Source organism: Macaca nemestrina, chromosome 1 (genome assembly GCF_043159975.1).
Source record: "Macaca nemestrina isolate mMacNem1 chromosome 1, mMacNem.hap1, whole genome shotgun sequence".
In the NCBI taxonomy this organism is placed as follows: domain Eukaryota; kingdom Metazoa; phylum Chordata; class Mammalia; order Primates; family Cercopithecidae; genus Macaca; species Macaca nemestrina.
In genome coordinates this window covers 160,469,162-160,541,250 of record NC_092125.1, presented here as the reverse complement: position 1 = coordinate 160,541,250, position 72,089 = coordinate 160,469,162, and the positions used below count along the sequence as shown (strand labels likewise).

The window sequence follows — 72,089 nt, the reverse complement described above, 5'->3', positions numbered from 1 at the left end:
ATATACTATTAAATATCTTCTCAGACCACAGTGGAATAAAATTATAAATCAACTCCAAAAGGAATCCTCAAAACTGTACTAATGCATGGAAATTAACTAATCTGCTTCTAAATAATTTTTGGGTTAACAATGAAATCAAGATGGAAATTTTAAAAATTATTTGAAATAAATGATAATAGTGAAACAAATTATTGAAATTTCTGGGATACAGCAAAAGCAGTGTGAAAAGAATGTTTACAGTATTTAATGACTACATAAAAAAGTTAAAGCACACAAATTGACAACCTAATGTCACATCTCAAGAACTAGAGATACTGGAACAAACTAAAACCAAAGCCAGCAGAGCAAAAGAAACAACAAAGATTAGAGCAGAATGAAATGAAACTAAAACCAAAAACATTACAAAAGATAAATGAAACAAAAAGCTGAGCTTTTGAAAAGATGAACACAATTGATAGATCATTAGTGATATTAACCAAAGAAAGAGAAAAGATCCAAATAAGATCAATAATCACTGAAACTGGAGACATTACAACTGACACCACAGAAATACAAAAGATTATTTGAGACTCCTATACACACCTTTATGTGTACAACTAGAATATATAGAGGAAATGGATAAATTCCTGGAAACATTCAATCCTCCTAGATTAAATCAGAAAGAAATAGAAACCATGAATAGACCAAAAAACAGCAGCAAGATTGAATCAGTCATCAAAAAATTGCCAACAGAAATAAAAAAGCCCAGAACCAGACAAATTCACATCTGAATTCTACCAGACAGTCAAAGAATCAGTACCAATCCTATTGAAACTATTCCTAAAGATTGAGAAAGAGGGAATCTTTCTTAAATGATTCTACGAAGCCTGTGTTAACCTAATATCAAAAAAGAAAAATACCTTTTAAAAACTACAGATTAATATACCTGATGAGCATTCATTCAAAAATCCCTGGAAAATACTAGTTAACCAAATCCAATAGTACATCAAAAAGATAATACACCCTGATCCAGTGCCTTTTATCTCAGGGATGTAGGAATGGTTTAACATATACAAGTCAATAAATGTGATATATTCAAAAAAAGAATTAAAAACAGAAGTCATATGATCATCTCAATAGTTACAGAAAAAGCATTCAATAAAATCCAGTATCCTTTTATGATAAAAACCTTCAATAAACTAGGCATAGAAGTGACTTACCTCAAAATAATAAAAGCCATATATGACACACGCACAGCCAACATCATACTGAATGGGGAAATGTTCAAAACTGGAAAAAGTTAAAAACCAGAACAAGTCAAGGATGCTCACTTTCAGCACTTGTTTCAATATAGTACTTGAAATCCTAGTCAGAGCAATCAGGGAAGAGAGAGAAGTAAAGGGCATTCAAGTTGTATGAAGGAAGTCAAACTAGAGCTGTTTGCCAAATAATATAATCATATACCTAGAAAACCCTAAAAACTCATCCAAACCACTCATTGATCTGATAAACAAAATCAGTGAGGTCTCAGGTTACAAAATAAATGTATGCAAATCAATAGCACTGCTATACATCAACAATGATCAAGTGAAGAATCAGATAAAGAACGCAATCCCCTTTACAATAGGTACAAAAAAAAAAAACTAAACTAAAAATATACTTAAGGAGGTGAAAGATCTCTCTAAGGAAACATACAAAACACTGCTGAATCAAATAAAAAATGACACAAAGAAAAGGGGACACATTCCATGCTCATGGATTGGAAGATCCAGTATTGTGAAAATGACCATATTGCTTAAAGATTCAATATAATTCCATCAATACACCATCATCATTTCTCACAGCACTATAAAAGCAATTCTACAATGCATATGAAACCAACATAGAGCCCAAATAGCAAAATACTGAGTGAAATAGCAATACTGAATGAAAAGAATAAATCTGAAGGTATCACATAACTGGGCTTCAAATTATACTGCAAGGCTGTAGTTACCAAAAATGCATGGCACTGATATAAAAATAGGCACTTAGACCAATGGAACAGAATAGAGAACCTGGAAATAAAGCCAAATACTGCCAACTGATCTTCGACAAAGCAAACAAAAGCAGAGTGGGGAAAGGACACCCTAGTCAACAAATGGTACTGGGAAAACTGGCAAGCCAAATGTAGAAAAATGAAACTAGATCCTTGTCTCTCACCTCATACAAAAATCAACTAAAGTTAGATCAAGGACTTAAATCTAAGTCCTGAAACCGTAAACATTCTAAAAGTAACATTGAAAAAACTCTTCTGGACTTTGGCTTAGGCAAAGAATTTATGACTAAGACTCAAAGTAAATTTAACAAAACAAAAAATAAATAAAAGATACCTAATTAAACTAAAAACCTTATGCACAGCAAAATAAATAATCAGCAGAGTAAACACACAATCCACAGAATGAGAGAAAATATTTGCAAACCATGCATCCAACAAAGGGCTAGTATCCACAATCTACAAGGAACTGAAATAAATCAGCATGGAAAAAAAAAAATCCCATCAAAAAGTGAGTGAAAGATATGAATAGATGTTTCTCAAAGAAAAAGATATACAAGTAGCCAACAAACGTATTTTAAAAAGTTCAACATCACTAATCATCAGCGAAATGCAAATTAAAACCAGTGAGATACTACCTAAATTTGCAAAAATGGCCGTATTTAAAAATTCAACCAACAATAGATGTTGGCTTGGACGTGATGAAAAGGGAAAACTCTTTCATTGCTGGTAGGAATGTAAATTACTACAACCTTTATGGAAAACAGTATGGAGATTTCTTAAAAGAACTAAAAGTTGCTCTACCATTTGATCCAGCATCCCTACTACTGGGTATCTACCCAAACAAAAATAGGTTATTACATGAAAAGGCACAGCATATTCATGTTTGTAGCAGCACAATTCACAATTGCAAAGACGTGGAACCAACCTAAGTGTCCATTAACCAATGAGTAGATAAAGAAAATGTAGTATATATATGCCATGGAATTCTACTCAGCCATAAAGATGAGCAAAATAATATCTTTTGCAGCAACTTGGACAGAGATAGAGGACATTAGTCTAAGTGAAGTAACTCAGGAACATAAAACCAAAAATCATATGTTCTCACTTGTAAGTGGGAACTAAGCTATGAGGATGCAAAGACATACAGAGTGATATAATGGACTCTGGGGACTCAGGACAGGAAGGTGGATAAAAGAGGGATAAAAAAAGGATAGAAGAGGGAAAATGGGCGATAAAAGAACATGAATTGGGTACAGTGTACACTGCTCAGGTAATGAGTGCACTAAAATTTCAAAATTCGCCACTATACAATTTGTTTATGTAACCAAAAACCACTTGTACCATAAAAACTATTGAAATTAAAAAAAGAAATAAAAATGAAAAATATATAAAAATGTTAATCTCTCTCTCTTTTTTTAATCCTAAACATGTCAGGGTGTATTTTTTTAAAAGAAAGACCTTCTCTTACATAACCCCAGTACAGTTATAAAAACCTAGGAGATTTGGGTATAATTCTACTGTCTAACCCACAGTATACATTTAAATTTCACCGGTTGTACCAACAATGTCCTAATTTATAGCTATATTTGTTATCCCAGTCCAGAATCCAATCTAGATTTACAAGTTTAATTTCATTATGGTATATCTTAGGGTCTCCTTCTTTTGGAGTAGTTCTTCAGCCACATTTTATCTTTCATGACCATGATATTTTGTTTTTTAATGAATCTTATTGTGTATATTTAAGGTACACAGGATGTTATATGATACATATAAATAGTAAAAAGTTGCTATAGTTAAGCAAATTCACACATTCATCAGCTTACCTAGTACCCTTTTTTGATTTGTTCTTGAAGTAAAAGCAGCTAAAATCTAATCATTTGGCATAAAATCCCAAATACATTACAGTACAGTTTTATTAACTACATCTCTCAGAGAGTACATTAGATCTCTAGACTTCTTCATCCTACATATATGCTACTTTGTATCCTCTGACATACATATCCCCATACCTGCCACCTGACCCCGCTCCTGATGATCACTGTTTTATTCTCTATCCCTGTACATTAATCTTTTAGAGTCTACATTTGCACAGACCAGTGATACAGATTAGATAACTCAGAAATAAATCCAAACACATATAGTCAATTCAATTTTGACAAAAGCACAAAGAGCACAATGGGGAAACAATCTCTTCAATAAATGGTACTTGGAAAACTGGATTTTTCACATGCAAATGAATGCAATTGTACCCTTATCTAATGATATAAAGAGAAATCGACTGAAAATGAATAAAAGACCTAAATATATGACAAGAAACTACACAACTCCTAGAAAAGAACATAGGGGAGAACTACTGGACGTTAGCCATAGCAACGATTTATTGAATATTACACCAAAGCTTTGGCCATGAAAGCAAAAATTGATAAATGAGAGTATGTCAAGCTAAAAAGCTTCTGCATAGCAAAGAAAACAGTCAACAAAATAAAATGGGCCTGGTGTGGTGGCTCATGCCTGTAATCCCAGCACTTTGGGAGGCTGAGGTGGGCAAATCTTAAGGTCGGGAGTTCGAGACGAGCTTGGCCAACATGGTGAAACACCATTTCTACTAAAAATATAAAAACTAGTTGGGTGTGGTGACACTCACCTGTAATCCCTGGTACTCAGGAGGCTGAGGCAGGAAAATTGCTTGAATCCAGGAGGTGGAGGTTGCAGTGAGCCAAGATTACGCCACTACACTCCAGCCTGAGTGACAGAGCAAGACTCCATCTTAAAAAAAAAAAAAAAGAGAGAGAGAGAAAAAGAAATGACACCCTACAGGTTGGGAAAAAGATGTTTGCAAACCTGTACATGAGGAGTGAAAATTCAAAATTTATAAAGAACTCATACGATTCAATAGTGGAAAAACAACCTGATTTTTAAAATGGGCAAAAAACCTGAATAGATATGTATACAGAGAAGACATAAACATGCACAATAGGCATATGATAAGGTGCTCAGCATCATTAGTCATCACAGAAATGCAAATTGAAACTCTTATGAGACACCACATCATGTCCATTAGGATGGCTATAATTAAAAAGTCAAAAACAATAAACGTTGGTGAGGACGGTGGAGAAAAGGAAACTCTTTTACACTGTTAGTGGAAATATAGATTGGTACAGCCATTATGGACAATAGTATGGGGTTTCTAAATAAATTAAAAATAGAAGTACCATATGACCCAACAACCTGTCTTCTAAGAATATACCCAAATTAAACAACCACTACCTAAAGATACCTACGCTGTCATGTCCATTTCAACATTATTCACAATAGCCAATATATGGAAGCAAACTAAGTGTCTGCTGACCGACAAGTGAATAAAGAAACTGTGGCATATATATACATGTATAGGTATGTATATCCAGTGAAATATTCAGCCTTGTAAAAGAAGATCTTGTCACATATCACAACAAGGATGAGCCTGGTGGAAATTTTGCTAAGTGAAATCAACATATAGACAACATATAAGCCACAGAAAATAAATACTGCATCATATTACTTATATGTAGATCTAAACATTTGAATGTTAATCTCGTCTAAGTAAACAACCTCACAGAAACATCCAGAAATATGTTTAACCAAACATCTGGGCATCATAGCTTAGCCTAGTTAACACACAAAAGTAACTATCACACATAGGTATTAACTTTGGCTAACAAATTATAGCTCCTTGATCCCCTGACAATTGGACCAGGAATATATGTGACTGACATAGAGCCAAGGAGAGTCTTTCTTAGGAATGAATAAGGGACAAAGATCTTTTCTTATCTCTCCTTTTGGGTCTGTAGACTGAGATCTTCTGAAATCTAGGATCTATTTTTCCCACCATCCACAGAATAAAGTCAGCCTAGCATGTTCTATAGATATATAAAGAGGGGAATTTCTGACAGTATTGAATAATTATCTAGATACAGGTGTACCATAAGCCACTAAAATGTTGAGGCTGTTTTTGACTGCAGCATAACACAGGCCATCCTGACAAATATTTTATCAGCTAATAACCACTCCTTCCCCACATACACCATTTTGCAATGTATGCTTTATTAATTCTCTTTACTGTATAAAATATTGGAATTTCTGTTAAAGAACAATTTTTAAAATTATTTTTAATCTTTTGTACTTCAAATACCTATTATTCCTTGTCAGCACCCACACATTCTGTGTCCTCTTAAATATCATAGAGGAAACTGTTGATTATGTTATGACTGCTCTGCAGAAACTTAAGTGTAACAGAACAGCTACCATTGCTACCTGCAGAGTTTGAGAATTAAAATATAATATACTGGCTGTGTCTGATGATTTAGAAAACAATAGGTCAGCATTTATAAGTCATTAAAAAAATAAGACTTGTAAAGCACAGCATCATGCCAAAACCACCATCTAATAGATTATTATAAACAAACTGAAAAAGGCGTATTATAGACTATTGATACCTGTAACAACATTAGCTTCAGGAATGAAGATAAAACACCTTTTGATTACTAATTATTATTCTAATTTGTATTATCATGTTTGATTCTCACATTAGCTGTATTACATAGGTAAAGCAAGCTTTTGCTTTAAATACATACTTTTCCCTGCATGTAAAACCACATTACTCTTGCCTACATCAGGCAAACAATTCCGTCCTTAGTGAGGAGTGGGGGTTTAAAGAATTCTTCACAACTAATGCAGCTGTTTCAAGTCAACCATTAGGTTACTCCTACCTCTATAATAGAACATTTACTTTGTACTTGTTACCAAGTCTCCTGCTTAATTCTGTTTTCTCATTTGTTTATGTCAAAAAAGTATAATGTAGAGACCCATCTGATGCAATAATATTGCTTTTTTTCCCTTGCCTTAAGGAAGCAAACCCCACCCTCCATGCAGGATCTTGTGCATCCAACTCTTGGTGCCTACAGCATGCTAATGTGTAGCATGCAATCTGGAGTCATAATGAAGCTGATTTGCTATTGAGCATGACAACACTTTGTGCATCCATTTCTTCATCAGCAAAATAAGAGTAACTAGCATTTGCCTCACTTTTCTTGAAGGAGATAATACTGTTTTTGTGATTAGTATAAAGCTTGATATATAATAAGAACTCATGAGATAACAATATCCCATTTCTGTCCTTTATCTATTAATGACACTATATTTTACTGTTCAGTATTTTTTATGCTAATCATTTCATTTCTCCACACTAACCTGACCCAGTGGGTATTGCATATTTTAGCTGCTATAGACAATTCAGCAACTTCCACTAGAAAGTTTATAGATAGTATAAATGAGAAGTTAGAAAAGTGTTTCATAAACACACTCATCCACATAGGCTTATGTATATTAACTCATGTATATTTAAGTTGAATATAAATGGGTCCTCAATTTATCAGAATCTTGTAGTCAGGTAATTATTTCTTCTATATTGTTCAGTGGACTGAAATCTGCGTGCTTCTTAAAATACAATACACAGGAAGTTAAAAATTAGTCTTAATGAAAGTGGATATACTGCAAGCCAAATAGGTAAAATGTGCAACATGTTAAATAACAAAATAATCTCCTAATAAGGAATTTACTCTTTAAGAAACAATACAATTCTTATTACATATTCACTTCTAATGACAAAATTCAAATAACTGGTTATTTTAATTCATTTACGTAGAATACTTAGTTGATTGAATAGAATATAAATGGCATGCAGAGTTTGCAGAAATTTTCTATAGTCAATTAAAATACATTAAAGGAAAATTGTTAAACTATTTAGGAAATCTTTAAAACTGCTTTTAGAACTACCCTATAATGCCATAGAGTTTATTCCATAGCAGGCTATTATAATTATTGTAATCCCACAATCATAAAGCATTGTCAAGGAATGAGTTAATCCCTATAAATAATAAATAGAAGCAGTATCTCCAAATAATTAAGCCATTGTTTCTAAATGCTTGTATTTTTGTATTTTGTTAATCTTTCTGTGGAAATCTTTCTTACATTTATGTTAAGGTTCCTGCTCTCAATAACACATATAATGTATCATATCCTTCTATGTACTTCTCTACAGTGCTATTTATCCTTTTTTCTTCTTCTTCTTCTTTTTGAGACAGAGTCTTGCTCTGTCTTCCAGGCTGTAGTGCATTGGTGCGGTCTCGGCTCACTGCAAGCTCTGCCTCCCGGGTTCACACCATTCTCCTGCCTCAACCTCCCGAGTAGCTAGTTGAACTACAGTCGCCTGCCACTCCGCCCGGCTAATTTTTTATATTTTTAGTAGAGACAGGGTTTCACCTGTGTTAGCCAGGATGATCTCGATCTCCTGACCTCATGATCCACTCGCCTCAGCCTCCCAAAGTGCTGGGATTACAGGCGTGAGCCACGTCGCCTGGCCTATCTTTATTATTATTATTATTATTATTATTATTATTATTATACTTTAAGTTCTAGAGTACATGTGCACAACGTGCAGATTTGTTACATATATATACATGTGCCCTGTTGGTTTGCTGTACCCATTAACTCATCATTTACATTAGCTATTTCTCCTAATGCTATTCCTTCCCCAGCCCCCCACCCCACAACAGGCCCCGGTGTGTGACGTTCCCTGCCCTGTGTCCAAGTGTTCTCATTGTTCAATTCCCACCTATGAGTGAGAACATGTGGTATTTGGTTTTCTGTCCTTGTGATAGTTTCCTCAGAATGATGGTTTCCAGCTTCATCCATGTCACTACAAAGGATATGAACTCATCCATTTTTAACGGCTTCATAATATTCCACGGTGTATATTTGCCACATTTTCTTAATCCAGTCTATCATTGATGGACATTTGGCTTGGTTCCAAGTCTTTGCTATTGTGAATAGTGCCACAATAAACATACGTGTTCATGTGTCTTTATAGTAGCATGATTTATACTCCTTTGGGTATATACCCAGTAATGGGAGCACTGGGTCAAATGGTATTAGTGCTATTTATCTTTAAGTGAAAAGAGGATTCTAAACTATTTTGGTCTGATTTACTTGTAGAAAATGTGTCTAATAAGTGTTGAACCTCCTAAAGTACACTAGATAATGACTGTTGCATTAGTCTAGGTTTGCTGTTGCCACTTTATTTGGTTCAAAGATAAATGTGATATGCAAATGTGTATGGAAAATTGAAATTGCAGTTCAATTAAACTCAGAGGTAAAGGATGCTGGTTTATGTTTTAATGTTTGTAATAGGCAAGACAATAGAACTTCCTTTTTACTCATCTTACTGTTAGCAGCTGGTATATTTCTTGTACTGGTCCTTGATCCTCCAGAACATACTCTGTGACTCGTGCCAGGAAGTCCACAAGTCCACCATTTACTACTCAATTGCTATGTTTTGTAACACTAGTAGCAGAGATCTGCATGATGAAGTGAAGCAATACAGTAAAATATTCACTAGAAATCATAAGAAAACTATGCTATGGCAAATTATTTGCGCCAGTGATTGGGCCAGTAATTAATTGGGCCAGTAACTTACCATTGTTATGCAAGTAATAGAAGGTTTCAAATGTTCAGTTGATACCTACCATTTACCCATAACAAAGGAAGGACATATAAATGTATCATTGAAAGTTCTTAAGCATCTTTCTTCAAAATGTGAAAACAAACTAAGGATCATATTTAGAAAGCAAGTACATTGGCGACAATAGATCATATATACAATGGAAATGGCATATCTCCTCTGTTTGAATGGAAGTCAAAATATGATAGAAAGTAAATGAACTTTGTAATAGTATAATTGTCACTATAATATTTTTGTGTTTCTATTTTCAGAGATTATATAAAGGTTGATGCAGTTCCAATTGTGTTGATGTAAGGAGAAAGCAGTTTTCCTCAGTTTCCGGTGGGGGAATTTTTCACTAATTTTGACATGGGTGTCACAGAAATTTTCTTTGAAGCTGGACCTCCAAAAATTCTTCCTGAAGGTTACATTCAATATGTTGAACAGGCTAGGTTAGCAAAATGACATACTCAAAGCTCTTGAAGATAACACAATTTCTAAATATATATGCAACCCTATGTAAGATGTTATCACCCAGAACATTTCTTGGTGGCCCTGGAGAGTTCATAGGCATTGCTGGGCAGGTATCTGCTGCAGTTATGTGATAGACTATATTAGTCTGTTCTCATGCTGCTATAAAGAACTGCCCAAAACTGAGTAATTTATGAAGAAAAAAAGTTTAACTGACTCACAGTTCCACAGGGCTGAAGAGGCCTCAGGAAACTTACAATCATGATGGAAGGGGAAGAAAACACATCCCTCTTCACATGGCAGCAGGCAGGAGAAGAATGAGTCCCCAGCAAAGAAGGAGGCCGTTAGAAAACCATCAGATCTTGTGAGAACTAATTCACTATCATGAGACTAAGATGGGTGAAACTGCCTCCATGACCCAATTACCTCTACTTGGTCCCTGCCATGACATCTGGGGATTATGGGAACTACAATTCAAGATGACATTTGGGTGTGGACACAGCAAAATCATACCTTTCCATCCCTAGCCCTCCAAAATTGCAATTTCTCACAATCCAAAACACAATTATGTCTTTCCAACAGTCTTCCAAAGTTTTAATTCATTCCAGCATTAACTAAAATGTCTAAATCAAAAGTCTCATCTGAGACAAGTCCCTTCTAGTTATGAGCCTATAAAATCAAAAGCAAGTTAGTTATTTCCAAGATACAATGCACTGTGGTTTCCCCCATCTTGTTCTTGTTCAGGTATTGGATAAAGGCATTGGGTAAATACATCCATTCCAAATGCGAAAAATTGGCCAAAACAAAGGGGCTATAGCCCTCATGCAAGTCTGAAATCTCATGAGGTAGTCATTCAACCTGAAAGTTCCAAAATAGTCTCCTTTGACTATATGCATGGTACATGCTGCTTAAGAATCTGCTATTCTGGGGTCTGGAGAATGGTGGTTCTCTTCCCATAGTTCCACTAGACAGTGTGCCTCAATGGAAACTCTGTGTGGGGACTCTGACCCCATATTTCCCTTCTGCACTTCCTTAGCAGAGGTTCCCCCTGAGTGCTCTGCTACTGCAGCAAACTTCTGCTTGGACATCCAGGCATTTCCATGCATCCTCTGAAATCTAGGAAGAGGTTCCCAAACCTCAAATATTGTCTTCTATTCACCTGCAGTACCAATACCAGGTGGAACCTGCCAAGGCTTGGGGCTTGTACACTTTGAAGCAATGAACTGAGTGTTCCTTGGCAATTTTAGCATGGTTGGATCATCTGGGATGTAGTCCTAAGTCTTCACATAGCAGGGAGGCCCTGAACCCAGCCAAGGAAACCATTTTTGCCTACTAAGCTTCTGAGCCTGTGATGGGAGGAACAGCCATGATGGTCTTTGACAAGCTCTGGATAAGATTTCTCTATTGTCTTCATGATTAACATTCAGCTCCTCCTTTCTTAGGCAAATTTCTACATCCAGCATGAATTTCTCTCCAGAAAATGGGATTTTCTTTTCTATCACGTAATCAGGCTGCAAATTTTCCAAATGTATGCTCTCTTCCTCTTGAATGCATTGCAACTTAGAAATTTGTTCTCCCAGATACCCTAAAGCATCTCTCTAAAGTTCAAAGTTCCACAGATCTCTATGTCAGGGACAAAAATTCACCATGCTCTTACTAAAGCACAACTAGAGTCACCTTTGCTTCAGTTCCCAACAAATTTCTCATCTCTATCTGAGACCACCTCAATTTGGACTTCATTGTCCATATCACTCTCAGAATTTGGGTCAAAACCATTCAACAAGTTTCTAGGAAGTTCCACACTTTCCCACATCCTGTCTTCTCCTGAGTCTTCTAAACTGCTTCAACTTCTGACTGTTACCCAGTACCAAAGTTGCTTCCACATTTTCAGATATCCTTATAGCAGCACCCCACTCTACCAGTATCAATTTACTGTATTAGTCAATTCTTGTGCTGGTATAAATAATTGCCTGAGACTGAGTAATTTATAAAGAAAGAAGCTGTAATTGACTCACAGTTCAGCATGGCTGGAGAGACCTCAGGAAAGTTACAATCAGTGCAGGGGAGAAAGCAAAAGCATCCTTCTTCACATGGCAGCAGGAAGGAGAATTAGTGCCCAGTAAGTGGGGAAGCCCCTTAATAAAATCATCAGAGCTCGTGAGCACTAACTATCATGAGAACAGAATGGAGTAAACCACCCCCATGATTCAATTATCTCCAACTGATCCCTCCAATGGCATATGGGGATTATGGGAACTATAATTCAAGATGAGATTTGGGTGGGGACACAGCCAAACCATACCATAGGCTGAGCTTAAAAGCCACAAAATTTTCCTGTTAGATAATCTTTGGGTGATTACCTCTACTACATCCCCTTTATTGTTAATTATATTAGTCAAAGTGGATAAGCCATGGTACCCGTGATATCCAGATGTTAGTCACACATCAGTCTAGATATTGATGTGAAGGTCTTTTTTATGTTGTTTTACATTTGATTAAAATTTAAATCAATAGGTTTTGACTAAAGTAGATTACCCTCTAGAATGTGAGTGGGTCTCTCTAAATCAATTTAAGACATTAATAAATGATTTATGTCCACTGAGGAAGAAGCAATTCTGCCTCCAGATTGACTTATGACTTCAGCCTCAGTACCTGTCTATCTGTCTATCTATCCATCTATCTATCTATCTATCTATCTATCTATCTATCTATCTATCTATCTATCATTTATCTATCCATCTGTCTCCTATTAATTTTATTTCTATGGAGAACTTTAATATAATCCCACACTCAGGATATCTATAGAAAAACTAGCATATATTATAAGAAAAATTCAAAGCATTAGGAGGTAATAGTCTGAATATCCAGTGCTAATTAATGTTTGGTTAAATCTCAGTGGTCTCAACTGGTGATTTTTTAAATACTTTCAACAAATATAGTATGGTCTTTAATTAGTGCATTCCTGTCTCTGAAGACATAATAATTGCAAGTCACTCCTCTTCTAATTTGGTCAGAATTATGAAACATTCACATGAGCATAAATTTGCCAGAACTAGGATCCTCTTGGTGTGGTCTGCTACTAAATATTGTATTTAAATTAGATTATATATCAGTGATTTAATTTTATTGTGTACCAACTGAAATCTCATCTTGTAGTTCCCATAATCCCCCCATGTCGTGGGAGGGACCTTGTGAGAGGTAATTGAATTGTAGGGGCAGTTACCTCCATGCTGTCCTTGGGATAGTGAGCGAGTTCTCACAAGATCTGATGGTTTTATTAAAGGGCTCTTCCCCCTTTTGCTGGTCACTTTTCCTGGCTGCTGCCATGTGTAGAAGAATGTCTTTGCTTCCCCTTTTGCCATGAATATAAGTTTCCTGAGGCCTCTCCAGCCATGCTGAACTGTGAGTCAATTACAGCTTCTTTCTTTATAAATTACCCAGTCTTGGGCAGTTATTTATACCAGCACAAGAATGGACTAATACAGTAAATTCATACTGGTAGAGTGGGGTGCTGCTAAGGATACCTGAAAATATGGAAGCAACTTTGGTACTGGGTAACAGTTAGAAGTTGAAGCAGTTTAGAGGACTCAGAAGAAGACAGTTTAGAATTTCCTAGAGACTTGTTGAATGGTTTTGACCAAAATTCTGATAGTGATACGGACTATGAAGTCCAAATTGAGGTGGTCTCAGATAGAGATGAGAAATTTGTGGGGAACTGAAGCAAAGGTGACTCATACTGTGCTTTAGCAAAGAATGTGGTGGATTTTTGTCCCTGCCATAGAGATCTATGGAAATTTCAACTTGAGAGTGATTATTAAGGGTATCTAATGGAAGAAATTTCTAAGCAGCAAAGTGTTCAAAATTTGACTTAGATGCTCTTAAAAGCACTCAGTTTTATTCATTCACAAAGATATTGTTTGGAATTGGAACTTATGTTTAAAAGGAAAACAGAGCATAAAAGTTGGGAAAATTTGCAGGCTGAAGATGCAATAGAAAAGAAAATCCCATTTTCTGAAGAGGAATTCAAACTGGCTCCAGAAATTTGTATGAGTAATGAAGAGGCAAATGTTAATCATTAAGACAATGGGGAATGTATCTCCAGGACATGTCAGAAGTCTTCACAGCAGCCCTCTTATCACAGGCCTTGAGGCCTAGGAGGAAAAAAATGGTTTTGTGGGCCTGGCCCAGGGCATTACTGCTTTGTGCAGTCTTGAGAAGTGGCGAAAAGGGGTCGACATACAGTTTAGGCCATTGCTTCAGAGGGTGCAAACCCCAAGCCTTGGTGGCTTACACATAGTGTTGTGTCTGTGTGTGCACAGAAGTCAAGAATTGAGGCTGGGGAACCTCTGCCTAGATTTCAGAGAATGTATAGAAATGCCTAGCTGTCCAGGCAGAAGTTTGCTACATGGGTGAAGTCCTCATGAAGAACCTCTGCTAGGGCAGTGCAAAAGGGCAATGTTGGGTTAGAGCCTGCTCACAGAGTCTCCACTAGGGCACTGCCTAGTGAAGCTGTGAGAAGAGGGCCACCGTCCTTCAGACTTCGGAATGGTAGATCCCAAAACAGTTGCACCATGTGCCTGGAAATGCCACAAAAACTCATTGTGAGCCTGTGAAAGCAGCCAGGAGGGGGTTTATACCCTGCAAAGCCACAGCGATGGAGCTGCCCAAGGCCTTGGGGAGCCCACCTCTTGCATCAGCGTGACCTGGATTTGAGTTATTGAGCCAAAGACAATCATTTTGGAACTTCCAAGTTTAATGACTGCCCTATTGGATTTCAGACTTGAATGGGACCTACAGCCCCTTTGCTTTGGCCAATTTCTCCCATTTTGAAAGGAAGTATATACTCAGTGCTGGTACTCTTTGTGTCTAGAAAGTACCTAATGTGCTTTTGATTTTACAGGCTTGTAGGTGGAAGGGACTTGCCTTGTCTCAGGTGATACTTTGGACTTGGACTTTGGGTTAATGCTGGAATGAGTTTAAACTTTGAGGGACTCTTGGAAGGGTATAATTGTGTTTTGAAATGTAAAGACATTATATTTTGGAGGGGCCCGGGGCAGAATTATATGGTTTTGCTGTGTCCCCACCGAAATCTCATCTTGAATTGTAGTTCTTATAATCCCCACAGGTCATGTGAGGGACTTGGTGGGAAGTAATTGAATTATGTGGGTGGTTACCTCCATGCCATTCTCATGATAGTGAGTGAGTTCTCACAACATCTGATGTTTTCAAATGGGGCTTTTCCCTCTTTTGCTCAGCACTTTTTGCTGCTGCCCTGTGAAGAAGGACATATTTGCTTTCCCTTCCCCCATGATTGTGAGTTTCCTGAGCCCTCCCCAGCCATGCTGAACTGTAAGTCAATTAAACATCTTTCCTTTATAAACTACCCAGTCTTGGGTATGTCTTTATTAGCAGGGTGAGAACGGAGTAATACAAGCAGTAATGTATTATATTGGAATGCTCAAAGTAGGTCAAGATCTTAGCATGAAAATAAATACAATCTTTGCCTTTTATAATACTCTAATTTTGGGGCTTTTGGGTAATTTTTGTTGTATATAATAAGGAACAGATTGTTGTTTTCACTAAAAAGTCAATTATTGAGATTTTTAAAAGTCAATATAGAATTGAACTTGTAGGAGTATCTCAGAAATCCTCACTGTGCTATGTTTAATTGACCTAAAGTGAGAAGACAGAATATGAATCAGGAGTTCTACCTTGGGGCTCTCAGATACCTTTTACAGGTTGTCATAGAGGTGATAAAGTGTCAGGGTCAAGGACTACTGAAACACAGTCAGGATAAAATACTAGAATATCATTTAGAGAACCATTCCTTTTTCATGGAAATGTTTTAAAAAATAAAACATGGAGGGTGTTTTCTAGAACGCCTCTGCTGGTTCAGAGCACTTAAATTGTCCAAAGAATAACTTAAATGAGAAAAAACTTTTCTATCATATCTCAATAACCCCAAAATAGATTAGATTATGAAATATGAGACATAGTTTTACAGTACATTTGATAGAGGACTTCAGGGATCATTCAGGTTAGGTGAAAGACTCATTGGTGATTTCATTAAGGTAGAGGTCCAGGCAGAGGCCACATTTTTTCTTCTTCTTTTATGACAACCATCCATTCCTATCCAAATCTGATGATACCCTGCCCTAAGATAGTGACATGTAGATTTCTTAGTCTTGGACTCAGAGGAAATATGAATTGATTGATGGGAATACTGTCCCATTAAACAGATCAATTGCAAAGTTATATTTAAAGTGCTATAAATGGAGTTGATGGTGATAGTGACAGTGTTCACTGCAATGCTCTAGTTAGGTGTGTGGTATCTGCGGGTAGAAATAGATCTTCCAAAATATACCTTAGATTCAATAAGTTCTGTGCATTATATAATAAAGTATATTTACTGGTGACCCAAAAAAGGAATTTGATGGATATGTAAGACATTTTATTCAAATTTAAACAACAACAATCTGTATCTCATCTCTTAAGAAAAAAAATTAAGAAAAATATTCCTTGAGAATATAATTTGATTTTTCCTAAACACTCTAAACCATGTCTGAATGACAACTAAAATTACAGAATCACACTATATACCATACAGTCTATCACATTGCTTTACATACAAGCATACACAATAATATACACAACTTGTAGTGTGTATAATTTTTTTAAAGTTAAATATGGTTATTTGATCTGTTCTCATTTATATTGCCCATCAATATTGAAGTGAAAATTAAGTTATTTGGTTTACAAGGAAGTCTTTTTTAAATTACATGCTACAAAACTTACTGTCATTTTTCCATTATTTTGTTTTTAGATAAGTATGACCAAAGAAAAATAGAAGTGTATACTTCTGAGTTGACATTGACTTTAATTCTGAATTTAAGCTAATGGGATCTGAAGTTTCTTATTTATCCAAATATTCCATGGCTTTCTATATTTCTTTACTACTCCAACTGTGTTATCATTTGACCCTATGTGATTGTACCACTTAGTATGAGTGTTTCAGTAATCAAAGACTGGGTTGCAAGTAACTCACTGAAATTTCTGAGTTGGCACGTAGAAATCTGTTTCTTTGGATAAAGCTACTAAATCAAGTAGTTCTATATAAATATCATAAATAAATGAATTCAGCTTTCCAATCGACCCAGACATGTACTACAATATTATATACCACATGTACTACAATATTATATACCAATATTATATCCTTCTTCCATTTAGTATTCCCATTCTATTTGATAATAATAATAAAGTACCATTTTTTTAACCTGGATAGAAATCATGCTTTCCCCCGAACCCCACCTCAAAACATCTAATTCTTGTTAAGGACATATAATGAAAACACTCGTGATACTAAAGTGAGATTATAATTTGGCATTTCATCAGCTTAAAGGAAGAAATTAGTTTTAAGGTAAAGCTCAAGAAAACCACAAATAGAGAGATTTCCGAATTTTTTACAAAGAACATAAGTTAAGGTTGATGGTCTACTTCCAAAATGCATTTATTTTCTGTACTTTATAAGAAATTTTGAATATGGATAATATTTATAGGTCTTAGCCTGAGCTTAAATAATAATAGTTATTATTATTATTCTTATTACTAGGCATGAGAGAAAGGGACCAATGGACTCTTTTTTTCAAATCTGATTTTCAGTCTCTCAATTTTGCGAGCAGGGAGACAAAATAAGCTCTATATTTTAACTGTCAAGGCAATGGCTTAAATATAATTTTTTGGTTGCGTGACTCGAGAGTGGATTAGTAACAAAGTTTCTGCTTTTTGGCATTTGCTCTTCAAAGTCCTGAATAAGAAAGAAGGATCCCTTGTTTCACTATGTGCATTAAAAAAATTCAGAAACAATAATCTGCATCTCATCTCTTTATTCGGATTCTAAGCAATTCTGCAGTCCTCCTGTGTTTAAATCTTCACAAACAACAGGGCTGCTGATGTTTGCCGAGGAGGGCTTTTGCTTTCACCAGCGTTTTCTTGACCACAGGGGATTCCCAGTTGGCTCTGGACAAAGGCAACAGAGGCTTTGTGTCATTCCAGGTGTCATGCAGCTAACCTCTAGAGATGTGAGACTTTTTATGTACTCTGTCTATTGCTTAACCGCCTTTCTCATGAGCAGATTTCTTTAGTGCACTCAGATAGTTTGCAGAGCATGGCAATAAAATGCTTAAGTTAACATTATTAAGAAAATGTAAACACTGTTTTGATAGATGTCGTGAGTTGACTCGAAGTACAGAATCAGTTGCAGTGGAACAGCTGGCTACTTACTGATTTAAAAGGAGCAGAGAGGCTGAATGCAGTAGCTTTTATCTAATTCTTTCTTCAATAGAATCTGAAGATGTCCCTGGAGTATTGGTGCAGACATTTGCCAGGACAAAAGGAGGGATCTATTATGTGAGTAATAGATATTTAGAACTCAAATACAAGTTCTGCATCAATCAAATCTGTATTTATTTTAGCTGACTTTGATCCCAAGTCCTTCATCTGGTTTCTTGATGGAAATGATTATTTACAAATACAATCATTTTCATGTGATGTTTTATTATAATGCTACTATCTAACTTCACACTTGGGTTATGAACATTTTCAAATTTTTTTCTCAAAGGACTGCTTTTATTTGTTTGACATTTATATTTTAATTCTTACAGATGAGCTTCCTTATTTTGGGGGGAATCTATTTTCAGTGGCTAATAAATGTCCCCCTGGAAGTTCATACCCTAGAGATGATTTATTTTTGAAATTTTAAAAAAATCCATTCGTTGCTTTTGAAAATCAGATGCTAAAATCAGTCATGGGTAAATGAAATGCTTAATTTCCTGAATAGCATGCACACTGGCACTGTCTTGTTTTCTGATTAGAGCTCACTCTCTAGGGCCAATCTCATGCTAGCAGATATTTGTCTTTCCTTCCTTCTCAAAACAGTTCACAGAAGGTAGAAAAGCTTATCAGTACTCTGTTTTCTGAAACTCAAACAAGAAGCCTATATGTTCTACCCGAACATACGTTCTTTTTATTTGTCAGAAACAGAAAAGAAGCAGCAATCTAGGACCCCAGAAGACTGGTTAACAGTTAACTTCTCTTCTCTCAGTTTTTCGAAATCTTTATTTGTTTTTCCTTCTGTTGATGATCTATTGTAATCTTCAGACAGTGCCCTCTGTGTGGGTAATTTTATTGGCTGATCCTATGAATCCTACTGGGCAGTTTGTGAATAGGAGGCTGTTGAGACCAATGAAATGCATTATGGGTCAAGATCTATTTTATTTTGCTTTAAGAAACTGTGATCATCAGGAAAGAGAAGAAACCATCTTGACAGCCTCTCACTGATATATCTCTTTGGAGAGTTAGAAAGTCTGAAGACTGAGCGATGACTCTTAACTCACAACTTATTCTTGATAAAAGGCCCCTTAATGCACATTAAGTAGCTGAAACTACTCAACGCTCATAAACATAAAACATGCTCTGCCCATAACCAACCCACTCACCACAGCTGAAATAAATGAACTTATGATTACAGTGGTGAAGTATCTGTGATGTGGTCTGATGTTGCACCCTTTGATTAAGATTATTTTCCCAGGTATCACTAGTCAAGATAAATTTTTCTATTCATTACTTGATGAATTACAAACATTTCTTTTTTTCAGCATAAAAATATTGCTAAATTACTAAGGCTTTAGAAGAGCTGACATTATTATTAGGTTATAAATACTCATAATGATGGAATATCTGTATACAGACAGTTCTCAACTTATGATTATTGAAATGTTGATTTTTTGACATTATTATTGTTTTATTGGGGTATTAACAGAATTCTTACAATATTTTCGAATTATGACAGGTGTAACCACTTCATAAGGCCCATCTGTAGTTGAAAAAATAGAAAGCAAAGTTACAATCATAGAAACCTAGAGTACAAAAAGAATGAAAGATTATAAACCTTGTATTACTCCTTATTCTGATGAAAGGACAGTTCAAGTATTTGCCTGGGTCACATAGCTTGTTCTGTGGTTTGAAACTGTCCCATCCAAAATTCAGGTGTTGTCATTGTGATAGAATTAACACGTAGGGTATTTAAGAGATGATTATTCCACGAGGGCTCCTCCCATGTGAATGGAATTAAGGTCCTTGAAAAGAGGCATCATATAGCTTTTGGTTTGCTTGCCCTTCCACCTTCTGCCATGTGAAGATACAGTTTTCTTTACCTCCAGAGGGTGTGGCGAGAAAGCAGCCCTCACCAGATAACCGAACTTGCTGACACCTTGATCTTGAACTTCTCAGCATCCAGAAATGTAAGAAAATAAATTTCTGTTCTATATAAATTAGTCAGACTCAGATATTCTGCTGCAGCAGCACAAACCAACAAAGAGAGCTTGTTAGTGGCTAAGGTGATATTAAACCTAGAATTCCTAGCTCTGTGACTCACTTTATGGATCTCTTTCCTAATGTCCAGTGTTAGCTAAGTGTGTAGATACCCAGAATAATAATATGATGATGACCATAATAATAACACTACCACCAATCAGTACTAGTAGGTCTGTAGAAAAGTACCCCTAAGTAGCTCTGTTTTCTGGGTACAGTTTTCAGCCTAATTAATAATTATTAGAAAGAAGCTCATTTTTTTGATATAACAGTTACTTTATAACAATGTGGTCTGTCATATAAAGAAGACTAACTTGTTATGACATCTTGGTCAAATCACAACTCCATTAAGCATGGTAATCATCTTTAAAGGTAGGGAATTTGGTCAGATATTTGGGAACACTTTGTTCCAGTTTTGAGGTTCTGTGATTCTATGATCTGAACATTCTTATTCAGAAATGATCTTTGTTAAAATTCTTATAGTTTTTATTTGAGCAATTTGTATCTCCTACAGATATCTTTAAGTCAAATAGCAAATGTATGGGGGAACAACAACAACAACAAAAAACAAAAACACCCAGAACAAATAATAACACCTTGCCAAAGACTATGGAAAAGTACAGAACATCTTTAAGTATCCTACTAAGAGTTCTGCAGCTAACTTACGCTAACTCTATGGAGGGTTGTAGAATATAATCCCGATTAAAATTTAGGTTTGAGCCAAACTGCCTCTTGCAAAAGATTATAACATGGCCACACACATATTACATTTCTGGCAGATCAACACCACAAACACTGGGCAGGGGGGAGATAATCAACTGAGGCTTGTATTGGCAGGTATTAAAGTTCATCCTGAATACACACAATTAATATACTTTTATTCAGATATTCAAAATTTTCCATAGAGAAAACAAAATGTAACCCAATATTTTTTATCTCATTACTACATTGGAAAAAGCCAAACCAGTTTTTTTTTTCTTAGCATGAGTAAAAAACAAATATTAACAATAAAAAATAAAAATTTCTATTCTCTCTCTATATGAGTATATATAAAACATAGTTTTTGTATATATGTATATATATTATATATAAAACCTGTCATTATGAAACATATAACTATATGACTTTCATCCTCTCACTCTTACGGTAGATGGATAATTCAAAAAGTCTGTTTCAAAACAATATGCAGAATGCAGGAAGTATACATGTCCTAAATTTTTGACTAATTACTTTTGAGATGTTTACTCATCCAACACAAGTTTGGGATGTGTCTTGAACAACTATTAACATTAGTGGGATTCATGCATGAACTCCATACTGTAACTGCATAATATAAAATCAATGCAATATAAGACCACTGAAATGGATATATTCATGCTAACTTAGAGAAAAAGTTTTTCAGCCTATTTCAGAGTCACTGATAGATTGCACAGATATAACAATACTTTTAGGTTTCAAAAATTTGTATAAAAATACCAGATCTTTTGAACCATATTATACAACTATGAAATAGGTGATAAACTCAAAATAACAGTTTGAAAACTAAATTAAAGATTAAATGGATAAGCAAACAGTCATCCTGATCCTATTGCAAGCCTGATTGGATCTTTAAGAGATGGCTATTGCTGTTGACCTTGTTGATGACCTTGTGAAACTTTCGTCTCCAGATGAAGGTGACAGTGCTGTGACTAATAGACAAAAACAGAACCATGCCATAAAAAATAGGTTAAAAAATTATATGGAGGTGCTAGCAGTGCTCTATAACACCTTTTGGAATTAGAATTTCTACCAAATACGTATAAAAGACTCATTAAATAAATGCTGAATTCCGACTTATGAATCTCTGAAACATCTTATGTCATCTTATTCTCTTTGAATTTATATCACTGAAAGGAAAATACAAATAATTGTTTCAGATTCTTTCTAAATGTAGATCCGCATAAGTCAATGGTTAAAAAATTTCGTTAAAGCTGACAATATAATTTAAAAGATGCACTCTATGGAAGCAACAACATTCACAAATCTACACCCTATATATTTTCTTTTCCTATGTATCCTTTGATATGTGAGATGGGGAAGCTCAGAAATTTCTGTTTCAGACACTCACTTTGGGTCATATCACTGATGAAATTTAGACACCAAGCCTCATTTTCTATCTGTCTGAACTTCTAGTTTTCATTTTGCTTTATTATTTGTTTTGTCCTGCTTTCATTAGCTAACTTATATTTTTAAGTTCAGCTTGAAGAACTGGATAAAAAGTGAGATTCTTCTGGGGGATGGGAGTATCATCTCTATGTAGAACTTGTTCCTGCCTTTTTCTGTGGGCTAAGTAGTGTTCATGAATATAATCTAGATGTTTTCCTAAAAAAAAGAGAATCCCTCATTTTCTTCCTTCTGTTCCAGTTGCTCAAATGTATATTTGGAGGTGTGGAAGCCAGCTGTTAAATATGAGATCGCCAGATGTTCCCATAGTAACTGGTTGCTAAAGGCGTAACATTTAATTCCTGAGCTTAAATTTGTCAATATGGAAACCATAATTGGTATTATGAGGGGGCTTCACCTTGCTAGCAGTTATTTTACCGCTCCAGAGAGAGCAGTAATTTCTGTGGAAATATTTTCAGGACACATGATTTAATTGTTACTATTTATGGAAATATGGATTAAAATGCTTTCATCAAAAAAATTAAAAAGAGATTGACTCCCATACATATATTAGGAATATTGTGTTTTTATGTCATAGCAATAAATATCTAAGAAAGTTAATGCACAGGATAAAATAGATCTGTCTCATGGGTTCAAAGTTTGTAGGAAAATTAAGAACAGATATCAGTCATTCGTTAGCACTTCCACTAATGTAGTATTTATTTATTCGGATAAGTCATATCATACATAGTTTGACTTTCAAAAATATAACATGAAATTAAGTGGGCTTGTAGAAGTAGAAGGTGAATTAATACCTTAATACATTATATTACCTGATTTAATTCTCATGATAGCTTGATTTCATGTGAAGATCTATTGGGGAACTCTTACATTCAGCCCTGATAAAATAACAACTGGGAAAACAATAGCAAAATAAAATAGTGATTTGCAGATAGCCAAAGCCTGTGGGTTTGCTCTGTCATTGAGGCAGGTTTAAAGTTTGATATGAATGTGGCTAAAATTTTCATGGTAGAATACTGAAGATTGGGATCAGCACCAAAACAGAGCATTGGTATTCAGAATGGTTCCTTGAATTCTTTTTTTTTTTTTTTTTTTTTTTTTTTTGAGACGGAATCTCACTCTGTCCCCTAGGCTGGAGTACAGCGGTGCGGTCACGGCTCACTGCAAGCTCTCTGCCTCCCGGGTTCACGCCATTGTCTTGCCTCAGCCTCCCGAGTAGCTGGGACTACAGGCGCCCACCGCCACACCCGGCTATTTTTTTGTATTTTTAGTAGAGATAGGGTTTCACTGTGTTAGCCAGAATGGTTCGGATCTCCTGACCTCGTGATCCGCCCACCTCGGCCTCCCAAAGTGCTGGGATTACAAGCGTGAGCCACCGCGTCCAGTCACTTCCTTGAATTCTTTGAGTACTGATTTGTGTACATGAGTGAAGAGGTTACTAAGATTAGACAAGTACCACCAGAAGGTAACAGAAAGAAAAACAAACTGAAGTTCACACAGTGCCAGAGATAATTGGTTTTCTTGTCAGACTGATGAGAAAGAACATAGGACATAAGAGAGAGAGCTAAGAATGGTTTCACCGCAAAAGGGTTTTACTGTAGTAATAAAATAAGTCCTAAAGTGAAGGCGTTCCAGGATCCCTGCTAAGAAAACTTAAAGTCTCTAGGGAATCAAATTAAATTTAAGGGACTTCACTAAATGACAGAAAAAAAAAAACCATACACTAAAGATATAAAATAGAGTGCAGTAACCAATTTGATATCAAATTAAAAATGATAAAAACAAAAAAATGCACAGCTAGGAGAAAAGCCAATCAATAGAAACACACATAAATAAGAGACAGAATGAAATCAACACACTAGAACATTAAAACTGCTATCGTAAATAGTTTTCATATTTTTAGGAATGTAATGAAATGAGTGGATTGAGGATAAGAAGTATAGAATACTTTTTAAAAACTATATGAAATTTCTAAAGGTGAAAAACAGAGATTTAAAATGGCAAATAGAAAATTAACAACAGATTAGAAACCACACAAGAAACTTTAGTGAACTTGAACATACAGCAATAGAATATATCCAAAATAAACTTTTTTAAAAAGGAGAAAAACACAGGGAACAGAAGAGAGCTTTGTTGTGCTACAGGGCATTTTCAATCATCTTAATATATGTATAATTGGAGTCTCATATAAGATAAAAAGATAAGATAAACAGAAACAAAATAAGATATGTGATGAAAAATATTTTAAAAACACTGTAAACACAAAGTTTTAAGATATTCAAGAAATATTGAGCAGAGGAAATATGAAGAAAATCACGTCAACATACATTATAATCAAATATCTGTAAATCCATGTAATACAAAAAATTTTTAAAGGGAAGTAGCAAATATATTTTTCAAAATTGAAGTAGAAATAACTTGTTTTTCTCAAAAAAACAAAAGCTTATATGATCAACAAAAAGTGTAAGAGAAATATAATAATCATTAATGAAGTCTTTCAAGCAGAATGATTATAACAGATGGATATTTGAATTTATACAAAAAATTGATGAGGACAAGAAAAAGGAAATCTATGGGTAAATATAAAAGATATTTTTATCTCATTTAAAAAATCAATTTCAAAGATAATTTGAAAGAAGAGATAATGACACGTTACACGTTTTTTAAATTGGTGGAATTAAAATAAGAACAACAACATAAATGCTGGGGGGAGGGGGGAATGAAAGCATATGTTATAGAGGTTTTAAATTGTACACAAAGTGCTATAATATTGTTTGACTATAATGAGTAAAAAATATATATTTTAAATCTTAAAGCAACTGTTTATAAAAGAAACCACGAAGTACAGCTTATAAACCAATATTGAAGATGAAAGTAAATTCTAAAATTTACTCAATCTAAAAGAAGGTAGACAAAGAAAAAACCTTAATGATACCAACAGAAAGCAAACAGCAAAATGGTAGATTTAAATCCAGTTATATAAATAATAATGTTAGATGCAAATGTACTAAAAAGCTAAACAAAAGGCAGAGTTTGCCAAATTGGATGAACAAGCAACGCCCAACTGTTCTATCCATCAGAAACACAGCTAAAATATACAAACACGGGTGGATTTATACTAAAAAGATAGAAATATAACACACAAATGCTATAAAAAATAAGCTGGAGTGGATATATTCATATCACGAAAAGTTATTTTTAAAAATTGGTTTTAAAGAAAGAAAAAATGTCAGAGAAAAACATTATTTATCAAGGTGTCAATTTGTCTAGACGATATGACACTCTTAAGTGTATAACAGAACATCTATGTACAAGAAAACTCATAGAAATATAAAGAGGAATAGGAAATCCACGATTGTAGCTAAATATTGCAAAACCTGTATCTCAATACCTAGTATGATAAATTGACAAGACATTAATACAGATATGGAAATATTTTATAGCCCTAGCAACCATCTTCATTTAAATGATATTTATAAAATACTTCATACAGCTCTAGCAAAAGGCATATTTTTTTCTAGTACACATGAACAGTTAGTAAAATGAATAATGTTGAAGACGATAAAACAATTCTTAATTAACATAGACTATTTGACACTAATCTGTATTAATACATTTTAGTCCCCAACAAAAGTAAACTACAAGTAAAAACAGAGATATCTTAAATATCCCCTCCCCAAATATTTGAAAATATAAAAATCATAACTCATGGGTCAAATAAATCAGAAAACAAAGCAAAAAATATTACTTGCTTAAAGAATATGAAAATGCAGCACATCATTATTTGCTGGGTGGAGGCAAAATTGTACTTTTAGGAAATTTCATAGCATCGAAAAATTATTAGAAATGTGAAAAGTTTTCCTATCAATGATCTTCACTACCACCCTAAGAAACGAAAAAAGAAGACCAACACATAACCAAATTAATCAGAATGAAGTAATAAATGAGTGAAAATTAATATAAGAGAATAAAGAAAATAACAGTAAGAAATCAATGAGAACCAAAGATAATATAGAAAGAAATATGTTTATATTGTCAAACCAAAGTTATCAGGAAAAAGAGAGTAAACACAAATTACCAGTGTAACTTGGTGACAATTAGAGGTGACATTTGTACAAATATACTAAAATATACTATAGGTGTTAAATGGATAATAAAGAAGAATCACAAACATCTTTCTTTCAATAAATCCAACAATTTTGGTTTAGGTGATGCTATAAATAATCTTGAATTTATTAAAGAAATTTAATTCATAGTTTAAAGGCAATGGAACCCTCAAAAGCAGATGACCTTACTAATGAATTATAATAATTATAATGCATATATATATACAGTACACAAATATGTAAGTAAAAAAGTAAAAATTGTATACTAGAAGAGAGTGAAAGTCAGTCAAAGCAAATCATTCTAATGGACCATTACTCCGATACCAAAATAAGACAAAGATATTAAAAGAAAACAACAGACCAATAACTCACATAAACATAGATTTTTTTAAATGAATTAAATACTAGCAAATAAAATCCAGCAATTTCTATTTTTAAAACTACTTTTATTTTAGATTTTAGGGTCCATGTGAAGGCTTGTTACATAGGTAAACACGTGTCATGAGGGTTTGTTGTACATATTATCACTCAGGTATTAAGCCCAATACCCAATAGCTATTTTTTCTACTCCACTCCCTCTTCCCACCTCCACTTCAAGTAGACCCCAAAGTCTGTTATTCCCTTCTTTGTATTGATAGTTTCTTATCATTAAGCTAGTAACTAGATGTACAAGCATTACAATTTAATAATGTAGAGACAAGTAACCTTGTTTAAAAATATTGTCCAAAGATTCGAACACATTTTCACCAAAAAAAGATAAATGGTTTGCAAATAATAATGACAAACATTAATTATTGGGAAAATTCGAATTATGGGCACAATATGATACCTGTACACTACTCCACAAATGACTAAAATTATGTGAGAATATGCATATTTGCTTTTCTCTTCCTTCGTTAGTTTGCTAAGGATAATGGCCTACAGCTCCATTGATGTTTGCGCAAAAGACATGAGCTGGTTCTCTTTTATGGCTACATAGTATCCTATGCTGTATATGAACCAGATTTTCTTTATTCAATCTGTCATTGATTGGCGTGTAAGTTGATTCCATGTCTTAGCTATTTGTGCCTTAGCTTATTCACTATTTGTGAATAGTGCTATAATAAGAATTTGCTTGCATGTGTCTTTATGGTAGAATGATTTATATTCCTCTAATCCAGAAATATCTAAAATTAATAATATATCATGTCATGTTAGTTTTATCCCAGTAATGCAAAACTGATTTTCTTTTTGAAAATATTTTGCTACATTAACATCTTTAAAGAAAAATCACATGATCATCACAATACATGCAGACCAAACATATGATTAAATTCAACACACATTCATGGGAAAACTCTCAGCACACTGAAAATACAAGGAAATATTCTCAACATGATAAGCAGCACCTTCAAAAAACCTACTGGTAACATCAAACTAAATAAAAGAATCAGCGCATCTCCTTAAGTTTGCCTCTATCAGTATTTCATTCCTTTCTTTTGCTTCTAATACTCCATTATATAGTTATATCACAATTTTCTGCCATCAAGGATGTCAGCTCTCAAAAACATTTTTTTCAGTTTTTTACTGGAGACTTTAGCAAGTACAATAAGGCAAAAAAGAAAGGACACACACATATTGGAAGCAAATTACTGAAGTCATACTTATTCACAGTTAACATGGCCATTTATATAGACAATCCAAAACAATTTACAGGAGATAAAAATACTAGAAGAAAGAAATGAGTTTAGAAGCGTTTCAGGATATAAGATCAACTTTAGAAAATCAATTTTATTTCTGTGTCAACATGAAATTTGGCAATATGAAATTTTATATATTATAGTAGCACCAAAAATATAAAATACTTAGGGAAATCTTAAACTATGTGCAAGATCTGCATCCTGAATAAATTAAGAATCCTAAAACTATGCAACACTGCTGAGAGAAATTAAAGAATTTATAAATAAATGGGGGAGGTAAACCATTCTTAAGGATCAAAATACTCAATATTGTTATCAACTTTTCCCAAACTGTGCTTCAGATTCAACACAATCCCAATCGAATTCCCAGCATATTCTTTCGTAGGAATTCCCAGCATACTCTTGTAGGAATTATCAGGTTAATTCTCAAATTTATATCAAAATGCAAAATAGCCAATTTTTTTTTGAAAAATTACAATGTTAGAGTTATGAGTCTACCAGATTGGTGAATAACTCTGAAGCTGAACTAATCAAGAGAGGAAGGCATTGACATAAAGGTAGACATAGATAGAAATAACACAATACAATATTTAAAATAGATCAATGCATATATGGCCAATTGAATTTAAAAATAGGTGTCAAGGTAATTTAGTTGGGAAATAATAATTGTGTCAAAAAGTGGTGCTGGTAAAACAGACATTTCTATGCAAAAGTGGGAACCTTGACAGATACTTCATCTCATACACAATAACTTGAGCTGCAGTATAAACTGAAATAAAAGTGCTAGAGATATAAAACCTCTAGAAAAAATACTGTAGAAAATCTTAATGATCTTGGTTTAGTTAATGCTTTATTTAATAGGACACAAAAGACATAAGCTATAAAGGAATATTTGATAACTTGAACGTTTCCAAATTAAAAACATTTTGTCTTCAACTAATATGATTAAGAAAATCAAAGGATGACTATAGACTGAGAGATATTTGTTTGCCATACATATGTCCTCTAAGGAATTAGACCTAGCATATATAACCATTACAATTTAATAATATAAAGACAAGCAACCTTGCTTTAAAAAAATGGCCCAAAGTTTTGAACAGAGCTTCACAGAAAAAGATAAATGAGTTGTGAATGATAATGATAGACATTATTAATCCTTGGGAAAATGCAAATTATGAGCACAACAAGACATCTGTACACCACTACAGTAATGCATAAAATTAAAAAGACTGATACTTCTAGTGTTTTGGAGGATACTATACAGCGAGAACCTTTCATATTTTGCTGTGGAATGCAAAATGGAACAGTGACTTTGGAAGACAGTTTGGTAGTTTCTTTTAGAATTAAATATACTACATTTCCTAGCAATTCCATTCTCAAGCCCGAGAGACACATTCACACAAGTAATTTTATGCAAATATTCACTGCAGATTTATTCATAATAGCTGAAACTAGAAATAACCCAAATGTCTATCAACTGGTGAATGCATAAGAAAATTGTGATATAACCATATAAAGGAGTATGGTAAGCAATACAAAGGAATGAGCCACTGATAGAGACAACCACATGGATTAATCTCAAAAGCTTTATGCTAAGTGAAAGAATCTTGTCACAAAAGACTACATACTTTATGATTTCATTTGTATAACATTAAAAAAAACCAAATCTATTATTACAGAGATTGCATGAGAAGTTGCTGGGAACCAGAAAATGGAGGGACAGAATTTTCTACAAATTTCCATATGGAAACTTTTAGCAGTGAGTGATAAAAATGTACCACATCATGATCGTGGTATTAATTAGTCAACTGTATATGTTTGTCAAAACTCATCAAATTGTACATTTAAAATTGATTAATTTTATTTTATATTAACTGTACTTCACCAAAGCTGACAAAATTTAATATGGGGTAAAATATCCCACTGCCTATGTATAGGACATTCAAAAGAAATACTAATAAACAAATTAAATGGGAAATTCTTACAATGTTATTTATTATTTTACCCAAGATGATCCAGAGCTTCTTTTCTTGTTATTGCCAATATATCCTACCAAGAATTGGCAAACATTTTCTCAAATGCAAGGTGATAAGTATTTTAGGCTCATTTTTTACAATCTCTGTAGCAACTACTCACCTCTGCAATGTAGCATGAAAGCAGTCATTGACAACGTAAATAAATGAGTTTGGCTTTGTTCAATAAAACTTTATTTACAAAAACGGTGATGGTCTCGTTTGCTAACCACTTTCTGGACTTTCAGTAACTGAGGCTGGCCTCGATATTTTGACTAAAACACTGTATAATTTGGCAAAAGATCTGTTTGTTTGGGGTAGGACAAGATTTCATATATAATGTAGAAACTTTTTATATATGTGTAATTCCTCAAACAATTTTGATGTACCAGTGTTGGGAATAAATTAAGAAATTGCTTAGAAAGTTCTGTCTTAGTGACGTACAGATCTCAATTCCACAAAGTTCTTTGTTCCCACAGGGGTTACTTTTAAAAAGCATCATTTATTTTAACAGATACTTATTTTGTTTCTACTCTAGATAAAGTGTAGACTGGATCTTTGTTTCAGCTAGTCAGTCAGCCATTCATATATGTGTATATATACACACACACTCACACACACAGCAATAACATGTCATGCTATGATTCGTGATATATCAGTAAAAATTAAAGAAAGAAAAATCTCTGGCATTATAGAGATTTTATTATAGTAGGTAGCATAAAATAAGCAATAAACATAATACATTAGTATAATATATGGCATGTCAGAGTGGTAAGTGTAATAGAGAAAGAGGGCAGGATAAAGAGATATGAGATGCCCAAGATGTAAAAGGAGAAGACTGGAATTTTAAGTGGATGGTTAGGATTGCCCTCTAGAGATGGTGAAACGGAAGAAGTGAGTCATGGCGAAAAGCATTACAAGCAGAAGTAACACCCATGATAAAAATATAAGGTTACAATTAGGGAATCTAGTTGAAAAACCATCGCAGTAATCTATATGTGAGATGATGGTGGTTCAGAAGAGGGTGACAGTAGTGAAGATGGTGTAAGGGTGCATATTCTAAAGATGAAATGAAAGTAGGGCCGAAATAATTTCCTGACATGGTATCAATATGCTTTGTAAAGAAAGAGAGCTATCAAGAATTACTCTAAAGAGTCAATGATTGATATAGTTAATATTCAAATGTTAACATTTTGACATGATTAACAATTTATTTTTTAATAAAGTTATTTATTGATGTAATATACAATAAATGTGTATTATAATAATTAATATAAATTATTAATAAATTAATTCATTGTTTAAATCTCCTGTAATTACTTAGAAAAACTTTTAAGTTCAGGGGCACATATGCTGGTTTGTTACACAGGTAAACTGTGTCATGGGGGTTCATTGTACAGATTATTTAATTGCCAGGTATTAAGCCTAGTACTCATTAGTTATTTTTCATGATACTCTCCCTCATCCCACCCTCCACCTCCAGTAGGCCCCAGTGTGTGTCCTTGTGTTGTCATCATTTAGCTCCCACTTATAAAGTGAGAACACGTGATGTTTGGTTTTCTCTTCCTGCCTTAGTTTGCCAAGGATGATCACTTCTAGCTCCATCCATGTCCCTGCCAAGGACATGATGGTGTTTATGTACCAAATTTTCTTCATCCAGTCTATCACTGATGGACATTTAGATTGATTCCATGGTTTTGCTATTGTTAATAGTGTTTCAATAAATATATGCATGCATTCATCTTTATAATAGAATGATTTATATTTTGGAAGGTATATACCCAGTAATAGGATTGCTGGGTCAAATGGTATTTTTGTCTTTAGGTCTTTGAGAAATTGCCACATTGCCTTCCACAATGGGTGAATGAATATACACTCCTACCAACAGTGAGTAAGCATTCCTTTTTCTACACAACCTTGACAGCACGTTGTTTTTGACATTTTAATAATAGCCATTGTGACTGGTGTGAGATGGTATCTCATAGTGGTTTGGATTTCATTTCTCTAATGATCAGTAATGCTGAGCTTTTTTAAAAAACATGATTGTTGGTTGCATGTATGTCTTCTTTTGAGAAGTGTCTGTTCATGTCCTTTGCCCACTTTCTAATTGGGTTGTTTTTTCTTATAAATTTGTTTAAGTTCCTTATATATGCTGGATATTAGACCTTTGTCACATGTATAGTTTGCAAAATATTCTCCCATTCTGTAGGTGGTCTCTTTACTCTGTTGATAGTATATTTTGCTATTCAGAAGCTCTTTAGTTTAATTAGATCCCATTTATCAATCTTTGCTTTTGTTGCAACTGCTTTTGGCATCTTCATCATAAAATCTTTTCTTGTGACTATGTCCTGAATGGTATTGCCTAGGTTGTCTTCCAGGGTTTTATAGTTTTAGGGTTTACATTTAAAATCTGTAGCATTCCTATATACCAAGAGTCAAGCTGAAGCCAAATCATGAACAAACTTCCTTTCCCGATTGCCATAAAGATAATAAAATACATAGGAATACAGCTAATAAGAGAGGTGAAATATGTCTACAAGGAGAACTACAAAACACTGCTGCAAGATATCAGAGATGACACAAATATATCAAAAAACCTTCATGCTCATGGATAGGAAGAATCAGCATCGTTAAAAAATGGTCATATGGCCCAAAGCAATTTATAGATTCAATGCTACTTTCACTAAAAACTACCATTGACATTCTCCACAGCACCATAGAAATCTATTTTAAAATTCATATGGAACCCCAAAAGAACTTGAATAGTCAACACAATCCTAAGCAAAAAGAACAAAGCTGAAGGCATCATGCTACCAGACTTCAAAGTATACTGCAGGCCTACAGTAACCAAAACAGCATGACATTCATGCAAGAGCAGACACATAGACCAATGGAGCAGAACAGAGAACCCAGAAATAAGACTACACACCTGCAAGTATCTGATCTTTGACAAGTCTGTTAAAAGCAAGCAATGTGGAAAGGATTCTTTTTTCAATAAATGGTTCTGGGATTATTGACTAGCCATATGCAGAAAATCGAAACTGGACCTCTTTCTTATACCATATACAAAACTTAACCAAACGTAGATTAAAGACTAAAATGTAAAACCAAACATAATTAACAGTTTAAGAGTGGACAATGTAAACATGATGATTAACTCAGAAAAATAATGCTTAAAAATTTAGGCAAGGAGTAAACTGATTTAGGAAAAAGTTTTCTCAGAGGACATATGAAGCTGTGTGTATGCCATATTTTTCTATTTTCTATGGTTTTTTTTTTCTTTTTTTAAATTATACTTTAAGTTCTAGGGTACATGTGCACAACGTGCAGGTTTGTTACATAGGTATACATGTGCCATGTTGGTTTGCTGCACCCATCAACTGGTCATTTACATTAGGTATTTCTCCTAAACCTATCCCTCCCCAAGGCCTCCACCCCACAACAGGCCCTGGTATGTGATGTTCCCCACCCTGTGTCCATCTGTTCCCCTTGTTCAACTCCCATCTATGAGTGAGAACATGCAATGTTTGGTTTTCTGTCCTTGTGATAGTTTGCTTAGAAAGATGATTTCCAGCTTCATCCAAGTTCCTGCAAAGGACATGAACTCATCCTTTTTTATGGCTGCATATTATTCCATAGTGCATATGTGCCACATTTTCTTAGTCCAATCTATCATTGATAGACATTTGAGTTGGTTCCAAGTCTTTGCTATTGTGAATAGCACTTCAATAAACACACATTTGCATGTGTCTTTATAGTAGCATGATTTATAATCTTTTGGGTATATACCCAGTAATGGGATTGCTGGGTCAAATGGTATTTCTAGTTCTAGATCCTTGAGGAATTGCCAAACTGTCTTCCCAAATGGTTGAACTAATTGACACTCCCACCAACAGTGTACAAGTGCTCCTATTTCTCCACATCCTCTCCAGCATCTGTTGTTTCCCGACTTTCTAGTGATCACCATTCTAACTGGCATGAGATGGTATCTCCTTGTGGTTTTGATTTGCATTTCTCTGATGACCAGTGATGATGAGCATTTTTTCATGTGTCAGTTTGCTGCATAAATGTCTTCTTTTGAGAGGTGTCTGTTCATATACTTTGCCCACTTTTTGATGGGGCTGTTTGGTTTTTTGTCTTGTGAATTTGTTTAAGTTCTTTTTAGATTCTAGATATTAGCCCTTTGTCAGATGGGTAGATTGTACAGATTTTCTCCCATTCTGTAGGTCACCTGTTTACTCTGATGATAGTTTCTTTTGCTGTGCAGAAGCTATTTAGTTTATTTAGATCCCATTTGTCTATTTTGGCTATTGTTGCCATTGCTTTTGGTGTTTTATTCATAAGTCTTTGCCCATGACTATGTCATGAATTGTATTGCTTAGATTTTCTTCTACGGTTCTTATGGTGTTAGGTCTTACATTTAAGTCTTTAATCCATCTTGAGTTAATTTTTGGTATAAAGTATAAAGAAGGGATCTAGTTTCAGCTTTCTAGATATGGCTACCCAGTTTTCCCAGCACCATTTATTAAATAGGGAATCCTTTCCTCATTGCTGCCTGGAGTTGGTGGAGGGGTGTAGCAACCACTCCTATGGTCACCACCTATTGGACCATGCTGGATCACATCTGAAGTCAGGAGAATACTGGGTCCTGCCTAAGGCCTATGACAGCTGTTTCCTGGCTAACACTGATGTTTATTCAAGCCCCTAAGGCACTTCAGTCAGTGGGTGATGAATCCTGTCAGGACTTCGTCCCTCTTTTTGAGGGAGTGGGTACGCTTCTGGCCCAGTACTGGTCTAGACATGCCAACCAGGAGCCAACGCCTAGGATTGAGAACTTTGAGAATCTGCTTGGCGTTCTTTTTTTTTTTCTGTGACTGAGCTGCTACCCAAGTTGCAAGACAAAGTCCTTTTCACTCTTCCCTCTCCTTTACTCAAGCAGAAAAATTGTCTCCCCATGGCTACCATAGCTGGAAATGTGCTGGGTCATACTTGAAGCCCGTATAGTATTGGGTCTTTCCCAAGTCCCATGGTGACTGCAGCCTGGCGACTACTGATGTTTATTCAAAGTCCAAGGTCTCTTTAGTCAGCAGGTCATGAATTCTGCCAGGACTACTTCCCTTCAGGGCAGCAGGTTCCCTTCTGGCCAACGTGGGTCTAAACGTGTCATCTTGGAGCTATGGCCTGGAATGGGGACATTAAGACTCTGCTTGGTGCTTTATCTTACTGTGGCTGAGTCAGTACCTGAGGTGGATGACAAAGTTCTCTTTACTCCTCCTCTCTCTTCTTCTCAAGTAGAAGAAGGAGTCTCTCCCAGTACTATAAGGTGCACTGCTTTGGGTTAGTGAAGGGATGATGCAAGCACTCTTTTGCCTTCCCAGCTGGTGTTTCACTGGGTCACATGTACCCCAAGTTGACTGGCTCTGAGCTTAGCACAGCATCAAGACTTACTCAGAAATTACAGTCCCTGTGGACTGGGCTGTCTTTAAAGTTTAAGGCCCCAGAGCACTATAGCCCATGGTAGTGGGGCTAGCTGGAACTCAGGTTCTGACCACTGGGATGGACAATGTCCCTCTGGCTAGAACTGGTAGTAATGCTCCCTCCATGGCCACTGACTGAATTCTGCCTGGCATTACTTTCCACTGTGACAGAGCATCACTTCGTTCCAATGCAGAGTCTCACAGGCACTCTACTCTACCTCTCACACAGAGATTCTCATTATAAGCCATGTTGTACTCCCAGGAGATGAGGAGTGGTAGTGTAGGCAATTGAAGACTGTCTTTACAACCCTCTTATGTGCCTCTTTTCATGACATGATGCCAAAACCAAGTAGTTATTGCTTACCTGATTTATGCTTCTTAAGAAAGTACTTTCTTGTATTGATACTTGTACAATTTGGTGTTCCTGTGCGGGGAATAATAGCTGGGTTCTGTTTGGCCATCTTGCTCTGCTGGTCTTTGACAATAGCATTATTTTAATTACAATTTGTAAATATATGTTTACTTTTTAGACATTTTAATGTAGGAAAAAGTTTTCCTTTTAGAAATCTAACTGCCATTTCACTTAGTGTTTATAGAATAAAAAACAATAAAATGGCATTAATTATAATTTTAAATTTGGTATAGAAGCTATTTGTAAGGAAACATGACTTAAAATCATCTAGTCTCTTTACATTTTCCCATTCTTTGACAATTATTTTGCCTATAATGAAAAAACAATATTTCTTTTAGTCACTAATATTTATTTTTATCGAAACTTCAAAAACATTTAACTTGGATTTCATAAAAAGCAATTTTTATAATACTTTATATAATTAAAATCTGAGGTTACATTAACAAATACCTGCTGCATAAACATGCTTGGGAATAAATACATTTGTTTATAGGTGAAGATTCAACTCAACTCATGAGGGTAGAAGTGTGCTCAAACATTACCCAGCAGTCTAGAGTTTTTGCTACTCTGTTTCTACTCTGACCATCAAAAGATAACTCTAACTGAACTTGATCTCCTGATACCAACAAGCGGAAATGGAACAAACTGTGTAAAACCACTCTTTCAGAAATTGTACAACAGGCAGTATAGGACTATGATCCTTACAGAAGAAAAATAAGAGAGGTTAACTCTATGATCTCTCTGGCTTTCTACCTGCAGTCAACAGAGAATCACATGAATGGTATACTAGTCACATAGGGTTGAGGAAAAAGACCTTAGAGTTTGGGGAGATTGATGTGACTGAGATTTTTGGAACAGATGGTAAGAGATAAATGAGCTATGTAGAAAAAGAGCTCCAGAAACATGTATATGAGTTTCCTTAAGTGTTTTGGCCAAATACTAAACTGCACACTTAAAAGGTAGAATATCACAAGGATTCGCAAGAAATAGTTCTAGAAGAAAGACAAACTACTGGAGAACTGAGAGATAAAAAATCTTGAGAGTTTACATTTTTGAACTGGTCAGAGTAGAGTTCTCATTGAATGTGTGATGCATTTAGTAGAAACCTCCAAGTACATAGATTTTCAATTACAGGTAATATTGCCCTTTAGGGATGTTAGAGACAATTTTGGTTTTCACTATAATAGGGCATACTACTGGCAACTCATGGATAGATGATAGAGATGTCACTAAATATCAGTAAATGCAATGCACAAAACAGCCTCCTACGACAAAGAGATGTTTAGGTACAATGTGAAAATTACGGAGGTTGGGTAACTCCATCTTGGTAGTACAGCTAAACTAGCCCTGGAGTAAAGGTTACTGAGATGTTCCGAAAGATTAAAATTAAGCTGTGAAAGGAAAATCCAATTCAATAGTATATTTACTGCCTATCAAACAGAACACTGTTTAAAGGAAGACAACAAATCAGAACACAAAGCAATGCAATAATCACAATGTCAATCATACAATCAAAAATTAACTGGTGTGTGAAAAAGCAGAAAAATATCTCCCATAACTAGGGGAAAAAATAAACATTTAATAGGAAGTGTTAGAAATGAAAGAGATGATGGAATGAGCAATCAAGAACTTTAAATATGCCATTACATATATTCTTTAAAATGTAAAGAAAAATATAAGCATAATAATAAGATCAATGAAAGGCATAAAAATAGAATTTCTGAGGATAAAAAATACATTATCTGAAATTTAAAAATTACCTAGATTGGACCAGCTACTGATAAATAAGCTAATGTTGAATCTCAAAACATGTTTAGTGAAAAAAATAAAGCCAACATGAAAGAGCCCCTAGATTAAAATGTATAGAGTTCTATTAATATGAAATTCTAGAATAGGCAAAAATAATTTATATGGACAGAAAGAAAGTCAATGCTTGACTAAGGGTAAGGATATATTGGGAGATTCCAAAGCAGTATGAGGGAACTTTATTGTATTACAGAATATTTTTGATTATGATGATATTTACACAGGTATGCATATATATGTCAAAACTCAATAAACACTACACTTAAAATGGATTCATTTTACTATAGATGACAAATAAAGATGAAAATAATGAGAGAGAGATGTCTTGTAAATTAACTTTACAAAATGCCTTCCATTGTGAAATGGCAACGTGTGACAATCATCTTAAATAATAGTCTGTGAAGTAAAACAAGTGATCATTAACATCTTCAAAGCATTCTTCTGGAAATAGATTGACGAGTCCTAAATTTTCATTAGGTTTTTGCAAAGACTAAATCATAGGGAGGTAAAATACATAATATGTGAATAAATCAACTTGAATAGAGTCACATTTTAAAAATAAATATTTGAATCTGAACAGTCATGGACCCTGGGAATTTCTATTTCTGATTATGTTATACTTTCAGAGAACATTTTTATATATCTTGGGGGGGTGTGTGTGTGTGTGTGTGTATGTAATTGTGTGTGAGAGAGACTGTGTGTGTGTTGAGGAATACTATTAGCACAGCTTTAAATTTTCCTTGACTTAATTTTATCATCACAACATTATCTGCTTTCATTTCAGGTGCTTCAAACTTATCAGCCATAGTGATGTGTTTAAAGCAAAGAATGTCACAGATAAATAGCATAGCAGGCCTCTGTATCATTGTCAATAATACCGAATGTCTACATATACCACAAAATTAAATGACTTGAAATATTGCAAAGTACTATGTTTGCATAGGCATCAATTGGACTTATAAATAGGAGTCCCAGAGGGGATTAATTTGCATAACAGTTACATTGCCACTCTTGTCAATTAGCTCAGATGTAAGCCAACTCAGTAGATACATATGGGGCCAAACTAAAGAAAAATATTCAATTAATTTTAGTTTCCATAGCTACAGGCACTGAGGAGAGCATTGGGAGCACTGGAGAGAAAGGGGAAAAATAGAAAGGTCAGACCTAAACTTAATATTTTTAGTGTCTTAAATATTTCAAAACGCAAATCATATTTATGTGTGTGTGTGTGTGTGTGTGTGTTTTCTTTCCTTCAAACCTAAACCAAGCCTGTTCAGAAGCACAGACAGTTTTTATTGTAAAGTTGCTTAGCCATACTTCTATGGAGCAAAGCATCCCTTTCAAACTCTGAAAATGGATCACTAAATTCAGTTTACCAAAAGCTGGCATGTAAATTTTCAAACAAATGTTGGCAACACCCACATCTATTTATGTTTCAATTAGATTGATTTTTATATTCTGCTGGAAGATTTCTGATACATACATTATAAACTTGTGTAAAATTTGAGAACTTGATTTAGAAACCTGGTAAACACTTTCCATTTCAAAATTTAGAATAGAAAAGCAAAATTTATCACTTGAGAATAAATTCTAAAGTTCTCCATAAAGCATTCAAAGCAGTTTACCTCTCTAATAGAAACAATACAGAACTTGCAAGTCCAAATGCCATCATGAACATTAGACATAGATTTTGTTTCCCTGCAATATCATAAACTACCAACTCAACCTTAGCATTAGCAGTTTATACAATCTCAATGTGCTTGCATTTCCTATTAAAGCTTTGGAAATTTATATATACATTGAAAGAGAATATGATGTTTACGAGTCCAAGCATCATTATGTTATTGTTACCCAAGGTGAGAATACGATTCCATATGTATGATTATTACCTTATTTTATGTCAGTGATGTCAAACCAGAAACTTTTTTTTTTTTTTACTCCCTCTGCATATATGTCATCTCCTTCTATCTATCCACCTTAACTTTCTGTTAATGTCTGCCAGGTTAAAGACCCAGTTCAGAGTCACCGCCAAATTCTTTCCTTTGTCATGACGAGGGGAATGAATTGAACTGACTCTTATCTGCAAATAAAATTAGAACTAGTAGCCATCATCAGCTGCTGTGCTAGAATGCCTGTTTAATGGCAAAGGACATAGCTTGTATCTTTACATGCCTTTAAGGTAGCATATCGCTTGGAATATAGAAAATGCCTAATACAACAACAAAAAAATGAATTAATAAATAAATTACTCAATCTAGTGCATTTCATTTATTTTGTAAATAAAAGAAATATATGCAAGGTATTTAAATAACTTCCAAACTTGCAGCTATTTAGTGATAAAGCTTCATAAGAAAAATTCTTTCATATATTTTTCTTCCCTTTAAAAAGTAAAAAATATGGCAGATATACTGAGGAGTGCTTATATATTATACTTAACAGATATAACAACAATGTAACATATATACCAAAGAATATATCTAGTCATGTTTTCAAACTAAAAATTTTCTTTACTTATGAAATATCTAGGTTTATAAAATAAAAAAGAAATTAACATTTAAAAATTCTTCTCAGTGTACCACCCTCATTGCATTCTCTTCCATACCTGAAAAGGTTTGTACTTTTCTGAGTTTGTAAACATCAGTTTCATGCTTTTTCTCTTACCACAGTTTTGCAAAATATACATATTCCTAAATAGTACTTTTAAATGTAGCCTGATTTTTAAATGTATATAAATGGATTTATACTTCTTCTTAATTTGGGAGGAAATACTCATACTGATTTATGGAGTTCACTCATTTTTATTGTTCTGTGCTATTCCATTGTTTTAATGTATCTCATTTACTCCTACCATTGATTGATATTTTGATTGTTTCCAGTTTTTAACTAATATAAGCAACAATGCTACAAATATTCTTATACAGATTTATTAGCACACAAGTGAAAGAATTTCTCGAGATATATTAGAAATAGAATTACTGAGTCATGGAGTATATACAATATTTATCTTTTGGGTAAAATAAGGTATAATTTAATTTTTCCCGGTCATATTAGACTTAATTCTTACAGGAATAAAATTTTTACTAATGACATAAAGAAGTAACCACAAATGTTTCTGTTTAACACGGAAACCTAAATTCAACATAAATTGCAATTTCAGAAATTTCCATTTTGAATGTTTATAAATCTCAAGATTGCTGTTTGTGAACAATGTTTGTATATTTTCTTTTTTCACTTCTTGACAAAATTACCCGTATACTTTTATTTTCAAAAATATTATTTGAGAAGCACCAAGATGGTTGACTAGAAGCAGTTGGTATACACTGCTCTCACACAGAGGAGACAGAGTAGCGAGCAAACATTAGCTCTTCTAGTGGATCATCCAAACAGTCACATAGGGATTAGTGAAGGAAGCAATTGCAGCTAGTGCATACTGCTCTCAAAGAGAGGAGACCCAGCTAATCACTCCAATTGACCATGGCTCTATATTTATCTGGGATGGAGCCACCAGAGGCAACTGACAGGCCCTCTGCCATTGCTGCCACCACAATCCTTGCTCCTGCTGCCCCTAAGCTGGAGAAGGGACAAAATGCCTGAGATTATCCCAGGGCAGTGGTGTGCATCTTGGGAGGCTGAGCAGAGATCTCTGGGCAGTACTTAAGCAGGAGAGGAGACCACTCTCTCAGAGAACTGTGAGGGGTGAGTCACATGGACTCATGGGGAGCCATGGGAGTAGGATGTGCCTCCCTCCACAGGGCTGGCCTGGAAAAAGTATGGTCTATCTCCCTGCTGTGGCCTCTGCCCACAGGAACCCCATGGCTTGGACCCTCTAAGAAAAGAAATGAAGGTGTAGTGCTAGTGATCAAAGGGGGCTGATATGTTTTGGCTGTGTCCCTACCCAAATCTCATCTTGAATTGTAGCTCCCATAATTCCCACATGTTGTGGGAGGGACCCAGCAGGAGATAATTGAACCATGGGGACAGTTTCTGCCGCACTGTGCTTGTGGTGATGAATGTCTCACAAGAACTCACAATTTCATAAGGGGTTTCCCCTTTTGCTTGCCTCTCATTCTCTTTTGCCTGCTGAGATGTAAGATGTGCCTTTTGCCTCTGTCATGATTGTCAGGCCTTCCCAACCATTTGGAACTGCGAGTCCATTAAACCTCTTCTCCTTTATAATTACCCAGTGTCGAATATGTCTTTATCAGCAGCATAAAAATGAACAAATAGAGGGACACCCCCAAGGCCCAGGAGTGGACCTCATGAGAGGGTCACATTTCTCCACACCACACCACAGAATAGGGCTGCAAACACTAGGAAATATAAAAAAGCCATCCAGCTGAGTAAAAGTCTAATGACCAGCGATGACTTTCAAGCACCATCTAGTGAATCACCGTCCAAACTACAACAACAAAAACACTTGGCTAATATACCCTACTGTGAAACCAAAGGTAAAAATGTGGCCACAAATTAAGACTCTACCCAGAGCCTCAGCCTACCAAAAAACAACCAGAAATAAAGTCAACTGACTATACTCAACTTACACCAGAGTTAAAAGAACACTAGCACTCTAAGAAGAGAAAGAATCTGTAAAAACTCTGGTAATTCAAAAAGCTGATGTCCTATACCTGCAAATAAGTCCACTAACTTCCCAACAATGGTTCATAAACCAGTCTGAAATAACTGAAATGACATATAATTCAGAATCTGGATGGCAAGGAAGTTCATTAATATTCAGAAGAAAGTGGAAACCCAATCCAAGAAATCCAGTAAAATGTTTTGAGAGTTAAAAGACAACATAACCATTTTAAGAATAAGCCAAACTAAACTTCTAGAGCTGAACATTTTACTACAAGAATTTCATGATACAATCAGAAGTGTTCACAACAGAGCAGACCAAGCTGAGGAATGAATTTCAGAGCTCAAAGGCTGGTTCTTTGAATCAAGTCAGTAAGTCAAAAATATAGAAAAAGGATTCGTTTCATAAATGAACAAAACCTCTGGGAAATACAGGATTATATAAATAGACCAAATCTATCACTTATTGGCATTCCTGAGAGAAAAAGAAAGAACATAACAACTTGGAAAATATGTTTGAGAGTATAGTCCACAGAAATTTTCCTAATCTTGCTAGAGATTGACATGCAAATCCAAAACAAAACAAAACAATACAGGAAAACCCAGCTAGATACTATGCAAGATGACCATCTCCAAGGCACTAAGTTATTAGTTGCATTGAGGTCAATGCAAAAGAAAAATATCAAAGGCAGCAAGAGAGAAGGGACAGGGAATCCCATCAGGGTAACATCAGACCTATAGCAGAAACCTTACAAGTCAGAAGAGATTGGGGACCTATTTTCCTTCTTTTCTTTTCTTTCTTTTCTTTTCCGTTCTGTTCTGTTCTGTTCTTTTTTTTGAGATAGAGTCTCGCTCTGTTGCCCAGGCTGGAGTACAGTGGCATGATCTAGGCTCACTGCAAGCTCTGCCTCCGAGGTTCATGCCATTCTCCTGCCCCAGCCTACCCAGTAGCTGGGACTACAGGCACCCGCCACCATGCCCGGTTAATTTTTCGTATTTTTTAGTAGAGACGGGGTTTCACCATGTTAGCCAGGATGGTCTCGATCTCCTGACCTTGTGATCCACGTGCCTCAGCCTCCCAAAGTGCTGGGATTACAGGCATGAGCCACTGTGCCCGGCCATGGGGACCTATTTTCAGCATGCCTAAAGAAAAGAAATTCCAAAAAAGATTTTATATCCTGCCAAAATAAGCTCCAAAATAAAGAAGAAATAAAATCTGTTTCAGATCATCAAATGCTGAGAGAATTTGTTTTGACCAGACCAGCCTTACCACAGGTCCTTAAGGGTATGCTAAACATGGAATTGAAAAATGACTCCTGGCTGGGCACGGTGGCTAGTGTAATCCCAGCACTTTGGGAGGCTGAGGCGGGCAGATCACGAAGTCAGGAGTTTGAGACCAGCCTGACCAACACGGTGAAACCCTGTCTCTACTAAAAATACAAAAATTACCCAGGCGTGTTGGTGTGCACCTGTAATCCCAGCTACTCAGGAGGCTGAAGCAGGAAAATCGCTTGAACCCAGGAGGTAGAGGCTACAGTGAGTCGAGATCATACCACTGCATTCCAGTCTAGGTGACAGAGTGAGATTCTGTCCCAACAACAACAACAACAACAAAAAGAAAAATGACTCCTGCTACCACAAAAACACACTTAAGGACATAGATCACAGGCACTATGAAGCAATCACACAGCCACGCCTGCGTAAAAAAGAGCTAACAACATGATGATAGGAGAAAAATCTCACATATTAATACTAACCCTGATTGTAAATGGGCTAAATGCCCCCAATTAAAAGCTATAGAGTGGCATACTGTATAAAAAAGACAAGATTTAATCATCTGCTATCTTCAAGAGATCCATCTCAAATGTAACAATAGCCACAGGCTCGAAGTAAAAGGATGAGAAAAGACATACCATGCAAATGGAAAGCAAAATAAGACCAGGAGTCACTATTCTTATACCATATAAAACAGATATTAATCCAATAAAAATTAAGGGCAAAGAATGGCATCTCATAACGATAAAATGTACAATCCAACAAGAAGATGTAACTACCCTAAACATGAATGCACCCAACGTTGGAGCACTCATATTCATAAAATGAGTTCCTCATGGCCTAAACTGAGACTGAGAAAACCATACAATAATAGTGGGAGATTTCAACAACCCACTGACAGCATTATATAGACCACCAAGGCAGAAAACTAAACTCTGTACCTAAGCTCAATGCTTGATCAATTAGACCTAATAAAAATCTATAGAACGTTCCACCCAAAAATCACAAATTATACATTTCTCTCATCTGCACATGGAACATATGCTATGATCAACCACATGCTCTCCCATAAAGCAAATCTCAATAAATTCAAAAAAATAAATTCATATGAAGCATACTTTCAAACCACAGTGGAATAAAAATAGAAATCAATATTAAGTAGATCTCTCAAAACCACTCAAATACATGGAAATTAAACAACTTGCTCCTCAATAATTACTGTGTGAACATTGAAGGCAGACATTTAAAACTTTTTTGTAATTAATAAAAATAGTAACTCAACAAACAAACATCTTAGGGATGCAGCCAAAGCAGTGTTAAGAGGCAAGTTTATAGTGCTAAGCACCTTCTTCAAGAAGTTAGAAATATCTCAAATTAACAATCTATCTCTGCACCTAAAGCAACTAGAAAAAAAAAAAAAAAAAAAAAAACTAACTAACTCCCAAGCTAGAAGAAGAAAAAAGAAAATAACTAAAATCAGAGCAGAACTGAGTGAAACTGAGATGCAAAAAGTCTGTATAAAAGCTCAATGAAACCAAGAGTTGGTTTTCTGAATAAAAATAAAGAGTTGGTTTGAAGAATAAACAAGATTGATAGACCACTAGCTAGATTAACCAAGAAAAAAAATCCAAATAGGCACCATTAGAAATGAAAAAGATGACATTACAACTGATCCCAGAGAAATACAAAAGATTCTTAGAGACCATTACGAACACCTCTATGCACACAAATAGAAAATCTAGAGTAAATGGATAAAGTCCTGGAAACACAATCTCCCAAGATTGAACCAGGAATAAAGTGAAAACCTGAACAGACCAGTAACAAGGTCTGAAGTTGGATCAGTATTTAAAAACTTACCAACCAAAAAAAGCCTAGTACCAGATGAATTCATAGCTAAGTTCTACCAGATATATAAGGAAGAATTGGTATCAGTCTTACTGAACTCATTCCAAAAAAGTTGGAGAGGAGACTTCTCCGTAACTCATTCCACAAAACCAGCAACATCCTGATGCTAAAATCTGGCAGAGATACAACAACAACAACAACAACAAAACTCCAGGCCAACATCACTTATAGATGCAAAAATCATAAACAAAACACTAGCAAAACACTAGCAAACACAACAAAACAATGAATGTGAATGGAGCAGCACATCAAAAAGTTAACACACCAGCATCAAGTAGGCTTTATTCCTGGGATGCAAGTCTGGTTCACCATAGGCAAATAATAAATTTGATTCACTACATAAACAGAATTAAAATCAAAAGCCATATGATCATCTCAATAGACACAGAAAAATATTTTTATAAAATCTAACATCTCTTCATGATAAAAACCCTCAACAAACTAGGAATTGAAGGAACACACCTTAAAACAATAAAAGCCAAACAGTAACAGTCATCTGTAACAAACCCAAAACCAACATCACACTAAATGTGCAAAAACTGGAACCATTCTCCTTAAGAAATAGAACAAGGATGCCTACTCACACCAATTCAATTCAACATAGCACTGTAATTCCTAGCCAGAATAATCAAGCAAGAAAAAGAAATGTAAGACATCCAAATAAGAAGTCAAACTGTCTCTCTTTGCTGATAAAATGATTCTATACATATAAAACTCCAAAGACCCTGCCAAAAAGCTCCTAGGACTGATCAACAGTTTCAGTAAAGCTTCAGGACACTAAATCAATGTACAAAAATTAGTAGAATTTCCATGCACCACTAATGTCAATTCTCAGAGTCAGATGAAGAAAAAAATTTTATTTTCAATAGCTACAAAAAAAAAAAAAAAAAAATGAAATACCTAGGAATACATCTAACCAAGGAGATAAAAGATCTCTACAAGGAGAACTGTAAAACGCAGATACAACACAAATAATCAGAAAATCATTCCATGTTCATTGATTAGAAGAATCAATATTATTAAAATATCAGTACTGACCAAGAAGCAACTTCTCTTCTCCTTCTGGAATCTATGCCTGGTTCAGCCTGCCTGCCTCCACTCCTGTCTCTACCATGTCCATGAGGTTGACCCAGAAGTCCTATAAGGTGTCCACCTCTGGCCCCGGGCCTTCAACAGCTGCTCCTACACGAGTGAGTCTGGTGCCCACATCAGCTCCTCGAGCTTCTCCCGAGTGGGCAGCAGCAGCTTCCCAGGTGGCCTGGGCAGAGGCTATGGCAGGTCCTGTGTTATGGGAAGCATCACCGCTGTCACTGTCAACCAGAGCCTGTTGAGCTCCCTTAAACTGGAGGTGGACCCCAACATGTAGGCTGTGAGCACCTAGGAGAAGGAGCATATCAAGACCCTCATCAACAAGTTTGCCTCCTTCATCAACAAGGAGCAGCCAAACAAGATGCTGGAGACTAAGTGGAGCCTGCATCAGCAGAAGATGCCTCAGAGCAACATGGACAACATGTTCAAGAGCTACCTCAACAACCTTCAGCAGAAGGTGGAGACTCTGGGCCAGGAGAAGCTAAAGCTGAAGGCAGAGCTTGGCAACATGCAGGGACTGGTGGAGGACTTCAAGAACAAGTATGAGGATGAGATCAATAAGCGTACAAAGATGGAGAATGAATTTGTCCTCATCAAGAAGGATTGGATGAAGCTTACACGAACAAGGTAGAGATGGAGTCTTGCCTGGAACGGCTGACTGATGAGATCAACTTCCTCAGGCAGCTGTATGAAGAGGAGATCTGGGAGCTGCAGTCTCAGATTTCGCACACATCTGTGCTGCTGCCCATGGACAACAGCCGCCCCCTGACATGGAAGGCATCATCGCTGAGGTCAAGGGGGACTACGAAGAGCTCGTCAATTGCAGCTGGGCTGAGGCTGAGAGTATGCACCAGATCAAGTATGAGGAGCTGCAGATGCTGGCTGAGATGCATGCAGTGTACAGATGCCTGCAGTGTACAGAGACTGAGATCTCCAAGATAAACAGGAACATCAGCTGGCTTCAGGCTGAGATCGAGGGTCTCAAAGGCCAGAGGGCTTCCCTGGAGGCCGCCATCGCAGTGTCGAGCAGTGCGGGGAGCTTGCCCTTAAGGATGCCAACACCAAGCTGTCCCAGCTGGAGGCCGCCCCGTAGTAGGCCAAGCAGGACACAGCGCAGCAGCTGCGGGAGTACCAGGAGCTGATGAATTTCAGGCTGACCCTGGACGTCCAGATCGCCACCTACAGGAAGCTGCTGGAGGGCGAGGAGAGTGGGCTGGAGTCTGGGATACAGAACATAAGTACTCATACGAAGGCTCCCAGTGGCTATGCAGGTAGGCTGAGCTCCAGCTTTGGCTTTTGCGTGCGTTCCATCTCCTTCAACCGCACCAGCTCCACCAGGGCCATGGTTGTGAAGAAAATGGAGACCCTCGTTGGGAAGGAAGCTGGTGTCTGAGTTCTCTGATGTCCTGCCCAGTGAACAATAATGGCAGTCCCTCCCAGACAATCCCTCCTGCCGCTGCCCCAGTGCCCAGGAGGGAGGCTGCTGTGTAGGGGAGCACAGGGAAGAGGAGACTCACCTGAGGCTCAGCCCTCACCTTCAGCCCACCCATTCGGGGAGTTCACTGCCTGGGGTACCCCCCTTGCCCATGCCTCCAGCTACAAAACAATTCAATTGTTTTTTGTGTTTTTCCAAAATAAAACCTCAGCTAGCTCTGCCAACTGTCAAAATAATACTAATGCTAATACTAATACTAATACTAATAATCAGTACTACCCAAAGCAAACTACAGGTTAAACACTAATGTTCTTTCAAAATACTAATGACATAATTTGCAAAAATGGAAAAAAAACCCTAAAATTTACATGTAACCAAAAATGTTCCAGAATAGCAAAAGCCATCCTGAGCAAAAAACAAAACTGAAAAAATTGCATTACTTGACTTTAAATTATACTACAGAGCTGCAGCAACCAAAACAGCATGGTATGGGCATAAAAACAGATATATACACCAGTGGAAGAGAATAGTGAACCCAGAAATAAAGCCACACACAACCACTGGCCTTGGATGAAGCTGACAAAAACAAGGAATGGGGAAAGGACTCTCTGTTCAATAAATGGTACTGGAATAACTGGCTAGTCATATGCAGAAGAATGAAACTAGACCCTCACCTTTCACCGTATACAAAAATTAACTCAAGATAAAGATTTAAACGTAAGACCGCAAACCATAAACATCATAGAAGAAAAACTAGTTAATGCTCTTCTCAACTTTGGCCTTGTCAAAGAATTTTTGGCTATGTCCCCAAAAGGAAGTGCAACAAATACAAAAATTACAAGTGGAACCTAATTAAACTAAAGAGCTTCAGCACAGCAAAAGATACTATCGATAGAGTAAACAGACAATCTGCAGAATGAAAGAAGATATTCACAATCTATGCATCCAACAAAAGTCTAACATTCAGAATCTATGGGAGTTGGAGGCCATGATCCTAAGCAAATTAAAGCAGGCACAGAAAACCAAATACCACTGTTCTCACTTAAAAGTGGGAGCTAAATATTTAGCACACGTGGACATAAACATGGGAACAATAGACACTGAAGATTTCTATAGAGGAAGGGAGGGAGTGTGGGTTGAAAAACTACTTATTGGATACTATGCTTACTAGCTCTGTGCAATGTAGCCATGTAATAAATCTGATCATGTAACCCTATATCTACAATAAAAATTGAAATTAACAAAATATATATAAATTTACATATGATTATATATAATGCTTTATCTGTAATCAACACAATGGTGGGCAAAACATTCATTTTAACTTCACCAGGGTACATTCTTAAGATCAGAAACATTCATCTTTATTGATATTCATTCTACATTAATACCGATAGAGATTCTTATTCATGTTAACTAAAATATTTGGAATACATAGGTTCAATTTAATGGAAGAACAACATGTTTGCTAAGAAATCATGTTGCATTACAATCCAAAGTAAAGTGAGATGGAATTTGGCTATCAAATTATATGAGATAGAATCTTCCCCATGGTATCAGTGCCAATTAATGGTTCAAAGAAATCCCTAATTGTCATCTTGCTTGACTGTGCATTTCAATTTTAAAATATATATCTATAATCATGCAAAAATATTTTTGGAATTTATAAAGATACATACATACTGAACTTAATAGGTTATATCAAACATTTTTCTGTAGTAAGTGCATAAATTTGTACACCCCTAGGCCATGTCAGAGTCTCCAAAGCTGTACATTTTGCAAACATTCAATATTGTCAGACTTTTTATATTTTCTTAGATGGAAGTTATGATATAGTATCCCATACTTCAATTTATATTTATCTGATTGTTATTGAGGTTAAGCATAATTTTATTTGTTTATTTGTTTTCTTTTCTGTGAAATTCCTATTACAATGTAGTTGCAAACTATGGATTCTGGAACTAAACTGCATTCAAATTCTGGCTCTGCCATTCACTATGTATGGGATTTAGGCACATTAAAAAAAATCTGCCTGCTTAATGTATCACCTATAAAATAAGGATTGCAAGAATATCTAACTGATATTCTGTTATGAGGATTAAATAAGTCAATATGTATAATCTGCATTAAAAGTGTTTCCACATAGTTACATATTTAAGTGTTTATTATTGTTTCTTCAGACTATCTTTTTCTGTCTTTTTTTGTTGGTTAGAATATACAATATTTACGATATAGAACATTTAGAATATACAAAATTTTAGTTAAATTTTTTTAGAATTTCTCATTTGTACTTTTTCACACCTGGCTTTTTGGTATTGATAGTCTCTTGTCTGTCACTGTTTCAGAGTATTTTATATTTCTTTAAAAATATTATTTTATATTTTACATCTGATCTTTTAATAGCTAAATTTGCTTTGGGCCTAATTATACATTTTTAGATGTTTATCTCCTGTTTCCTCATGGTGATTAGGTTTTCTCATAGTTTAGTAATTTTCAATGGTGAGCCTACCTTCCTTGGACATTTGTGGGAAATCTTTGAGGCCTGGGTTTGAAATCATTTCCTACAGAGATGAATTGCATGTGCTTCTCCCGAGTGATTGTGCTTAATTATTGCAAGGGTAGTAACAACTCACACTCTTCATCAAAGGCATTTTCAAGCTTAAAGTTTGGGGATCTTGACGGAAGGTTGTACAAATGTAGGATTATTAAATATTTGTGTTTAGAATTCAGAGACAATGATAAGACTGGCTTAAATTCCCAAATTCTTACTCTCCTGGGAATTTTATTATTCTTTCAGGTCATCTACTAAGAATTCTTTTTTTGGGGATGTAGAACATGAATATGGGATAAGGGCATGTGGTTGGGGTTAGTGGCCTCTCATGGGCTTTGTCCTATGACTTGACTCAGATGCTAGCATGCCTAACTCATTGAAAGCCAGCCACTAAACTAGCAATTATTGGCTCTACTTGCTTTTTAATATGGATTTTACTTTCTTGTTATTTCTGGTTTCTAAAACATTCTCTAAATTTCTAGCTACATCAGGCATGCTTTAAATACACATTTTTATATTTTATCCAGCATTAATAAGTGTACTGTATCTTGTGTAGTTTTTCTGAACATTTAATCCTCAACTGTTCTCTGAATATTTAATCCTCAGCAAGCATACTCTCATTTTTCTCACTAGGTAAATTTAAATTTCTAAAAGTATGTGGCTGGTGAAAGTCAATATCCACTTTGTACTTTTTTTATGCAGTTCTATGAGAACTTTTCGAGTACACAATTAATATGTTCAAACACATGATTCACATCTGAATTCAATACTAGACAATAGAACTAATCAAAAGCAGGCCATATCTGAAGCTAACTAACAGATCAGGAAGTAAGAATGGAAATAGAAGCTATTTAGAGGAAATAATGACATGTATGTGTAAATATTTTTTTGCATATTTGTGAAGAATAAGAATTTTGAGATTGGAGAGGATAGTTTTGAAAAAGCATTTACGGGAAAGTTTATGAAACACAAATGATTCTATTTCTTTTTCCTTCTGCTAAATTATCAGAAAACTTAACAAACATGAAAGCAATAAGCCTTGTATGTTTGAGTTTTCTGAAATTATAAACAGATAGCTCTTTGTGTTCAAAATGAGAAATAAAGATATGTTAGCTGCATATATAATAAGTTGAAATCTAATAACCTAACTTTTAGAGAAGAAAAATGTGAGTATGGATGTTTCTGATGTTCAGTTTCCCTTATATGTCCAATTAACCTTTATTTACTAAGAAACCATAGCATTCTAATTTGATTGGCAGCACAAGAGCTGGCGCCAGTAAAGAGAGTTGAGAAACTCTGCTGGAAAATCATGGTTTATTAATATATCATTAAGCACTTTAAATGGATTCCAATGGTGTATGTCTAAGGAAGGAAATAATCCAGCATTTGTTAGTTACTAACAGAGTACAGAATTGAAATTTACATTATAAGCCTTACATTAAAAGTCCTAATGTGCCAGCAATTGAATTACACATTACAAAATGATAGTGTATGTCATCTGCCCGTTTACCGGGCAAAACTATAAATCTTAATAATTATATATGTTTATCCAGACAAATACATATTATCATGCAGTAATGTAATCTAGAAAAGTATAATACAAATAAAATAAAAATTAAATGTATTTGCAATATGTGTACAATATATGTGTGATAGACATTTAATACACTTATTACTTGAAGCTAAATGATATCATATACAGTGGAAGTATGCAATTCAAATTGTACTTTGCTTTTAATGACCACATAGTAAGAATATAAGTGATTTTAAAGCACCACTATATTTTCTCTATATGTTAACATTCTAAACCACTTCCAGGAAAATAAAAATAGTCCTTGAGGTTAGAAACCATCCACATCTTTATTTTAATTTCTAACACCAGTCTATACAATGAATATATCCATTAATTTATTTCTCACTTTTATGTTTGAATGTATTGGCAATCTAAGGATAAATTATTTGTGTATATATACACACACACATATATCTCTAATTAATTCATGCTTACACAGAAGACATAAAAAAATTGCAGGAGATTTTTGACATTTCCAAGTCTTGTAGAATTTTAAAGTATTTTTCACCAAATTTGGGCTCTTGAATATGAACAGAGAAATTTTTCATGTATTTTTTTTACAGTATTAAAGATCCTTAAATAATTGAATTTGCATAACAGTACTCTAAATGTTTTTCTTTTGGTGTAAGCTGAACACTCAACTTTTGTTTTATTTTTGTGCACACATAGTTTAAACACAATTGACTGATGTACCAATAACAACCACATAATTAAGGTAATTTGACCCATGTTGACTAAGCCACTTGATTGAAATAACTGTTTCTCAAAGTGTATACCTTGATATTTAGGAAAAGTGATCTCTAAGTAATTCCAGTGAACAAGTTGGGGATTGTATATGAGGTAGTAATAGCAATTGCTCCCTCAGTTTATATCATAAGTTTTCTTCTTTCAATCAAAAATTTTTTTCTTCCTCTCTAAACACAGCATAGATTTTGATATATGCTAACACACCACATATTGTTGTCATTCTTGCTATATTCTATTTTTCCTAATTTAAGTGAAAACCTGATCAATAGAAGACAACCATTTTCAAGGAAATTTTCAGTGTTTTAATTCACAGCATATGCATGCAGTGAGGTGACTGGAGGTAGAGGCATAGAGGACAACTTGCTTTTTTGCAGGCAGAGATAATGATAGGGTGCCTTTGCAACTGACACTGATGAGAGTCGAGGCATAGAATATATTTTAAAGTCCTTTTCAATGTTTCAAAAGATAGTTTCTAGTGGAAATATAGCATGAAAGGCCATGTTCAAAAAGGGAATTTTCTATCTCTTCCTTTTGTTTTCCTTTAATACAATGAGAACCAATCATCTTCAAATAATCAATCATCAGTTTCATACAGTTTGAAAATTATACCACATTATACTCACAATCAAGTTTTCTGGGCATATATTTGAGGTTATTTGAGCTTACAGCCATGCTTTAGTATGTAGCTTCTTTTAAAAATATATTAATAGTTTAATGTCTTTCCATGAAAATAAAGAAGTATACATAAGGTTACAAGTAATACATTGATAAAATATGCAAAATCTTCTTTATGTCTTCAAATTTGATATAAAAATTATACTGGTTTCTAGATTAAAAACAGCCTTTTTAAATTTTCAATTTTTTTTATTTTGATAGGTTTAGGGGGTAAAAGTGCTGTTATGCTACATGGATATATTATGTGATGGTGAAGCAGCTTTTAGTGTACCCATCACCCCAATAGTGTACATTGTACCCGATATGTAGTATTTCATCCCTTACTCTTCTCTCACCCTCCTACCTTTCAGAGTTTCCAAAGTCTATTATAAGAATAGCTTTGTAAATAAAGATTGTCAAGTGGATCCACAAGTATTTATTGAGAGTGTCTATATTTTATCTCATTTACATTACATAACTCCTGCCCTGAAACATTTTATATGTTGAAAATAAATATGGATATGCACTTAGTCCCTTATTATCATGTATCATTCAAGTAAGTAACTAAATAACAATTGAAATGGAAATAATGTGAAAGAATCAACAAACGAAAATGTTAGAAACAATAATAGAGAAATCAGGAATATTAAATTGACTTCTTAGATATCTCTGGAACCTCATTGCCCATATATTTAAAAATGTGTAATTTCCTCTCCACACACTATATATACTAGTAATATTCAATAAGTGGCTAGATTTCAGTGGATTATGGTAATGGTTAAAGAAAAACAGTAACAAAGACCATTTCTGAAACTAGAGAATCATGTATCCATGTAAACATTTTGCCACAATTGTAGTTTATAAAAAAATTATATATACATTTTGTAAGATGAAATGTATAGAAGAAAAATTACTATCATTATATTCATAGTTTAGATAGGAGTAAGATAGTGAAGTCATAAATAGCAATGATCAAGAAGAGGTTGCCAAGAGCAAGAAATAAGCTGTATGTTTAAAATGAAAGTAAGGGAAACTGAAACCAAAGGTAGATAGAGATGATACTGAAAATCGAGTGTAATAAGAAAACTAGAATAATAAACTCACAGACAATTTTACACACTGCACTTCTGTTAGAAGTTATAGGCAGGGGATCAGAAAACCGAAATACAACCTGATAGAAACAGAAATAACTGACATAATGCTAAGAATAAATTATATTATATACTTTAATTTTATATGAACACTAGTAACTGGTGGTATCTTTGAGATTTTTCCATTTTGGATTTTTTTAACATCAATAATCTGCAAGACACCCAAACACTCTATCTTCCTCTCCTTCCTTCAACTTGAAATGGCATATTTTGAGTTACAGGAGATAGAATTGAACCTATAATCATATGAATTTTTAATATCAAAATATTAACTTTTCACTCTGGCAATTTATTGTATTTATTTTCTCTGTGTTTAGAAAGGTATCAAGGTCCAGTAAGGAAAAAAAAAAAAAAAAAAAAAAAAAAAAAAAAAAAAAAAAAAAAAAAAAAAAAAAAAAAGAGCAGTAAGTAAAATTAGAAGTAAAACACTTGATTTTTACAATTTTTCTGGGACTTCATAATTGTGCCAGTTATATGTATCTAAGTGTAGATACGTAGTTACAAAATCCTTGTTAAAAATCACAGATACAGTGAAATAACATGTATTCATGCACGTACTGTGCTTTGGTAACTTGGTAAATAACATGCCATGGGTATGGAAAGGGTGAATCCAAAACTTGACTGCTATTTCAACAATCAAAGTAAGGGGAAGAAAGATAGCATTAGAGAACTGAGGACTAACATTTCCTAAGTAACAAAAACAATAATAACATCAGCAACCCAACAAAACCCAAGCAGTGAGAAAAAGTAAATCTATTATTTGTTTATTTGTTTTCCTGGAATAGTATACATTTTTTAAAAAGAGAGAATAAAGCCATGTTTTCAAGGCCACTAAATAGAGATTAATATAACCAAAGTAGCAAGCTAGAATGAAGTAGGTTAGAACCCTATTAAAAATCAGGAGGATGTTTTTAGAAGAAGGCTAGACTTTGTCAGATGGGAGGAAACAATATACAGTATCATTTAAAGAGAGATAAAATATATGCTCCAAAAACCAAAAAGATTGTTTGGAATACAGGAAAAGATAGAAATGGAAAGAACATAAATGATAAGAAGCTACTTTGTCTGAAGCAGCCTGAAAGATAGATTTAGAAGTATGTATGCAGATAACAAGAGTGTGTAAAACAGCTAAGACATTAATCATGGAAGATTATAATTTCAGCAATGCCTACAAGGCTGACAATAGGACGATGTCTATAGAAGGTGGCACACTTGGAGAAAACCAAATGTATAACATGTACAAAATATTTATAAGGAAAATATTTCTGTACAAAGCTTGGAGTTAGATTTTGGAAACAACCTTGTAGAAATGATAAATGTGGTTTGTATAAAAAGAATCAATAGGGAAATTTAAAAAAAAAAAGATATAGTAATATACAGTGATTAAATACCAAGACAGTTTTATGTAGTTCAACATAAGATATTTCAACATTCAATAGATTTAGTGAATACCAACTGTGGCTAAGGCACAGAATTTTAAAGACGAATACAAAGATGGATAATATATACTTTCCAACCTAAAGATCCACAGTTTGAATTTATGGAATATTTACTGGGTGTTTAGTTTGCCAAGTCTTTAATTTACAGTATAACTAACTAGGTTGAAAATAATACACTCTTTTTTAGTCGAGTATTTTGACTCATGTAACAGGACCTCACAAAGCTTAGTTATATTTTTTAAAAAAGCATCAGTTTTATGTGGGAATGTTGGAATACACAGGGAAAAAGTAACAAGGCCACACGAGAAACTGAATTTTCATCTGAAAAGCCAAAACAAAAACAAAACAATCAAAACTAAGCAAACTCTCTCTGAACTTGGGTCTTTGTAAGTCAAATCATTACTTAGGGTTTTTTCATGCAATTTCTCAAAGAAGCATATTAAGACTGTTTAGTGTCTGGCCTCTGCTTAGTTGGATTTGAATCCTTGCACCACACACATTGACTGAGAGTACTGGGGCAAATGCCTTAATCTTTATGGGTCTCATGTTCTTCAACTTTAAAATGCAGCCAATAACACCTATCGCACAGAGTTTCTCCACCATAGACATAAAAAGAGAAAATGTATGCAAATAATTTAAATAATATCTAGCACATTGTAAGGATTTTATGCCTGTCCACTTTTGTCTTTATTTTCACTCCAAAGGTGGCTGCCTTTTAGCACTAGAGTTTTTATTTAATATAACCTCCAATTTTATAGCAACATGCCAAGATGACATTGTAGTCATTATATTGCATATCTAAATTTGCATAAAAAGGAGACCTTCTGGGTGCGGTGGCTCATGCCTGTAATCTCAGCATTTTGGGAGGTCAAGGTGGGCCAATCACAAGGTCAAGAGATCGAGACCATCCTGGCCAACATGGTGAAACCCCACTGCACTCCAGCCTGAAGACAGAGTGAGACTCTGTCTCAAAAAAGAAAAAGAAAGAAAGACCAATAATCACAAAATAAATACAAATTTTTGTTTAAAAAAAATCTATTATTTGATAAGAATACAGATCCAGATGGTTTTGTAGCCAAGTTTAATCTATCCTGTAGATAAGAAACTACATTTTTTTTTTTTTTTTTTTTGAGACAGAGTCTCACTCTGTCACCTAGGCTGGAGTACAGTGGCGCGGTCTCGGCTCACTGCAACCTCTGCCTCCTGGGTTCAAGCAATTCTCCTGCCTCAGCCTTCCAAGTAGCTGGGACTGCAAGCGTGCACCACCACACCCAGCTAATTTTTTGTATTTTTAGTAGAGACAGGGTTTCACTGTGTTAGGCAGGATGCTCTTGATCTCCTGACCTCGTGATCCACCCACCTCGGGCTCCCAAAGTGCTGAGATTACAGGCATGAGCCACTGGACCCGGCCTCACAATTTTATATCTTATTCCAGATAACCAAGATCATGGAAGAAAGATGATAATGATGATAACCATTGTAGTTCATTTCCCAAGTTTAAGTCATTTTAATGGCAAAACTTGATAAAAAATAACGTATACACGTTCATGTGCATGCACACACAAACATGTTCTCATGTAAAATACTATAGTCGACCTGACTTGCGTATACAATTGCAGAACTATGAAACAAAGTGTTACAAAAATTTCAAATTTTATTAAAAGCATAATAAACTGTGATAAAGGTGACAGTTTTGTAACATGTCAACATGGCTAAGCTAAACTACATTCCCCAGAGTTCCTTTTCTTATTGTTCATTGTCAGAGTGAGCCACAAATGAGATTCCTGCAAGACTTGTAAGGTGGAAGAGAAGCAGCACTCACCGTGTAGCATGCTTGTTGCATGACAGCCTGACCTTTCTTGTTGGGGGGAATGGCAGCTGGGGAGGCCATTTCTCTTCCTTCCTATGGTTCCTTTTTTAGCTTCTTTGACTCCTGGCCAGGTGTATATTTTTCATCTTTGTAATAAAGGGCTCAATTTATTCAGGGTAACCTCATCGCCAAGGTAGAAGGCGATGGGAATTAACACAAGTTTTTGTCTACTCTTATGGATTTCCGCCTCATGCTTGTGGGTTCCTGTTTGTGATATTCCCCTTCTGAATGTCTTTTCTGACTGCCTTCCCTATGAACTTCAAGCTTCAGCATTAGAGGCAGAAGCAACAGCCTTACAGACCCTTAAATCAGCTTTCACAAGTGTGTAAGCTAATTGCCTTTAACAAATCGCTAAATATATAAAATATGAAATATTTAATAAAATATATATATGCACACACAGGTGTGAGTGTGTGTGTATGTTTGTGTTGGTTCTGTAAGTTCTAGAATTGATTCTTTAATCTGATTTGATTTAAAAGCAAATGATTCTGTTTCTAGTAGTAGAGGAGAAACTGGAGAAACTGGCAAGCCACAGCATGATATGGCGAATGACTTACTCAAATGATCACCTTTAGATAACTAAAGTGCCTATAGAAGGCAAGACTTTGGGGGACAAAATATTTTCCATCTTAGAACATTTTAATTAAAGTGCACACATAATGGAATTACTTGAGTGTTTCTAAATGTGCTAAAGAACTTAGGAAAATGAATTTATAAGCTTAGGATCTTAAGTTACCAGCTCAACATCTGCATGTAAGACATGAAAACTTCTATGATTGCTCTGAAAATAATTCCTGTTTCCTGTAACTACAAGGTCAAGATTTCTGAAAACTAAACCCAAGGTCACATTTTGCAAGTGACTTAATTACAATGCAAATTAAAACTTCAAACTTGCAAAGTCACCTTTTCAAAGTTAGGCATTGACTGAGGAAGAATGTGATACTGAAAATCAGAATAGAGACACATGGGTAGACTGCAATGAAAATAACCTCTAAAAATTCTAAATCTGGAAGGCTTTAGACCTCCAAATTCTGCTGAGGCTTTTGGCCAGTAGAAACAGCTTCCACCCTGCCTGAGTCTCAAAATTCCTATTTATCATTGACTGAATTTTGTCTTTCATTTTCCCTCTTTGAAAAGGGGAAGTCCCTTTTCAAAGAGGGAAGTCCCTTTTCAAAGGGAAGTCCCTTTTCAAAGAGGGAAAAGGTTTCGAAAAGGGAAAAGGTTAGACCTCTTGGATCTAAAAAACCAGTAACGGCCTCCCTGAGTTGCAAGTCCTGCTGATTCTCCTCAGGACCTACCTTCACAATCTGTCTCTACTTCTAGACCTATCATTCAACTCAAGTACCAGCAGGCTCCAGGGGGTAAGGTACAAAGTATTGTGACCCATGAGAAGGATACTAAAAATTGGAATGGGGACATGTCTTAGTCAGTTTTAGTAGCTACAACAAAATACTATAAACTGAGTGTCTTATAAACAAGAGAAATGTCTCATAGCTCTCAAACTGGAAAGTCCAAGATCAAGACACTGCCAGATTCACCGTTTGGTAAGAGTTCATTTCTTGGTTCAAACATAGCTTCTCTTCCCTGTATATTTATATGGTGGGAGGTAGAATTTCAACCTATGAATTTTTGGGGGGGAGGGGGCAGCCTAAGGAAAGAGGCCATTGAAATTGGGAAATTAAAACTTTAAATTCTGTTGAGATTTTTTGCAGGTATAAATGGCCCTATTTTTGTCTGAGGAAATTAACCCTACTTAGCTTGATGAATTTGTAATGGTCTCTCCCAATGTAGTCTTGCAAGCTATTTTTTATTTTTCTTAGTACCCACCTCTGCCATCCCCCTGTTCTTCTAGATCTAAAATTAGACTAGAGTACAAGCAAGCCCCAAGGGTAAGGTAAACAGTGTGACCCCACAAGGTGATGTAATCAATACACATGGGAATGGCATGATTTTCCTCATTTAAATATATAGGAACCTAGAGCATATGTGTGGGCATGGAACTTAAGAGTGAGGAATCAAGGTAAAAGGGACATAACATTGGATCAGACCTAATTTATTGATATGGCCTCACTAAGCTGCAATTCTGTATAGCTCAAATTATTAGGAAGGGCTCTAAAAGGTGGCTTAGTTGGCAGACTGAAACATGGACTAAAACATGGCCTACACTAAGTGAAGTTGAAATGCTAGAAAGTCATCGGTATACTCTAAAGGAACATACCACACACATGTACTTTTCACACATAATGCAAACTTTTTATCAAAACTATAAGAAATAAATTTATGAGGGGAACCTCACCATCCATGAAGATCTCTGTTGTAACCCTTCCTTGTAGCTCAAAAATTCCAGTGGTAAGTTTTACCACTGAACTACGATCCCTAAATGAAACAGGGATGACAGAATGCTAGGGTAGTGGGACCAAGTGGCAGAAATTATTCACCAAAGACAAGATAGTCGTGGTTACTGTAATGGATAATGGAGGCAAAACAATAATTAGAGTAGTCATACTCACACAGAACTTTGACATTACTGTTTTATAATGGAGTCCCTGGAAATCTAGCAGACAAAAAATCTAGCATATTCTTCATGTGACTGATCCATGTGACTTGATTTCACATTATGGGTCCCTGGATTCCAAAAGAAAGAAAAGCTTAGATTCAGAAATCCCAGTATTTGTTTTCTGCCATATTCTATTGTCCAAGGCAGTCAGAATCAGCTTATATTTAAAAAAAGAGAAAATAATCTCTATTCTTAGATATGGATGTTAGTACAGGGTGGGAAGGAATCCATTGTAAGAGACTATCACAGTCCACCCTCTTGCCACAACAATCCATATCCTTCTTATAGATAAAATACATACTCAAGTCCTCCTTCAAAATATTTCATTCATTAGAGCATTAGCTCATAATACAAGATCTCATCATCAGGTATTGATGACGCTCCTAAGACATACCTTGGAATAAATGTCTCAGGGGCATTTCCTCATTTTCTTTTTCTTAAGTAGTTGGGGCCACAGCCGCACGCCACCACTTCTGGCTAATTTTTGTATTTTCTTTGTAGAGACGGGGTTTCCCCATGTTGCTCAGGCTGGTCTCAAACCTGAGCTCAAGTGCTCTGCCTGCTGTGGCCTCCCAAAGGACTGGGATTACAGGCGTGAGCCACTGCACCTGGCCTCTTCATTTTCAAAGTCAAGTTATCTTCCCTCCACACATCCAACATCCAGTGATGAGAAATGGACAACATAATCACACAACAGACCTCTCAGTTTATAAAGAGGGAAAATGAAAGACACAACAACAGAGAGTCAGGCCCCACAGCACATTCCCAGGCTTGATCCAGTTTAGGGACCCCAGAGCCCTTTGAATACAACAGATGCCCTTTGAATAAAAAATTCTGGGTATATACCCAAAGGATTATAAATCATGCTGCTATAAAGACACATGCACATGTATGTTTATTGTGGCACTATTCACAATAGCAAAGACTTGGAACCAACCCAAATGTCCATCAATGATAGACTGGATTAAGAAAATGTGGCATATATACACCATGGAATACTATGCAGCCATAAAAACAGATGAGTTGATGAACTTTGTAGGGACATGGATGAAGCTGGAAACCATCATTCTGAGCAAACTATTGCAAGGACAGAAAACCAAACACCGTATGTTCTCACTCATAGGTGGGAATTGAACAATGAGAACACTTGGACACAGGGCAGGGAACATCACACACCGGGGCCTGTCAGGGGCTGGGGGGCTGGGGCAGGGATAGCATTAGGAGAAATACCTAATGTAAATGACAAGTTGATGGGTGCAGCAAACCAGCATGGCACATATATACCTGTGTAACAAACCTGCACATTGTGGCACATGTAACCTAGAGCTTGAAGTATAATAAGAAGTAAAATTAACAAAAACAAAAACAACAAAGTTCTTCTTAAGGAAGGACAGTACTTTGCTAACAAAAATTGACACTGTTTCTCTTTCTCTCAGGCTCCTCAAAGGGCCTATGGCTATTTACCAGAATTACTTATACATTGGAAAAAGAATAGTCAAACTTTTCCGAGATTACTGGACAGTGGCTCTGAATTGCGAGTACTTCCAGGAACCCCAAAATGTCATTGTGGTCTACCATAAGGGCTTATGGAAGCCAGGAGATCAATGGAGTTTTTGCTCAGTCTTATCTCACAATGGGCCAAGTGGGTCCCCAGTCTCATTTTGTGGTATTTCCTCAGTTCTAGAATACATATTTGGAATAGATACATGCAGCAATTGGAGGAATGTTGATTATCTGACCTAGAAAGATGAGAAAGGCACAGTGAAAACAACTAAAACTGCCTCTAACTAGGAAAACAGTAAACCAAAGGCAACACTACGTTCCTGAAAGAACTGCAGAAATTTTTGATACCATCAAAGATTTAAAGTGTACCTGAGTGGTGATCCCAACACATCTCCATCCCACTCACTTATTTGGTCTGTGCTGAAAACAGATCCTGGGAATGCCTGTAGATTATTGTACGCTTAGTCAAATGGTGACTCCAGTTGTAGCTGCTGTACCTGATGTGGTTACCTGGCTCAAGTAAATTAACACATCTCCTAGTACATCATATGCAGCCATTGATCTGAAAAATGCTTTTCCTTTCCTATCTGTTAATAAAAGCAACAGAAACAGTTCGCACACAGCTGGCAAGGCCAGCAGTATACGTTAGCAGTCTTACCTCAGAGGTATCTCAACTCTATTGCCATAGGACATAATCTAGTTCCTAGGAATCTTGATAACTTTTCCCTTCCACAAGTCATCACACAGGTTCATTGCATTGATGATATACTGATTGGACCTACTAAGAAAAATGTGGCAACTACTAAAGGTTCATTAATAAAACATTTGCATGTCAGAAGGTAGGAAATTCAACAAATATTAAGGGGCCTTTCTGCCTGTGTGAAATTTCTAGGAACCCAATGGTGTGGAGCATGTTGATGCATACTTTCTAAGGTGAAGAATAAGCTGTTGCATCTGACCCCTACTATGACCAAAAAAAAAAAAATAAAGAAAAAATAAAATAAAGGCACATTGCCCAGAGGGCCTCTTTAGATTTGGGTGGCAACATATTCCTCATTTACCTGTGGTACAACGGTCCATTCACCAAGTTACCTGAAAAGGTATTAGTTTTGAGTGGAGCCTAGATAATAGGTCTAGATTGATGTACAATTTTTCTGCCACTTAGGCTATATGATCCAGCAAATCTAATGGTGTTTAAAGTGTCTGTAGCAGATAGAGATTCTGCTTGGAGTCTTTGACAAGTCGCTACAGGTGAATGCCAGTGTGAACCTTAGGATTTTGGAGCAAACTCATGCCATCCTCTGCACTTGACTACTCTTCTTTTGAGAAACAGATTTTGGCTTGTTATTGGGCCTTAACATAGACTGAATGTTTAACTGAGAATGACTGAGTACCTGAGCTGCCTATCATTGATTGAGTGTCATCTTAACCACAAAGCCATGAAGTTGGGTGTACAAAGCAGCACTCCTTCATCAAATGGAAGTGGTGTATATGATGTTGAGCTGGAGCTGGCCCTGGAGGCACAAGTAAGTTACATGAAAAAGTGGCCCAAATGCCATGATCTCCACTTCTGTTATACTGCTTTCTCTTTCCCAGCCTGGACCTGTATTTTTTCTAATTTTGACTGCATTATCCATAATGCACAAACTGTAGGATAATAATGGAGGTAGCAGGCATCTGCTTCTTATAACTTTTATAGAATAATATTAGTATTTCACCATTTATTATGACATGTATATTTTGTCATGGTCAATATTATTCAGCAAGGGTTGTGTCCACTATATGATGCTGTTTCTTCCATAGTCAGGAATCAAGGGGTAGAAATGGGAGACGTATCACTCGCTATGAATCTTGTTAACAATTAGTATAATTTTACTTCCTGTCCTTGCATCCTTTTGTCTGCTTTTCTAAAGGTGTTAGTTCCAAAGAGATATATAATTCCACCAGGAGATACCAGAGAAGTTCTATTGAATTGGAAGTAAGACCGTTACCCACCTACTTGCAGCTCCTTATGCTTCTGAATCCACAGACAAAAAGGGGAGTTACTTTCTTGGCTGGGGTAATTGATCCTGATTACCAAGAGGAAATGTGAATACTAGTACAAAATAGAGGTAAATAAGTATGTATAGAATGCAGGTGATTCTTTAGCTAGTCTCTTACTACTGCCATCCTCTGTGATTGAAGTCAATATAAAACTTCAACAACCCACTTCAGGCAAGAATACTAACGGTCCAAACCCTTCAAGAATGGAGATTTTGGTTATTCCAACAGACAAAGAACCATGACCAACTAAGGTGCTTGCTGAGTGCAAAGGGAATATGAAATAGTGGAGGAAGGTAGTTAAAAATATCAGTTACAACCACGTGACCAGCTGAAGAAATGAGGAATGTAATTGTTATATGTCTTTCTTATCTTGCCATGAATATATTTGTGTATGTGCACAACGATAGATAAATAGATATAAAGAGAGAACTTATATGTTTTCTCCCTTCTCTTTTCTCCATGCTAGTCCATTTGAACTTCTATAACAAAGATACCATACAGTGGTTGGCTTAACAACAACAGAAATTTACTTCTCACAGTTCTGGAGACTGAGAAGTTCAGGATTGAGGCACCAGTAGATTCACTGTCTAATAAGGGCCCAGTTTCTGATTCATAGTGTCCTTATTTGTCATAATGAGTAAAGAGAGCTCGCTGGGACTTTTATAAGGGCACTAATATGATTCATGAGGGCTCTACCTGCATAAGCTATCACCTCCAAAAGAACCTCTCTGAAATACAATCACACTGGGGATTAGATTTCAACATATGAATTTTGGGAAGACACAAGCATTCCAGCTATTGAATCTCCTTATTACATGACATAAGATATATTAACTTCACACCATAATATTTAAGCATCATTAACTTACATCATAATATTTGTGTTACAGGATACCAGGAAGAGTGAGCATCAGTTAAGGATGTTGCATTTTCTTCTGTGGGAAGGGTTAGTATGTTTGGTTGTATTCAGGAGGGTCGTATCATGTTAGGCAGAGGGATGAGTTCATCATTTTCTTTATTTAGAGATTTATGCATGGTTTAAGGACATGTGGAGTCTCTCAAATTTACAAGGAATCAATGTTATGGTTAATTTTACATGTCAACTTGTTCTGCTATGCTAGGTTAGGTTAGTTGTCTAGTCAAACAGCATTCTGGATGTTGCTGTGAGTATATATTTTTGGATGTGATTAATCTTTCAATCAGTAGACTTTGAGGAAAGCATATTATGCATACCCTCCATAATATGAGTGGGCCTCATACAATCAGGTAAGGAAATTAAGAGCAAAGATGTAGGCTTACCAAAATATAAATAATTCTACTTCAAAAGTGCAAGTAGGTAGAAACTCTATCTAAGATTATGGTTAGCTGGCCTGTCCAGTAGAATTTGAACAGAAATATCACTTCTATTTTTACCTGCATGTCCAGATTGCTGGCCCATCCTACAGATTTCAAATTTGTCAGCTCCCACAACTGCATAAGCCAATTCCTTAAAATGAAAATTATTTTCTGTTTCTATCATCTCAGTGTCTCTCTCTCTCTCTCAAATGCTATATTTATATATGTGTATATACACTCTATATCATATAATAGACTATATATTAATTCTATATATAATATAGTATATATACACATATATGTGAATATATGCAAGTAGGTATAAAACTATATATACTATATATTATGTCACATAATATATATAAATATTATATACAATATGGAACACTTAACCTCTCATTTGTTTATATCTTTCTATGTTTTATTAGATTTTAAGCACCATGGTTTTATGGTCTTTTATTCATGAATGAGTTCTCTTTTATTCATTCTGATTTTCTCATCGCTTAGCACAATCCCTACAGTCGACTAGTTGTCTTCAAGAATGTCACTGGTGAGCTTTACAAGGGTAAATTGAATTAATTACACATACTTTTAATCAATTTAAAATTATTTGTGTTTAAAGAACTCCTCCCTTGGATATAAGCATACACTTTGAGGGAAAAATGTAGAAATTTGCAACATGCAGGGTATTGAACTTATTACCATGTTAAAATATCAATTTCCACAACCATCTGTGCTGAAAACGTGGCTGATATTTTTCATTATGAAGTTATAGCTTTAGTCAATAACCACATGCATCTAACAAACTACAGTTCTAATGGTTAATCCAACTATCTTAATTATCTGCCTCAGATGTGCCCATTAGAACATCTCAACTGAATGTAGGCACAACACTTCAGTTTTTAAAGCATTGAATTGGGCATGTAAAAGTCAGAGTTGAGTACTATAAGTTGAAACATTGAAAAATACATTCACGGGACAAAAGATGTTTTTCCTTGAGATTCACAAAAAGCGAAAAAAAATTGAAGAATAAACACACACATGGGTAAACTTACACACAGTTTTGAAAAAATATATTTCGGTTTTACTTTATTTCATTTATTTATTTATTTAGAGACAGGTTTCACTCTGTCACCCAGTCTGGAGTGCAACGGTATGATCATAGCTCAATGCAGCTTCAAATTCCTGTACTCAAGCTGTCCTCCTGCCTCAGCTTCCTGAGTCACTGGCACTACACCTGTGTATCACCATGCCATGCTAATAGATTTTACTTTATTTTTTTAAATGCATTTGATTGCAAGAGAGTATAAAGACTTTCAGGAGTGTATAAAGGCGTGCAGAGTATAAAGAGGGTGTGTTTTTTTCAGAAGCAATCAGAATAAAATATAATCATTAGGATAATTAGAAAATCAGTTTCAAATAAATTCACATTTTCCAGAACACCTCTCCTCTTGTACTTCAGGTGACTTTTGCAACTGGTAAAACAGAGCATGTGTCTGTAAACTCTTTTGACTCAGTGGAGTGAGAGCTCTGATTTCTAAACAAAGTGTAATAAATGCATTTTGATACCATAAATGTAATGTACATATCTATGCTAAAATGTGTTCTTCCTAATCACATGAAAAATACACAGAATTGACAGTTTTTTTAAAAAGTAAATTTAAAATGTCATTCTCACTATTGCTTTTTCATTACATTTGTGTACGTATGTACATGTTATGTTTTCTTCAATTGAAATATCCTTAGTAACGTGATATCCTAGACCCCTAGGGACTCCACGATACTGCCACGATTCTCTAACTTTGATAGATATTTAAATACAACATCGCTATTTGGCCTGCTCCTTTGTCTATCCTCTTTTTCTATATTTGCTTACTCTCCATTTCTCTATCCCAAGCATTCTGCTTCAGACTGGGGAGACATCTGAACATGGATATATGGGCACATCCCCCATCTAATTTACCACCTTGATCTGAATTAAGTAATGTATGTTTGCAAGGACAACATGACAACAAAAAGTATAATAAGAAAAGAACAGGCTTAGCTACTTTGTTTTTTTCCATTACTATATATCAGGTTATGTAATATACTTCACAGATGGGAAAATGGGAAAACCTTCTTTGTAAGCAGTATTACGTAATCAGTGAGATGTAATTATAGGGAGCAAGAAATTTTATTCTGTCATAATTTCCAGATGAAACCCTCCCTTTACATGTACTGTCTAAAAAATAAACAAGAGATTATATACACTTTTTAATCTGCTATCAATCCTTCACAATACGGAATAAAGTAGTTCAGTAATACCCATAATTTCTTAAAGCTTCTCTTTAGCTAAGAGCATTATAGTTTCCATTTTTAGCAATATATAATTATGTAACATAAGGTACTTAATTGTCTTGCCTTTTATTTTAATTTTTAAGTAAATTTAAAAATTCTCAGAAAATTTTACTTACTGATTTTTGATTGACAACAGACATATCATACATGGAATAAACCCATGTAGATTCCTGAGCTGAGGGAAATATCCTTGTTACAGCTGGTTAAAGAGCATCCAGGCAGAATCATGATTACTACAAACCCTTCAGACAGAAATGTCCGAGTGTTTGGAGAAAAAATGAGAACATTGCGACAGTGTATGTAGTAAGAGAAGGAGTTAGAGAAGAAGTCCTGGGCAACATTAATGAGGCCTAGTAAGTCTTGGTATGAATTTGGAATCTTAAGTGTAATTTAAAGTTATGGGGTGAGGATGAGAGAATTTCATTATAATATCAATTAAATATTAATTACAGACAAATTTCTTCAAAACCATTACCTCAAAGAAGATACAGACAGAGAGAAAAATATTTGTTGTTGTTTTTCAATACACAGATTAGTTTTCAGTTTTGGAGAAAAATGAAGCTTGAAAATGCTGTTTGGTTTTTAGTAAAAAGTGCATTCTTTGGTGGTCCTCATTTCCTAAATATTATCTCCACGTTTTCTCTCCACCAATCCCATCCATTCTTAGTGCTTCAACATGAATCAATTACAAATGCAAACTGACTAAATACATTCCCAACATATACTCACCACACACATCTGCTTCATTGGAGTCCGTAGCATAAAGATCATAATGCTTAGGAATTGACCTGTCTGTCTCTCATTCTGTTTTTGGTTTTTTTTTTTTTTTTTTCCCAGAGAGACAGAGTCTCACTGTGTTGCCCAGGCTGGAGTGCAATGGCACAATCTCAGCTCACTGCAACCTGTGCCTCCTGGGTTTAAGCAATTCTTGTGCCTCAGCCCCCTGAGTAGCTTGGGATTACAGGCATGTACGACCATGCCTGGCTAATTTTTGTGTTTTTAGTAGAGACAGGGTTTCGCCATGTTGCTCAGACTGGTCTCAAACTCCTGGCCTCAAGTGATCTGCCTGCCTTGGCCTCCAAAAGTGCCGGGATTACAGATGTGATGTCTCACTTTTTATTCATACTTTGCATTACTGCTCACTTCCTACTCCATTCTTCAGCCACAGGTGGCTTTTTTTATTTGCAGTCCCTTGAACAAAGTGTTTTATTCTATCTCAAGTTGTTAGCACATGCTTATATGTCATTTCTCCATGAAAATCAGACTGCATGCTTCAGACTATATCAGTCCCTTCCCACCTCCATTATATCCTCTCTACCCACTGGAAGGAAAGTTTCATAAGAAGGCCAATTTTCTTTTCCTTTGAATCTCTAGCACTTAGAACAGCACCTGGCACATGGTGAATGCTAAATAATCATTAGTTGAATTAATGAGTAAATGATCTTCCTTCAAGGATATACAAGAGGTTTCAATCACAATTTTAGAGGGTTTTATGTTCAATAATATTTCAAAATAACACTGACATAGAAAATCAAATGTTTTGAAAATGCATGTTATTTATGACGACTACCTGAGAGGAAAATTTCGCCATTATCTTATTTCACCACTAGTAGTTGATTTTAACTTTACTGTTTTTTTTTTTTTTTCCTGTAAAAAGCCATCAGATAATAGATGTATCTCATGTATAGACTGCATATAATTCTACCCTGTGTCTTTTCTCTTTCTGTATACTGTCTCCTCTTAGGGTAATAAAATAAATTGAAAGTATGAAGAATATTTTTTAATTTAGATTCTGAAATATTTACAGATAGCTTTCATTGTTTCTAGGCTACCTAGTTTTAATTATTTTTTTTATTCTATTCCTGCGGTTTTTTTTTTTCTTCAAAAAATTCAGTTGTCATTGCTAATAATTCAATCAGAGATGAGAACTCTACCTCTAAATGGTAACATAAACTGATAAAAAACTGAGATGTGAACGGATTGGTGCATTAAAATTGGTGCATTTTATAATATTTTCCATTTATTTCACATTTGAACATTATGAAAATATAGAGAAAATAGATTTATATACAAGTTTAAAAAGCAAAAGACAACTAAGTTACCATTTTTTAAGATGTTTTACTGTTGACTTTCTAAAAGCTGCAGCATTCAATTGATGTTTAGTTCTAGAGTAACATTTTGTACCTCCCCAATAAAGTGGCCTTAGACATTTAGTTTAAGAGAAATAACATTGGTTTTGTTTTTATATATGCATGCTTTATAAATATATCTTCAATGTTTATAAAAATAGCAACTGTTGTATATTCTCTACGAAATGGAGAATCACAGAGATTAAAGGAATTGCCCTAGGTCTTAGACCTAACTTGTGGAAAAAGCAGATGTAAGCTCTCATTTTCTCACTTCAATGCCCTCGAGTCTTGTCATTACATCTGTGTTGCCTCCTTGAAATACTATTATCATCGTAGAGTAATAGACCCTTGCTAAAGTATCAGTTATGTACCTTCCTGCCTATGGTAGAGAGGGGCTGAGGAGGACTCCATCAGTTACTCTCCATCTATGTCCAACGACTGGAAGTCAGTAGGTCTTTATGACTTTAGATTTTTTTTTTTTTCATAATTACTTCTCTTTGTTTTCTTGAACCAAAGCAAAAAAAAAAAAAAAAAAAAAAGGTGTTTTTTTGTATGTTTGTTTGTTTTTATAGTGTCTCTTCTTAGGGTGATAAAATAAATTGAATGTATGAAGAGTATGCTTTTTATTTAGATTCTAAGATATTTACAGATAACTTTGTTTCTAGGCTATCCAATATTTAATTATTTTTTTTTATTTTATTGGTGCAGTGTTTGTTTTTCCTTTAAAATGTGTGGTTTCTTTTCTTTTCCTTTTGTTTTTAGATTTGTTTAAAATTATTATTGCATCATGATAATCAATTATAATTGGGATTAAAACAAATTACATGAAAATAGAGACTAAGTTTGAACTATCAATTTTTTTCATAATGAAATTGTGCATATTTTTAAATTTACAGTAGCTAGAGTATTGTCATGTTTTCACTGACTTAGTGTTTTTCTAGATTCTTTTTCTTTTTCGTTATTCTCTGGAATCTTCCTAGGCTTATGTAAGGTAGTTTATGAATTACCCTCCTTTAATAATACTTTTAGTTCCTACTAGGGCTATGTGGTTTTCATCAAAAATAGTGATAACTCTCTACTGTTTCTTTCGTGCCTTTTTGTTATCTTCTCTTTCTTCGGTAATTTTCTCTCATTTGTTTGCACATGCTGCCACTTGCATTGCAATGCTGTGCGTATTTTACTGTTGTTTCTCTGTTTCGACTCCATTGCATTGTGGTCAGTCTCCGTGATGCTATTTTTACTTTTGTTTTCTTTTTTCTTTCCTTTTGTGTTTTCCTTTGCATGTTATCCTTCATCCCTCCATAATTGAATGTTTGATAGGTCTTGCAGATTGTTTTGGGTTACTACTCTAACCTTCTGTATCCTCAGATGTTGATTTCATAACTCAATTTTTTTTTTAAATTTTTATACTGCCTCTGTACTGGGAGGGATAATTTATCTCCCTGTGACTCTAGGAAAAGAGCAGAACGATGTAGAAAAATCATTCACTGTTGGTGGGATTGTAAACTAGTTCAACCATTATGGTAAACAGTATGGCGATTCCTCAAGGATCTAGAACTAGAAGTACCATATGACCCAGCCATCCCATTACTGGGTATATACCCAAAGGATTGTAAATCATACTGCTATAAAGACACATGCACATGTATGTCCATTGCGGCACTATTCACAATAGCAAAGACTTGGAATCAACCCAAATGTCCATCAGTGACAGACTGGATTAAGAAAATGTGGCACATATACACCATGGAATACTATGCAGCCATAAAAAAGGATGAGTTTGTGTCCTTTGTATGGAGATGGATGCAGCTGGAAACCATCATTCTCAGCAAACTATCGCAAGAACAGAAAACCAAACACCGCATATTCTCAC

At 35.2% G+C, this 72,089-nt stretch overlaps 1 pseudogene; it reads left to right on the top strand.

The window, feature by feature from the left end:
* The first annotated feature begins 46,900 nt into the window (after positions 1-46,900).
* On the top strand, positions 46,901-48,316 carry LOC105482842 (keratin, type II cytoskeletal 8 pseudogene; annotated as a pseudogene).
* Positions 48,317-72,089: the final 23,773 nt, after the last annotated feature.